At 43.3% G+C, this 72,089-nt stretch overlaps 1 protein-coding gene and 1 long non-coding RNA gene across 3 annotated transcripts in view; both read right to left on the reverse strand.

Annotated features, from left to right (window-relative positions):
* Nucleotides 1-5,161: 5,161 nt before the first annotated feature.
* On the reverse strand, nt 5,162-46,521 carry LOC133575342 (uncharacterized). 2 transcript variants are annotated; one of them, XR_009811486.1, is made up of 4 exons: nt 46,321-46,521; nt 44,254-44,325; nt 31,153-31,277; nt 5,162-5,269 (listed from the first exon to the last, which is right to left on the reverse strand). It is a non-coding gene; the product is annotated as an uncharacterized lncRNA (long non-coding RNA). The 2 variants fall into 2 exon arrangements; XR_009811487.1 differs by lacking the exon at nt 5,162-5,269 and having other exon boundaries at nt 31,134-31,277.
* Nucleotides 46,522-70,253: 23,732 nt separating this feature from the next.
* The window catches only part of LOC133578218 (kinase suppressor of Ras 2-like), a 383,282-nt gene continuing 381,446 nt past the window's right edge, over nt 70,254-72,089 (reverse strand). The window contains exon 22 of the mRNA XM_061932475.1: nt 70,254-70,387. Within this exon, the coding sequence (XP_061788459.1) occupies nt 70,381-70,387 (7 nt within the window). The 3' untranslated portion in view covers nt 70,254-70,380. The remainder of the gene's footprint in view (nt 70,388-72,089) is intronic.

A 72,089-nucleotide genomic window follows, 5' to 3' on the forward strand; every position in this document is an offset into this window, starting at 1 on the left:
CTGCCGGCGACAGCCAGGTATGGGCCCACGCTCCAGCGCCATCCATTTTCAGGGCTAGTTGATTCGGCAGGTGGGTTGTTACACACTCCTTAGCGGGTTCCAACTTCCATGGCCACCGTCCTGCTCTCTATATCAACCAGGGTGAGCCCCACCCCTTTCATGAGCGCACTACGCGCGGAGTGACCCCTGTTACGCGCCCCCGGCAACAGGGGTGGCAAGCAGGTAAGCTGCGCGGGCGGAGCGCGCGGAGTGACCCATGTTACGAGCCCCCGGCCACGGGGGTGGCGGGCAGGTAAGCTGCTTACCTGCTGCGCGTGACGCCGGCCGCGGCGAAAGCGGACGAGGCGGGGTGTCGGTGCGGTGGGCGCGGTGGTGACCCTGGACGTGCGTCGGGCCCTTCTCGCGGATCGCCTCAGCTACGGCTCCCGGTGGGGCCCTCTCGGGGGAAGGGGCCTCGGTCCCGGACCCCGGCGAGGCGTCCCTTCTCCGCTCCGTAAAAGTGTCCATCTCTTTTCTTTTTTTTTCCTTCTGTTGTGGCATATGCAGCAGGTGCCTGCTCGTTTTTCGTATGTGGGTAACAACATTTAACTATGTATATATATTTCCCAATTGGTTTAACTGCCACCCGCAAAAAAAAAAAAAAAAAAAAAAAATTAATCCGCCCGACCCGACCCGCGAGCGGATAAAATCTTAGTTTTTTTAATTTCATCCGCCCGATCCGCGGATAATCCGCGGACTCCGCGGTTGTGTCCGCAAACCGCGCATCTCTAGTCCACACAAAAGGGACAGAGGATAAAGTTTGGAGGTCACCGGACCCAAATGGATCACAGGTTGACTAGTTAAGTACATAAACTGAGTGGGGGGGGGAAGGTGCGAGCGGCTCCCTTTCGTCGACGACTCAAGTGTCCTAAGGCACAGGAATAACTTTATTCCTTCCCCCTCTGTGTGAATGCACCCCACTGAGGTGAGAGATGACCAATGAATGATGTGAATATTGATGGGGAATAGTGTTTCGAGCGTCACCATGGAAATGGAACGAAATAAAGCCTTTTTTTTTTTTTTCCAATGGCCATATATGTAAATATACAGTACATACATATGAGGCTCATTTGACCAATTCGACTGTACTGTTGCGAAAGTGGCGACATGTCACAGTTGATATGCACTTAGAAGCGATGCATATTCACGCATGCATATAAAGAGGACTGGCCAGTCAAGCAGACCAAAAAACAAACAAAAAAAAAAGCTATTGTGGTTAATGATATCATGTATAATTTTCTGATATGATTGGAAGTAGCACGTGTTTGCATTTGGTCACATAATCCTTTTAAAGGCAGTCTTCTACCAAAGTGCAGAGAGCTCCCCAGAAATTGGGAATCCCATAAGAATGTGAGTGTCAGGTTTAAGAGGAGGATTAAAGACTAAAGATGTCCGATAAATGCTTTAAAATGCAATAATCGGAAATTATCGGCATCGGTTTCAAAATGATCGGTATCGGTTTTTAAAAAAGTAAAATGTATGACTTGTGTACACGCAGGGCCGGCCCGTGGCATAGGCCGTATAGGCAAATGCTAAGGGCGCCGTCCATCAGGGGGCGCCATGCCAGTGCCACAAATGTTGGAGAAAAAAAAATAAAAATAAAAATAAAAAAAAGTTGGTACTATTATTTCTAAATACAAAAAATCATCCCACGTTAATTAAAATGCAAAGTAAAGCCTATTTAATAGAAATATTATTTGTTACAACATTACGCCCCCTCCCTTCCCGTATCATGACTCTTTTTGGACGTCACCACATCAAAAAATCAACACAAGATGTCAAAACGGCCAAAACTGTCAGGTGCCATAGGGAAAAAAAAGAGAAAAGAAGAGGAGGAGAAACGAGAAAAGACAGAGGTAGCAGGTAGGTACACGTTAGCCTACATGAAATTATTTGTCTGTTACAGAATGTGATAGTAACCTGGCTTTTTAGCATTAAGCTAAGGTTACATGATTCGGCAATTGCTAATCAATAAATAGCTAGTTCTGTTTTAACGTCGGGTTAATATTGTGGAGGGGGCTAAATTGTCATGGAAAATAATAATGTAACGTTAGGTAATTACAGTACTCCCACCTTACATTCCTCAGGGACATTTGTATTAGATCTTTTAAGCAGGTGTTTTTTGTTTACATTGTTATTGCCTTCTGGTTAGCTAATGTTTGCCCTGCAGGTAATAGTCACTTTTCCACCCCTTTATATATTAGGTATAGTTGTAAGTAAAAAAAAAAAAGGTCAAAGACAAAGCTATTCGGTTTCTTGTGAGTATATACACTTCACTGCCGATGTGGGGGGGGCGCCACCTAAAATCTTGCCTAGGGCGCCAGATTGGTTAGGGCCGGGCCTGTGTACACGGACGTAGGGAGAAGTACAGAGCGCCAATAAACCTTAAAGGCACTTCCTTTGCGTGCCGGCCCAGTCACATAATATCTACGGCTTTTCACACACACAGGTGAATGCAATGTATACTTGGTCAACAGCCATACAGGTCACACTGAGGGTGGCCGTATAAACAACTTTAACACGGCTACAAATATGCACCACACTGTGAACCCACACCAAACAAGAATGACAAACACATTTCGGGAGAACATCCGCACCGTAACACAACATAAACACAACAGAACAAATACCCAGAAGCCCTTGCAGCACTAACTCTTCCGGGTCGCTACAATATACATTTCCCCCTACTTCGCGTTCATATTTCGCTGTGTTTTTTTGCATTTTTGTTGCATTTCACTTGATTGTAATATATGTTCAGTGTTTTATCGTTAATAGTTAATGTTGTAAATCCCACGTTCTTTATTTTCATGTACATTCTGGGTCTCATTCAGTAAAAAAAAAATTAAAATTCCATTCTGTTTTTTTAAGGCGGTCTGTCATAACGTTTTAGCATTCAATCAGACATTATTGTGAGGTTTTGTATTAGTGTTCCTAAAAATCAGATATATTTTTTTAGACTGTAGCTGCCATTATGATGTGTAGTGACGTTTTCTAATGACCGTAAGTATTGAACTATACAAAGTATTTCAATGGTTGGAATCTGCGCTTTTGCATGACAGGTTGTCAATATTCAGTGTTTTATCGTTCATAGTTAATATTGTAAATCCCGCATTCTTTATTTTCATGTACATTCTGCGTGTCTCATTCAGGAAAAAAAGGGAACATACCATTCTGGTTTTTTTTTTAAGCAGTCTGTCATAACTTTTTTAGCATTCAATCAGACATTATTGTGAGGTTTTGTATTAGTGTTCCTAAAAAATAGATATACCGGCCCCCAGACATATCTTTTTCTCTAAATTTTACCCCTCGAGTTAAAATAATTGCCCAGGCCTGCGCTAGGGCAATGGTTCTTAACCGTACTGAACCCCACTAGTTTCATATGCGCATTCACCGAACCCTTCTTTAGTGATTATTTTTTTTCCTTAATTTAATCTTATATAAATATTAATCATGAAATGTTATTCTATGAAAGAAACACTAATAAAGATATATTTTCCAAACAGAAAGTTACAGGAATGTAAACATGATCCCATGTTTACATCTCATTGTGCAACATGTGAATGTTTTAGTGGGGAACTAAATGCGATATCGGAAAGGGGTAAAAAATGATTTCCAAAGCAGGACCCCCACCCAGACATACAATACTAGTACACAGCTCATGAAAAACAATATGTTATATTAGACAAATTAATAAAACGTTGAACTTGTTATTTAGTCAGGTTTGGGACAGGTTTGCTGCTGGTGTGGCCAAAGTGTACACCTAAGTTAAAGTACCTCTTAGAGAGAGCATGTCCCAAATTCCAAGCTGCTGTTTTGAGGCATGTTAATAAAAAAAAATAATGCACTTTGTGACTTCAATAATAAATATGACAGTGCCATGTTGGCATTTTTTTTCCCCATAACTTGAGTTGATTTATTTTGGAAAACCTTGTTACATTGTTTAATGCATCCAGCGGGGCGTCACAACAAAATTAGGCATACTAATGTGTTAATTCCATGACATTAAGAGTTGGACGATATCGGAATATCGGCAAAAAAGCCATTATCGGACATCTCTATTAAAGACCTTAGGAACCTCCGGAAGAAGGTCCACACAAGAGGGACAGAGGATAAAGTTAGGAGGTCACCGGACCCAAATGGATCACAGGTTGACTAGTTAAGTACATAAACTGAGTGGTATGCACCAAGATTTGACCCACAAGGAGAGGAGGTGTACATGAAATGGTATTTAAACACGGTGTTCCGACCGGACAGCAGAATGAAGAGATTTGGCACTTCTTCTCCTATAGAGCTGCAGTTCTATTCCGAGGCTCGCTGAAACAAAATAAAGCTTTTTGCTTGACGATTCCTCTTGACGTCTCCTTGGCTCATCATCATGCATTATATGTATCATTTCCTTACATAATGATTTTTTACAAATAATGTGCATTTGGTGTAAAAAAAGACACTCAAAGCACAACCAATTCCCAACTCGTTTTCCCATAATTTAATGTACTTATTTTGGTCCTAAAATTGACATACAAGAGCTATTGGACTAAATGTATGACTGGAAGCTGAAATAGACAGTTTTTTTTATAATAATTACTCTGATTTGATTTGATTTTGTTTCCCAAATTGCGTTTGAAAAGTTGCTATGTACAGAAATAAAATTAATTGTCAAATAAAGAAGGATCATTTCACACAGCAGCAACAAGTTCCAGAGGCACTTTTTGCTGCTAAAAATAAAGACTGTGGAGGTGCAGCAGTTGGCAGCGTGCACGTCTACAGCATGCATTTGGCGCAGAAACAAGATGCAAAACAACAACAACAACAACAACAACAAAAAACAACAACTCACCCCCCGAGAACGACGAGGCTTGGATGGCGGACGCGCCAAACGCGGTGCACAAAAAAGGAAAAAACAAACAAACTTGGGTGTCAAACTCCTGCGCTCCTCAGCGGCACTCGGCGTTCATCCCTCCCGATGAAAGGGGGGGGGGAGGAAAAAAAAAAGTGTCCAAGCAGAGGGTGGCGCGCTCTGCCTCTCTGGAGGCACGCTTGTGACTTGGCGCGCACCCGGGCCGCCTTTTAAGTGAGCGGCGACGCGAGAGAGAGCGGCGCGCGCGGCCATTCACTTGGGGGGGGGAGGGGGAGGACGGGTGGAGGGGTGTCTCCGTTGCCTGTCGTCATCTCTCAGCTTGCAGCGGGGAGGCTCCTCGTCCTCTGAGCGTCCCCCTCCGGCTGCAGATCCCTGCCAGAGAGAAAAGATGGAGGGTCAATCCCGTGAGCTCTGCTAAACCGACTCGAAACTACAACTGCACAGTTGTAGACCACTGCAATGTACCGTATTTTTTCGGAGTATAAGTCGCACCGGCCGAAAATGCATAATAAAGAAGGAAAAAAACATATACAGGTAAAAGCCAGTAAATTAGAATATTTTGAAAAACTTGATTTATTTCAGTAATTGCATTCAAAAGGTGTAACTTGTACATTATATTTATTCATTGCACACAGACTGATGCATTCAAATGTTTATTTCATTTAATTTTGATGATTTGAAGTGGCAACAAATGAAAATCCAAAATTCCGTGTGTCACAAAATTAGAATATTACTTAAGGCTAATACAAAAAAGGGATTTTTAGAAATGTTGGCCAACTGAAAAGTATGAAAATGAAAAATATGAGCATGTACAATACTCAATACTTGGTTGGAGCTCCTTTTGCCTCAATTACTGCGTTAATGCGGCGTGGCATGGAGTCGATGAGTTTCTGGCACTGCTCAGGTGTTATGAGAGCCCAGGTTGCTCTGATAGTGGCCTTCAACTCTTCTGCGTTTTTGGGTCTGGCATTCTGCATCTCCCTTTTCACAATACCCCACAGATTTTCTATGGGGCTAAGGTCAGGGGAGTTGGCGGGCCAATTTAGAACAGAAATACCATGGTCCGTAAACCAGGCACGGGTAGATTTTGCGCTGTGTGCAGGCGCCAAGTCCTGTTGGAACTTGAAATCTCCATCTCCATAGAGAAGGTCAGCAGCAGGAAGCATGAAGTGCTCTAAAACTTGCTGGTAGACGGCTGCGTTGACCCTGGATCTCAGGAAACAGAGTGGACCGACACCAGCAGATGACATGGCACCCCAAACCATCACCCAACCATGCACATTTTGCATTTCCTTTGGAAATCGAGGTCCCAGAGTCTGGAGGAAGACAGGAGAGGCACAGGATCCACGTTGCCTGAAGTCTAGTGTAAAGTTTCCACCATCAGTGATGGTTTGGGGTGCCATGTCATATGCTGGTGTCGGTCCACTCTGTTTCCTGAGATCCAGGGTCAACGCAGCCGTCTACCAGCAAGTTTTAGAGCACTTCATGCTTCCTGCTGCTGACCTGCTCTATGGAGATGGAGATTTCAAGTTCCAACAGGACTTGGCGCCTGCACACAGCGCAAAATCTACCCGTGCCTGGTTTACGGACCATGGTATTTCTGTTCTAAATTGGCCCGCCAACTCCCCTGACCTTAGCCCCATAGAAAATCTGTGGGGTATTGTGAAAAGGAAGATGCAGAATGCCAGACCCAAAAACGCAGAAGAGTTGAAGGCCACTCTCAGAGCAACCTGGGCTCTCATAACACCTGAGCAGTGCCAGAAACTAATCGACTCCATGCCACGCCGCATTAACGCAGTAATTGAGGCAAAAGGAGCTCCAACCAAGTATTGAGTATTGTACATGCTCATATTTTTCATTTTCATACTTTTCAGTTGGCCAACATTTCTAAAAATCCCTTTTTTGTATTAGTCTTAAGTAATATTCTAATTTTGTGACACACGGAATTTTGGATTTTCATTTGTTGCCACTTCAAATCATCAAAATTAAATGAAATAAACATTTGAATGCATCAGTCTGTGTGCAATGAATAAATATAATGTACAAGTTACACCTTTTGAATGCAATTACTGAAATAAATCAAGTTTTTCAAAATATTCTAATTTACTGGCTTTTACCTGTATAAGTCGCACTGGAGTATAAGTCGCATTTTTGGGGGAAATGTATTTGATAAAAGCCAACAGCAAGAATAGACATTTGAAAGGCAATTTAAAATAAATAAAGGATAGTGAACAACAGGCTGAATAAGTGTACGTTATATGAGGCATAAATAACCAACTGGTATGTTAACGTAACATATTATGGTAAGAGTCATTCAAATAACTATAACATATAGAACATGCTATACGTTTACCAAACAATCTGTCAAGTCCTAATCGCTAAATCCCATGAAATCTTATACGTCTAGTCCAGGGGTCGGCAACCTTTACCAGTCAAAGAGCCATTTTGACCAGTTTCACAAATTAAAGATAACAATGGGAGCAGGGCCGGCCCGTGGCATAGGCCGTATAGGCAAATGCTAAGGGCGCCGTCCATCAGGGGGCGCCACGCCAGTGCCACAAATGTTGGAGAAAAAAAAAAGTTGGTACTATTATTTCTAAATACAAAAAATAATCCCACGTTAATTAAAATGCAAAGTAAAGCCTATTTAATAGAAATATTATTTGTTACAACATTACGCCCCCTACCCCCTCCCCCCGCACGGTGCGCCCCCTCCTTTCCCATATCATGACTCTTTTTGGACGTCACCACATCAAAAAATCAACACAAGATGTCAAAACGGCCAAAACTGTCAGGTGCCCAGGGAAGAAAAAAGGGAAAAGAAGAGGAGGAGAAACGAGAAAAGACAGAGGTAGCAGGCAGGTAACGTTAGCCTACATGAAATTATTTGTCTGTTACAGAATGTGATAGCTGGCTTTTTAGCATTAAGCTAATGTTACATGATTCGGCAATTGCTAATCAATAAATAGCTAGTTCTATTTTAACGTCGTGTTAATATTGTGGAGGGGGCTAAATTGTTATGGAAAATAATAATGTAACGTTAGGTAATTACAGTACTCCCACCTTACATTCCTCAGGGACATTTGTATTAGATCTTTTAAGCAGGTGTTTTTTGTTTACATTGTTATTGCCTTCTGGTTAGCTAATGTTTGCCCTGCAGGTAATAGTCACTTTTCCACCCCTTTATATATTAGGTATAGTTGTAAGTAAAAAAAAAAAGGTCAAAGACAAAGCTATTCAGTTTCTTGTGAGTATATACACTTCACTGCCGATGTGGGGGGGGGGGGGGGGGGGGGGGGGGGGGGCGCCACCTAAAATCTTGCCTAGGGCGCCAGATTGGTTAGGGCCGGGCCTGAATGGGAGCCACAAAAATGTTTTGAAATTTAAAACGAAATAACACTGCATAGAAAGTTTTTTTTTTGCTTTGTGCTATGTATATAACAGGGGTCTCAGACACGCTGCCCATACCTTACTATGGAATTTAAATACTGGTGCGGCATGCGGGTTTTATATGAATGGCGCTTAAACCACACGTTATGTGGAGGTAGTGACAGCAAGGCATACTTGTTCAACAACCACACAGGTTACACTGACGGTGGCGTTATAAAAAAAACTAAACTTGAACACTCTTACTGATAATGCGCCACACTGTGAACCCACACCAAACAAGAATGACAAAAACATTTCGGGAGAACATCTGCACCGTAACACAACATAAACACAACAGGACAAATACCCAGAATCCCATGCAGCCCTAACTCTTCCGGGATACATTATACACCCCACATGTGTGAGGGAGCAGGGTTTGGGGGGGTTTGGTGGTAGCAGGAGTGTATAATGCAGCCCGGAAGAGTCAGGGCTGCATGGGATTCTGGGTGTTTGTGCTGTTGTGTTTATGTTGTGTTAAGGTGCAGATGTTCTCCCGAAATGTGTTTGTCATTCTTGTTTGGTTTTGGTTCAAAGTGTGGCGCATTATTAGTAAGAGTGTTAAAGTTGTTTTATATGACCACCGTCAGTGTAACCTGTGTGGCTGTTGACCAAGTATGCCTTGCTGTCAAGTACGTGTGCAAGCAGAAAATGTATATTGTATAACAAGTGTTGGGCTGACACGCTGTTAATACAGATTTTAGAGGGCGCCAAATGTTATACCATCATGGCACGCCCCTATTATAGCCGTAAGGGTGAAAATCGGTGAATATTAATCCCGGGAGTTTTCTGCGAGAGGCACTGAAATCCAGAAGTCTCACGGGAAAATTGGGGGGTTCAGCAAGTGAGCTACTGAGCCGCATCAGAGTGATCAAAGAGCCGCATGCGGCTCCGGAGCCGCGGGTTGCCGACCCCTGCACTAGTGGTACACGTACCACAGTTTGAGAATCCCTGATCCGAACCATGGCAATACGACAGGTCAGCCGAGTATCATCGTGTGACCCCGTAGCCCCTCTTCACGCGACGACATCACGCCGCTGCATCCCACGCATAATGCCGCCATGTGAGGCATCGCTACCAACACTTTTTAAGGTTAAGCCCGGAATAGAAGAAAATAATTGCTTGCATTTATCATAACGGCTATAATAAATATAGTCGCTGAGAGCTCCTCGCTTGTGCTTTTTCTCTTATCTTTCAGATGACGCACCACATACTTCGGTAACGGAGCCGGCAAGCAGAACTAAATTGGAGTTGGGTCGAGATAGAGGCATCGAGACTCAAAAAAATGCTTTTGCTCATCCGCAGACTCTTGCCACCAGTCTGGCGACTCACTGACTCACTACTCCAGGTGCCCCTGACTCGGCTACGATTTTGAAACTGCTATTTACAGGCCTCGAATTTGTACTTTTTAAGGTCAAGACAAGTGTTGCTTTAAAGGAGGGCTCATACTTTAGGGCACCAAGGCAGCCAATTACGACCAAAGTAATAATTAAGATTATTATTATCAATATTGAAATCATGATTACTGATTGTTAGGCATACTTGCCAACCTTGAGACCTCCAATTTCGGGAGGTGGGGGGTGGGGAGTGGGGGCATGGTCGGGGGTGGAGCGGGGCGTGGTTAAGAGGGGAGGAGTATATTGACAGCTAGAATTCACCAAGTATTTCATACATATATATATATATATATATATGTATGTGTGGGGAAAAAAAATCACAAGACTACTTCATCTCTACAGGCCTGTTTCATGAGGGGGGGTTCCTTCAATCATCAGGAGATTTTAATGGGAGCATTCACATACCATGGATTATATAGGGCACAGAGTGGGTGGGTACAGGCTGGCGTAGGGGCGTGGTGATTGGCTCATGTGTTACCTAGGAGGTGTTTCCGTCTGTGGCGGCATGCTGATACAATTTCGCTGCGCTTGTTGAGGGATGACAGGTCTGGACGGTAAATAATAAACAGTTTCTCTTTCAAGCATAGGTTGCATCTTTTATTACCACTATTGTAAGGTGTGCTGGATGCAAGAATTTGCCATGTTATTGAATATTCAACATTATTGTCTTTGAGGTCCCAAATGTGTTTGCTGAGTTCTGTGGTATTCCGCAGGTTTTGGTTCCTGAAAGAAGCCTTGTGATTGTTCCATCTGGTTTTAAACTCTCCCTCGGTTAATCCTACATATGTGTCGGATGTCTTAATGTCCTTGCGTGTTACCTTAGATTGGTAAACAACTGATGTTTGTAAGCACCCCCCGTTGAGAGGGCAATCAGGTTTCTTGCGGCAGTTGCAGCCTTTGTTGGTTTTGGGGTCGCTCTGTCCGGGGGCCGACGGCTCATTTGCAATTGTTTTGTTGTGGTTTGAGATAATTTGTCGTATATTGTTCATACAGCTGTAGCTCAATTTAATGTTGTTCTTGTTGAATACTTTTCTTAGGGTGTTGCCTTTGGGGAAGTGTTTGTCAATCAATCATATATATATATATATATATATTAGAGATGCGCGGATAGGCAATTATTTCATCCGCAACCGCATGACAAAAGTCGTCAACCATCCGCATCCACCCGAATTAACATTTAATCAACACCGCACCCGCCCGCACCCGCCCGTTGTTATATATCTAATATAGACGATGCAAGGCATTAGTGAGGTTATAAAGCTTTTGCCTGTTAAAGAAAGGAGACTGATCCAATGCAGCAATCATCTGGGAGCCGCGCTGAGCGCACCTCCAAGCGCGTGGAGGTGCGATGTCCCTCGCACCTGCCGGGTATGGGCCCGACGCTCCAGCGCCATCCATTTTCAGGGCTAGTTGATTCGGCAGGTGGGTTGTTACACACACCTTTTCTGGGGTGTGATGAGCGTCGGCATCGGGCGCTTTAACCCGGCGTTCGGTTCATCCCGCAGCGCCAGTTCTGCTTGCCCCACCCCTTTCGTGAGCGCACTGCGCGCGGAGTGACCCCTGTTACGCGCCCCCGGCAACGGGGGTGGCGGGCAGGTAAGCTGCGCGGGCGGAGCGCGCGGAGTGACCCCTGTTACGAGCCCCCGGCAACGGGGGTGGCGGGCAGGTAAGCTGCTTACCTGCTGCGCGTGACGCCGGCCGCGGCGAAGGCGGACGAGGCGGGGTGTCGTGCGGTGGGCGCGGTGGTGACCCTGGACGTGCGTCGGGCCCTTCTCGCGGATCACCTCAGCTACGGCTCCCGGTGGGGCCCTCTCGGGGGAAGGGGCCTCGGTCCCGGACCCCGGCGAGGCGTCCCTTCTCCGCTCCGTAAAAGTGTCCATCTCTTTTTTTTTTTCTTCTTCTGTTGTGGCATATGCTGCAGGTGCCTGCTCGTTTTTCGTATGTGGGTAACAACATTTAACTATATATATATATTTCCGAATTGGTTTAACTGCCACCCGCCTGAATGTATTTAAAATCTAATTTTTTTTTTATTTCAACCGCCCGAACCGCGGATAATCCGCGGACTCCGCGGTTGTGTCCGCAAACCGCGCATCTCTAATATATATATATATATATATATATATATATACATCCTGAAAATATGCAAACAAATCTGTGTTTAGATAATTGATACTTCAAACTTGCATAAATATAACATGAATATAAGATAACTTGGCTTCTGAGAGCTTCAAATTGTAATGAATAAAATGGTCAAGTTGTTAATAAACAAGCAATTATTTCAATAATTAAATATGGTCATTTTAAATGGATTATTATGATAATTTAAAATTAATTATTTCATATATGTTTATTTTAATGTACCGGTATAATTCTATGGCTGGATGTAATAAGGAGTCAGAAAAAATACAAATAAAAATACAATTAATTTTGATGTTTTTAGCAAAATATAGTAAAAATGTATTTCTTTTTTTTTTTTTTTTATTAATAAATATAATTATTTTTAGGTAAGATAAACATAATAATACAATTTATCTCTAGTCTGGATGATTTAGTTCTTGTCACCCTGTTGTCCTCCCGTCGTGAAAAAAGGCTGTCCTCACTCAGGTCCGCATGGAGCTGGAGGGGGCGTGGCCTCCAGCTCCGGCTGAAAATCGGGAGTTTTTCCGGGAGAATATTTGTCCTGGGAGGTTTTCGGGAGAGGCGCTAAATTTCGGGAGTCTCCCGGAAAATTCGGGAGGGTTGGCAAGTATGGTTTGAACCTGACACGCCTTGTGCATTTCTTACTTAAAACATGGATAACAAATCCATTCAAACCACCAGTTGATTCAATGTTATTAAAACATTACAACTTCTGACCGGCTTTAAGTATCGTCTCGGAAACACTCCAGACGAAGGCGGCGACTTTAAGTATACGCAGACCAAAGAGGTTCTGTTTTCTCCAGGGTGTGTTTGTCTGTTAGAAACATAACTAAAAAGGTTATGGATATATTTTATTGAAAACTTCAAAAATATGTCCGTTAAAACAATCCTTTCTCTTAACCTCTACGACCTATGTGTCAAAGTCAAGGCCCGCTGTGGCCCCCAAGATGATATTCGAGCAGAACTAGGACCGGCCGGAGGGCCACAGGTGCCTGCTGCTGTTTTGCACGCACCAATACTCCATCCATCAATCAATCAATCAATCAATGTTTACTTATAGAGCCTTAAATCACGAGTGTCTCAAAGGGCTGCACAAGCCACAACGACATCCCACATCAGGGAAAGGAAAAACTCAACCCAATGGGACAATGAGAAACCTTGGAGGGGACCGCAGATGTGGGGACCCCCCACCCCTGGGCGACCGGTGCAATGGACGTCGCGTGGATCTAGTATAATATTGCATACTTGCCAACCCTCCCGGATTTTCCGGGAGACTCCCGAAATTCAGCGCCTCTCCCGAAAACCTCCCGGAAGAAATTTTCTCCCGAAAATCTCCTGGAATTCAGCCGGAACTGGAGGCCACGCCCCCTCCAGCTCCATGCGGACCTGAGTCCAGTGTGCGCACACAAGGAGACGAAGCAGAAGAAGAGACCGTAGTCGAAGAGCGCAGGGGAGACACTTCTCCAGGGCCGATGTATGCTCGGGGCAACACCCTTCACCTTACCGGCAGTGGGTCTCCACAGCGGACGACTTTAGGGTGAATGAGTCCAGCGATTAGTTGCAAATCTTGCTTTATTGATTGCTTGCACACAGCCAATCCAACACGAAACCAACTAGTCCCTCCCAGCACTCACGCTACGCTCCCTCTCTTCTCTCGCCCACACACTCACTGACGTCACTCACCTCACATGCTGTCACCTATTAAAGGGCCACACACACACACACACATACTCTACTCTCATAACACACAGTACAGTTAGTAAAACAACTGTGTTTTCATTACTGTGTATTTGATAGGTGCCATTACCCCGGAATTGTATTGCATTGTACTTTCAAGTACAACAATGAGTAGATGAGTGTTATGTGTGTGTATATGTGTAAATAAATGAACACTGAAATTCAAGTATTTCTTTTATTTATATATATAATAAAATAAATATATATATATATATAGCTAGAATTCACTGAAAGTCAAGTATTTCATACATATATATATATATATATATATATATATATATATTTATATATATATATATATATATATATATATATATATATATATATATATATATATATATATATGAAATGCTCGAGTTGGTGAATTCTAGCTGTAAATATACTCCTCCCCTCTTAACCACGCCCCCAACCACGCCCCCCGCCCCAACCACCCCCCACCCCCCGAAATCGGAGGTCTCAAGGTTGGCAAGTATGCTAATATTGTGATATCAGTAATATCAGTGCTGGCGATAATTTTCAAAATGGGGTCCCAGGGACCCCATGAAGTCATAAAAATGGGGTCCCACAGCAAATATTTGGGGTCCCACTTTTTTGTAACAAATGTTTTGAAAACAAATGATAAATGTATGCATTATCCTGTTCCTGTTACATCTGTTACGGCGCGTGCGCATACCACCATTCATTCCTCTGCAAGCGCCGCTGAGCGCACTACCTGGACACGCACCACCTGGACACGCCCCTACACGCTCCGCCCCTGCAGGGCCGTAGACAATCAGTGATCAACGCACCTGTTCCTGATTAGACTCCACGCCATCTCAGTGTCCTGAGATCCAGTGCTAGAACGTAGTTCTCTGGTCCCAGTAAGCTGCCCCGTCTAACTCCTCTCCTTGTACCTCGCTCTCCATGTTCCTTCTGCCTTCGTCCTCACTTGCCTTTTGTCGTCCCGCAGTATTCCTTTCGCATCCTTGGTTCGAGTTGTGCGCCTCGCTTCCCTGGGCTCCCCCCTGGATTATACCTTCTGCCGTCGCGCCGTCTCCTTACCCCTTACACGTTACTTAATTCATAAAAAAATAACAATACAAAACAAAACACATTTTTATGCATGTGTAAATGTATTCAGTTATAAACATTCATTCACTTTCTTCTTTCCTTCAGGGATCTAAACTTTACCGCTGCCCGTTTTTTTTTTTCTATATTTTTATTGTAATATTTTCAGAATGTGTTTGTTTTATTTTTGGCCAAAGTAAGACAAAGAAAACAATCTGAAGTTGTCTTTATTTATTTGTAGACCTTAGATGGTAAAATCCTTCAATTATTTGCAATAGCTCATTGAGAAATGTTGTTCTTAAACTGTTCGACAAATTGCTCACGCATTTCTTCACAAAGTGGTGACACTCGCCCCATCCTTGTTTGTGAATGACTGAGCATTTCATGGAAGCTGCTTTTATACCCAATCATGGCACCCACCTGTTCCCAAATAGCCTGTTCACCTGTGGGATGTTCCGAGTAAGTGTTTGATGAGCATTCCTCAACTTTCTCAGTCTTTTTTGCCGCTTGTGCCAGCTTTTTTTTAAACATGTTGCAGGCATCAAATTCCAAATGAGCTAATATTTGCAAAAAACAACAGTTTTCCAGTTCGAACGTTAAGTATCTTGTCTTTGCAGTCTATTCAAATGAATGTAGGTTGAAAAGGATTTGCAAATCATTGTTTCCTGTTTTTATTTACGATTTACGCAACGTCTCTACGAACGGAGCAAAAAAATATTATGTAAGAAAAAAAAATATGTTAATACTATAATTATTAATAAAATATTTGTTTTAAATGTATGTGTACATTTTTTTTGCCTTTTCCAAAAAAAATATATGCATCATAAAAAATATTGTGATGAAGTCATATTGATCACTTCCCCACCGCCACACGTATTTTGGCAATCACGGGGAAATTCTGGTGTCTTGTCAGATTTTGTATTTCGAAGTAATACAGAATTTGTATTCCTGTTACCAGTTGCACGCATTATTAACACAAAATATGGATTGTTACAATCATGGTTTGCTTGCTAAAGATGTTTGGTAATGTAATCTGTGATATTTCTACCTGAATAAATGCTTTTGATATTCTGCACACACTGCAAAAACTGAAATCTAAGTAAGATGAAATATCTCAAATAAGGGTGATATTTGCTTATTTTCTGTCTGATAAGATAATTCCTCTCACTAAGCAGATTTTATGTTGGAGTGTTTTACTTGTTTTAAGTGTTTTGGTCCTAAATGATCTCAGTAAGATATTACAGCTTGTTGAGATGTGATGACCTATATTGAGTAAATCATGCTTGAAACTAGAATATCAAGTGTTGCAAAGCTGTGTCATCAACACTCACAAGTATAAAACTACTTTTTTAAACTAAGAATTTCTCATTTCAAGCTTGAAATAAAAAATCCTGACTTTGACACAATTGCGTCTCATAATTAAACTGACAGTTAATATTTAAACATTTAACATTTCAAAACAATTTTGAACAGAAATAGCTCATGCACATTCAGATAAATTCTTAAAATTTACAAATTAAAAATTAATTGGCCTGGGGCCTGGCTGTAAATATAAATATATATATATATATATATATATATATATATATATATATATATATATATATATATATATATATATATATATATATATATATATATATTAGAGATGCGCGGATAGGCAATTATTTCATCCGCAACCGCATCAGAAAGTCGTCAACCATCCGCCATCCACCCGATGTAACATTTGATCAGAACCGCACCCGCCCGCACCCGCCCGTTGTTATATATCTAATATAGACGATGCAAGGCATTAGTGAGGTTATAAAGCTTTTGCCTGTTAAAGAAAGGAGACTGATCCAATGCAGTACAGACATTCGCGTGCCACGATGTCACGACCCAGACGCACACCAGTGCGCAATCATATGGGAGCCGCGCTGAGCGCACCTCCAAGCGCGTCTCGCTGCCGGCGACGCCCGGGTATGGGCCCGACGCTCCAGCGCCATCCATTTTCAGGGCTAGTTGATTCGGCAGGTGGGTTGTTACACACTCCTTAGCGGGTTCCGACATCCATGGCCACCGTCCTGCTGTCTATATCAACCAGGGTGAGCCTTACGAGCCCCCGGCCACGGGGGTGGCGGGCAGGTAAGCTGCTTACCTGCTGCGCGTGACGCCGGCCGCGGCGAAGGCGGACGAGGCGGGGTGTCGGTGCGGTGGGCGCGGTGGTGACCCTGGACGTGCGTCGGGCCCTTCTCGCGGATCGCCTCAGCTACGGCTCCCGGTGGGGCCCTCTCGGGGGAAGGGGCCTCGGTCCCGGACCCCGGCGAGGCGTCCCTTCTCCGCTCCGTAAAAGTGTCCATCTCTTTTCTTTTTTTTTCTTCTGTTGTGGCATATGCAGCAGGTGCCTGCTCGTTTTTCGTATGTGGGTAACAACATTTAACTATGTATATATATTTCCGAATTGGTTTAACTGCCACCCGCCTGAATCTATTTAAAATCTTTTTTTTTTTATTTCAACCGCCCGACCCGACCGGACCCGCGGATAAAATCTAATTTTTTTAAATTTCATCCGCCCGATCCGCGGATAATCCGCGGACTCCGCGGTTGTGCCCGCAAACCGCGCATCTCTAATATATATATATATATATATATATATATATACATACACACACATATTCCTTGCTCACAAATTGACTGAAAGAGCACGCACTTGGCGCGATGAGGTCATGTTATCGATGGGAAAATGCATTTTTAGACAATATGATTTGCCTGAGCGTTGCCTTTTTGCCTTTCCATTAAGAAAAATAAACTAGTTTTTAGTGTAAGTTTGCTGGTTTCAAGAAATGTAATGCAGAGCTCATATCATTATCTAGCTCCGTCCTATCTTATATATATATATATATGTCCCGGCAAGAAATTTGCGTTCAAAGAACTCCGGCTTATTAGTGATTCCCAGAGCCCAAAAAAAGTCTGCGGGCTATAGAGCGTTTTCTATTGGGGCTCCAGTACTATGGAATGCCCTCCCGGTAAGAATTAGAGATGCTACCTCAGTAGAAGCATTTAAGTCCCATCTTAAAACTCATTTGTATACTCTAGCCTTTAAATAGCCCCCCTGTTAGACCAGTTGATCTGCCGTTTCTTTTCTTTTCTCCTCTGCTCCCCTATTCCTTGTGGAGGGGGGAGACACAGGTCCGGTGGCCATGGATGAAGTGCTGGCTGTCCAGAGTCGGGACCCGGGGTGGACCGCTCGCCTGTGCATCGGTTGGGGACATCTCTGCGCTGCTGACCCGTCTCCGCTCGGGATGGTGTCCTGCTGGCCCCACTATGGACTGGACTCTTACTATTATGTTGGATCCACTATGGACTGGACTCTCACAATATTATGTCAGACCCACTCGACATCCATTGCTTTCGGTCTCCCCTAGAGGGTGGGGGGTTACCCACATATGCGGTCCTCTCCAAGGTTTCTCATAGTCATTCACATCGACGTCCCACTGGGGTGAGTTTTTCCTTGCCCTTATGTGGGCTCTGTACCGAGGTTGTCGTTGTGGCTTGTGCAGCCCTTTGAGACACTTGTGATTTAGGGCTATATAAATAAACATTGATTGATTGATTATGTCAAGATAATGGCACCAGCATTTACTTCATTCAAGAATATGTTTCAACATATTGAGAAAAAAGGTCTCATATTTGTTTTTTTCTACCATAAAAGTGCACTTGTTATTAGTGAGAATATACTTATTCTAAGGTATTTTTGGGTTCATTGAGGTTAGCTGATTTGACTTGTTTTTGAAAACTTGACAAACCAAATTGTCTTGTTCTTTTGGCAGATAATTTTGCTTAGTTCAAGTAAAACACCCCTCATTTTTGTATTATTTTCCCTCGTTTTTGAACACTGACTTTTTGCAGTTCATTACATGTACAAGTTAATAGTAAGCATATCTCTGCATGACAGTTCTTTAAACTTCTCTATTCATTAATAAAATGTAATATTGAGCATTTTGTAATTGCGGACTACCAATCAGAACAGGTTATTAAAGAATAAACTGTAGCGATAGGAATATTGTGTAATGAACTGTAACTAGCCAATGTGAGCTGCAGAGGGCAGTGGCAGGCATGACTGCAGTACTCGGCCTTGTCTCAGTGGGAGCGAAGAAGGAGACAAGAAAGTGTTGGAGGAGCAGTATGTGGCACTTCTGCCTATTTGTTCAAAACCGTTTTGTTGATTCCCATCCCTACTTCTACGGTGTGTAGTGAAACATGTTTAGCTGTTCCTCGTCCTGCAGGGAGGATACTTGTAAGAAACCGGTGGGGTGGTATCTGTGTCATCCTCAAGCTCGGATCCTCTACCAGAGGCCTGGTAGTTTGAGGGTTCTGCGCAGTATCTTGTCTTCAGATGTTGTTCCTGGGATCTGTTGGAGCCACTCTCCCAGTTTGGGGGTTACTGCTCCGGGCGCCCCCACTACCACGGGGACCACGCTAGCCTTGACCTTCCACATCGATTCCAGCTGCTCTTTCAACCCTTGGTACTAAGTTTCTCGTGTTCCTACTTCCTGATGTTGGCGTCAGCTGCGATTGCCACATCTATCACCACCACCCTTTTTATGCTCTTTGTCCACTACCACTATGTCTGGTTGGTTAGCCAGAAGCTGTTTGTCAGTCTGGAAGCTGAAGTCCCACAGAACCTTGGCCCTGTTGTTCTCAGCCACCTTCTGTAGTATGGCCCACACATATACATTCATACATATTAGAGATGCGCGGATAGGCAATTATTTCATCCGCAACCGCATCACAAAAGTCGTCAACCATCCGCATCCACCCGAACTAACATTTAATCAAACCCGCACCCGCCCGTTGTTATATATCTAATATAGACGATGCAAGGCATTAGTGAGGTTATAAAGCTTTTGCCTGTTAAAGAAAGGAGACTGATCCAATGCAGCAGAGACATGATCAATGCGTGCCACGCTGTCACGGCCCAGACGCACACCAGTGCGCAATCATCTGGGAGCCGCGCTGAGCGCACCTCCAAGCGCGTGGAGGTGCGATGTCCCTCGCACCCAAGGCGGCTCCACCCGGGCTCGCGCCCGAGGCTTCAGCGCGCACCGCGGCGGCCATCCTACTCGTCGCGGCCTAGCCCTCGCGGCTCTCGCTGCCGGCGACGGCCGGGTATGGGCCCGACGCTCCAGCGCCATCCATTTTCAGGGCTAGTTGATTCGGCAGGTGGGTTGTTACACACTCCTTAGCGGGTTCCGACTTCCATGGCCACCGTCCTGCTGTCTATATCAACCAACACCTTTTCTGGGGTCTGATGAGCGTCGGCATCGGGCGCCTTAACCCGGCGTTCGGCTCATCCCGCAGCGCCAGTTCTGCTTACCAAAAGTGGCCCACTCGGCTCACCAGGGTGAGCCCCACCCCTTTCGTGAGCGCACTGCGCGCGGAGTGACCCCTGTTACGCGCCCCCGGCAACGGGGGTGGCGGGCAGGTAAGCTGCGCGGGCGGAGCGCGCGGAGTGACCCCTGTTACGAGCCCCCGGCCATCTTCTTCCGCTTATCCGAGGTCGGGTCGCGGGGGCAGCAGCCTAAGCAGGGAAGCCCAGACTTCCCTCTCCCCAGCCACTTCGTCCAGCTCTTCCTGTGGGACCCCGAGGCGTTCCCAGGCCAGCCGGGAGACATAGTCTTCCCAACGTGTCCTGGGTCTTCCCCGCGGCCTCCTACCGGTCGGACGTGCCCTAAACACCTCCCTAGGGAGGCGTTCGGGTGGCATCCTGACCAGATGCCCGAACCACCTCATCTGGCTCCTCTCGATGTGGAGGAGCAGCGGCTTTACTTTGAGCTCCTCCCGGATGGCAGAGCTTCTCACTCTATCTCTAAGGGAGAGCCCCGCCACCCGGCGGAGGAAACTCATTTCGGCCGCTTGTACCCGTGATCTTGTCCTTTCGGTCATAACCCAAAGCTCATGACCATAGGTGAGGATGGGAACGTAGATCGACCGGTAAATTGAGAGCTTTGCCTTCCGGCTCAGCTCCTTCTTCACCACAACGGATCGATACAGCGTCCGCATTACTGAAGACGCCGCACCGATCCGCCTGTCGATCTCACGATCCACTCTTCCCCCACACGTGTACAAGACTCCGAGGTACTTGAACTCCTCCACTTGGGGCAAGATCTCCTCCACAACCCGGAGATGGCACTCCACCCTTTTCCGGGCGAGAACCATGGACTCGGACTTGGAGGTGCTGATTCTCATCATGGAACCAGTTCTCTTGAGAGGGGCTGGACTCTCTTCCAACATAAACACAACAGAACAAATACCTAGAATCCCATGGAGCCCTAACTCTTCCGGGCTACAATATACACATCCCCGCTACCACCAAACCCTGCCCCCCCAACCCTGCCCCCCATACATAAATCCCCCCAATCCCGGGAGATTGTCGGGAGGGGCACTGAAATTCGGGAGTCTCCCGGAAAAATCTTGAGGGTTGGCAAGTATGTTGCTAGGGCGGGAAAGCCATTCATCCATCCATCCATCCATTTTCTACCGCTTATTCCCTTTTGGGGTCGCGGGGGGCGCTGGAGCCTATCTCAGCTACAATCGGGCGGGAGGCGGGGTACACCCTGGACAAGTAGCCACCTCATCGCAGGGCCAACACAGATAGACAGACAACATTCACACTCACATTCACACACTAGGGCCAATTTAGTGTTGCCAATCAACTTATCCCCAGGTGCATGTCTTTGGAAGTGGGAGGAAGCCGGAGTACCCGGAGGGAACCCACGCAGTCACGGGGAGGACATGCAAACTCCACACAGAAAGATCCCGAGCCCGGGATTGAACCCAAGACTACTCAGGACCTTCGTATTGTGAGGCAGATGCACTAACCCCTCTTCCAACATAAACACAACAGAACAAATACCCAGAATCCCATGGAGACCTAACTCTTCCGGGCTACAATATACATCCCCGCTACCACCAAACCCCCGCCCCCCCAACCCTGCCCCCCATACATAAATCCCCCCAACCCCGGGAGATTGTCGGGAGGGGCACTGAAATTCGGGAGTCTCCCGGAAAAATCGGGAGGGTTGGCAAGTATGTTGCTAGGGCGGGATAGCCATTCAAAGAAGGTGAATTCATTAAAAATTGCATGTTAGATTTTTTTAAAGAAATCTTCTTGCGGCCCAGCCTCACCCAGTTTCTGCATCCAGTGGCCCCCAGGTAAATTGAGTTTGAGACCCCTGTTCTAATGTCTTTCAGTTGTTCTTATTTATCCATCCATCCATCCATCCATCTTCCTCCGCTTATCCGAGGTCGGGTCGCGGGGGCAGCAGCCTAAGCAGGGAAGCCCAGACTTCCCTCTCCCCAGCCACTTCGTCCAGCTCTTCCTGTGGGACCCCGAGGCGTTCCCAGGCCAGCCGGGAGACATAGTCTTCCCAACGTGTCCTGGGTCTTCCTCGCGGCCTCCTACCGGTCGGACGTGCCCTAAACACCTCCCTAGGGAGGCGTTCGGGTGGCATCCTGACCAGATGCCCGAACCACCTCATCTGGCTCCTCTCCATGTGGAGGAGCAGCGGCTTTACTTTGAGCTCCTCCCGGATGGCAGAGCTTCTCACCCTATCTCTAAGGGAGAGCCCCGCCACCCGCCGGAGGAAACTCATTTCTGCCGCTTGTACCCGTGATCTTGTCCTTTCGGTCATAACCCAAAGCTCATGACCATAGGTGAGGATGGGAACGTAGATCGACCGGTAAATTGAGAGCTTTGCCTTCCGGCTCAGCTCCTTCTTCACCACAACGGATCGATACAGCGTCCGCATTACTGAAGACGCCGCACCGATCCGCCTGTCGATCTCACGATCCACTCTTCCCCCACACGTGAACAAGACTCCGAGGTACTTGAACTCCTCCACTTGGGGCAAGATCTCCTCCCCAACCCGGAGATGGCACTCCACCCTTTTCCGGGCGAGAACCATGGACTCGGGACTTGGAGGTGCTGATTCTCATCATGGAACCAGTTCTCTCGAGAGGGGCTGGACTCTCTTCCAACATAAACACAACAGAACAAATACCTAGAATCCCATGGAGTCCTAACTCTTCCGGGCTACAATATACACCCCCGCTACCACCAAACCCCGCCCCCCCCCAACCCTGCCCCCCATACATAAACCCCCCCCAACCCCGGGAGATTGTCGGGAGGGGCACTGAAATTCGGGAGTCTCCCGGAAAAATCGGGAGGGTTGGCAAGTATGTTGCTAGGGCGGGATAGCCATTCAAAGAAGGTGAATTCATTAAAAATTGCATGTTAGATTTTTTTAAAGAAATCTTCTTGCGGCCCAGCCTCACCCAGTTTCTGCATCCAGTGGCCCCCAGGTAAATTGAGTTTGAGACCCCTGTTCTAATGTCTTTCAGTTGTTCTTATTTATCCATCCATCCATCCATCCATCTTCTTCCGCTTATCCGAGGTCGGGTCGCGGGGGCAGCAGCCTAAGCAGGGAAGCCCAGACTTCCCTCTCCCCAGCCACTTCGTCCAGCTCTTCCTGTGGGACCCCGAGGCGTTCCCAGGCCAGCCGGGAGACATAGTCTTCCCAACGTGTCCTGGGTCTTCCTCGCGGCCTCCTACCGGTCGGACGTGCCCTAAACACCTCCCTAGGGAGGCGTTCGGGTGGCATCCTGACCAGATGCCCGAACCACCTCATCTGGCTCCTCTCCATGTGGAAGAGCAGCGGCTTTACTTTGAGCTCCTCCCGGATGGCAGAGCTTCTCACCCTATCTCTAAGGGAGAGCCCCGCCACCCGCCGGAGGAAACTCATTTCTGCCGCTTGTACCCGTGATCTTGTCCTTTCGGTCATAACCCAAAGCTCATGACCATAGGTGAGGATGGGAACGTAGATCGACCGGTAAATTTAGAGCTTTGCCTTCCGGCTCAGCTCCTTCTTCACCACAACGGATCGATACAGCGTCCGCATTACTGAAGACGCCGCACCGATCCGCCTGTCGATCTCACGATCCACTCTTCCCCCACACGTGAACAAGACTCCGAGGTACTTGAACTCCTCCACTTGGGGCAAGATCTCCTCCCCAACCCGGAGATGGCACTCCACCCTTTTCCGGGCGAGAACCATGGACTCGGACTTGGAGGTGCTGATTCTCATCATGGAACCAGTTCTCTCGAGAGGGGCTGGACTCTCTTCCAACATAAACACAACAGAACAAATACCCAGAATCCCATGGAGCCCTAACTCTCCCGGAAAAATCGGGAGGGTTGGCAAGTATGTTGCTAGGGCGGGATAGCCAATAAAAGAAGGTGAATTCATTAAAAAATGCATGTTAGATTTTTTAAAGAAATCTTCTTGCGGCTCGGCCTCACCCAGTTTCTGCATCCAGTCGCCCCCAGGTAAATTGAGTTTGAGACCCCTGTTCTAATGTCTTTCAGTTGTTCTTATTTATTTAACAACCTAATTCAGAAATTTGTTGTGGAATGTCTAGTGTTGCATAGTGTAGCAACACTGGCTAATACCAACCTAGTTTGATTGTCTGCAGGTCTACCAAACAGCATAAAATGAGGAGTCCAGAACATTCAAATCGAGACTCTGTGATCCCATTAAAAGCAGCGATTAATCAATTGATTTACCCTATTGTCAATCAAGAAAATTTTAAGTAAATCCGACACGTAAATCTTAACAAGGCCGTGTGATTATGTGCAGGCACACACGTACTGATTGAGTGCGCTCACACACACATGTATTTCGTGGTCGGCCATGTCATTATGTCAATCACTTCCTGCCTGAGTGGTGCCATCTGCCCTCATAAAGCCACACAACCACGTGCGGGATCACTGTTGCAAAGCGGATCACCGTTGCTGCGCTCAGCTTTGAGACTTGCAACACTTTCACGGCTTTCTATGGCGCGCACGGCCTGGCGTGTGCGTGCACGTAGGCCGAAAGTACGTTTCTCGTCGGAAGATATTTAGCAGTACTCAAGAAAAAAATGAAATATAACTTTGCTGCCGTCTTTGCACGGGGGTAACATACACTCTTAGAAATAAGGGTTCTAAAAGGGTTCTTCAACAAGGGCTGAGGTTCTAACTGGAACCATTTGCTTCTGAAAAACCCTTTCCCGAAGAAAGGGTTTTTCAAGGGTTCTTGGTAACGCTAATGGTTCCAGTAAGAACCATTTTGATCCAGAGAACCCTTTAAAACCCCTTTTCTGAATAATTGGTTTTAAAAGGGTTCTCACTAACACTAAGGGTTCCAGTAAGAACTATTTTGATCCAGAGAACCGTTTTTGGAAGAAAGAGTTCTTCAGGGATTGTTGAAAGCATGGGTAAGATCCTGTGTCACCAGGGACATACTTCCTGATAACATTTGCCAATAATGGTGCCTATCTTTAAATAAATGTTTTTCTCATTAAAATGTTTTGAATGTTTGTTCAATGTCAACATGATAAATGACCACAATATAATATGAACTAAACTGATCTGTAGAATACAATATGGTTCTTTATAGAACCCTCAGAAGACAAGACGGTTATCGGTGAAAACCTTTGAAAAGGGATGTTTTTAGAACCCCCTGTGTCAGGTCTAGATGAAACCCTTGAAACATGAAAGAGTTCTTTGTGGAACTCCCTGTGTGGGTTCTAGATGAAACCCTTGAAACATGAAAGGGTTCTTAGTAGGGCTGCAGCTAACGATTATTTTTCTATCGATTAATCTATAGATTATTTTTCCGATTAATCGGTTAATCTATAGATTATTTTTTCGATTAATCTATAGATTATTTTTCCTTTTACCGATTATTTTTTTTATTTAAAATGAAGAGGAAAAAATAAATGTAGGCCAGTTTTTTCAAAAGGCATGGCTTTTATTTACAAAAAAAAAAGTATGGCCACTCAGTCAACATTGACAACAACATGACAAAATATTCTGTAACAATGTAAACATTTAAAACTTTTAACATTTAACAAAATTAAAAGTAGCTTATTTGCTTTTTAATGTGCAAATATAAAAGTAAACATCCAGTGCAAATCTTAATATTCTGGAATAGTATACGCATTTAAAAAGTAAAAGTATTGCTTATTTTGCTTTAAAATGTGCAAAAATAAAGATAAACATCCAATACAAAAAAGTGCAAAACGGAAATATTCTGTAACAAGTGTAAACATTTCAACAAAAGTAAAAGTATTGCTTATTTGCTAAAATGTGCAAAAAATAAAGCTAAACATCCAATACAAAAAAATGTACAGTGTAAACATTTCAACAAAAGTAAAAGTATTGCTTATTTTGCTTAATAACACAACAATGATAGTATGATTAAAGTGAAAGTTAATTGTTGGTTTGTACATAGTATATGTAACTGTTAATGTTGTAAAAGGTATTTGCACAACTAATTAACGTTAGCGTTTGTGACACGTCTTGTGCCGTGGGGTTCTTTCAGGACCGACAGACTGAACGCCAGACGGCTTTGCCAGGTTTACAATCTTTTAATTTTACACAAAGTCTTTTCTCTTCCAACTCTTTTCTCTTTCTTTCCTCGCTTTTCAGCTCCTCTTCCTCGCTCGCTCGTCGTCCCCTGTCTCTTGCGGCGTCGCTCCCGGCGCGCCCCGCCTCGCCGCTCGCTCGCCGCCGCCGCCGCCTCTCCACAGCGTTAAAGAGGAGCGCGTCTTTGTAAACACTGAACAGGCACGCCAAACGCGCCTCTCAGAGCAAACGGTGCTTTAGTTTATGAATTTACAACGCAGATACAAATGACACATTCATGTTTTTGTGTAATAATGACAACGTATACGCACGCGGACGATTGACTTGTTGATGGTGATGGCAAGAACGCTGTCGGGGGTTTTCTTTTCAAATATTCGTTCATAGCCGTTGTGCTGCTATGATAGGCCATTTCCGCTCGACACAGTGTACATACAACATTATTAGGCCGTTTATTGAAATACTCCCACACTTTTGACGACTTTTGGCGTGCTTTTTTCCCCTCGCTCGCATCGTCTGCTTTGCGCTCCGCCATGACAGTAGTGTGACGTAAATATGCGACGCGCCGACGCACATAAAAAGGCGTCGACGTATTTACGTAACCGATGACGTCGACTACGTCGACGCGTCGTTTCAGCCTTAGTTCTTAGTGGAACTCCCTGCGTGGGTTCTAGATGAAACCCTTGACAAACGAAAGGGTTCTTAGTGGAACTCCCTGTGTGGGTTCTAGATGAAACCCTTGAAATACGAAAGGGTTCTTAGTGGAACTCCCTGCGTGGGTTCTATATGAAAGTCTTGAAATACAAAAGGGTTCTTAGTGGAACTCCCTGTGTGGGTTCTAGATGAAACCCTTGAAATACGAAAGGGTTCTTAGTGGAACTCCCTGCGTGGGTTCTTTGTAGAACCTCTCATGGGGGGTTCTGGGTGGAACCTTACACACACAGTTCTAGGTAGAACCCTCCAAAAGGGTTCCAGGTGGAACCTTTATAAAAAGGTTCTACCTGGAGCCAAAAAGGGTTCTCCTATGAGGACGAGCCGAAGAACCTTATATGGTTCTACTTAGCACTTTTATTTCTAAGAGTGTAATGAATAAAGTAGAACAGCAAGGCGACAGAAGATGCACTCTCCTATGCAGAAACAATTATACGTGTGTGTCGCAAACAGGTGCGCCTCTCCTTGTCACCATTTATTCATTCATTAAGCACGCTTCGCATTCATTCCAAGCAAAGTGTCTCCATGGCAACGTTTTAATTATGTGCCTACCCGGACTTCAGAAGTGAATAAATGTGTTAATGCCGACACACTGAGGGAAAAAATGCGTCATTCCTTCAGTAAGGGAATCAATACTTGTTATTTAGCCATGAAATCATGCAGAGTTATTTTATGAACATTGACTAAACGCCGAGACGTATTCGTGTGAAAGTTTTGCAAAAAGGTGAATCATTACAGACGACAGGTAGGGCTCCGCAATTCTAAGGCTTTACTCGAAGGTTTGTTTTGGCGCTAATTAATTGGTTGTTGTGGTATTTTGGCATAAAGTAAACACAGACTTGATCGGGCAGCTCTCTTCCAAAACAAATTGCTGTCTGCTGGGTTGAAGATGAGGTTTTCTGTTCAATTCAGCTTTTTTTTTTTTTACCAGCTAAGATTTAACCAACGGCTTCTAAAATGGTATCGTTAATGCACACACAGAGGGCGATAACAGAGACAGCACTTGGTATTCAAATCAGAGATCATACCTGCCAACTTTTGAAATCAGAAAAACCTAGCAGCCAGGGTCCAAGGGCCGCAGCAGGCCCCGGTAGGTCCAGGACAAAGTCCTGGTGGGGGGTTCAGGGCTTCGCCCCCCGACGCAAAATGATTATTAGCATTCAGACAGGTTAAATAATGTTGCTAAATCCATCACTTTTCTATCAGTCAAAAAATTTGGCCGGGAGCCGGGCTGTATATATGCACACGAATTGACTGAAAGAGCACGCACTTGGCGCGATGATGTCATGTTATCCATGGAAAAATGCATTTTTAGACAATATGATTTGCCTGAGCGGCTAGGAGACCCCGAGAGTAACAAGCGGTTGCCTTGTTGCCTTTCCATTAAGAACAATAAATTAGTTTTTAGAATAAGTTTGCTGGTTTCAAGAAATGTAATGCAGAGCGCATATCATTAAGTCAAGATAATGGCACTAGCATATTTTTCAACATATTGAGCAAAAAGGTCTCTTTTTTTTTTTTCTACCAAGAAAAGTGCACTTGTTATTAGTGAAAATATACTTATTTTAAGGTATTTTGGGGTTCATTGAAGTTAGCTAATTTTACTTGTTTTGGAAAGTCTTGACAAGCCAAATTTTCTTGTTCTTTTGGCAGATAATTTTGCTTAGTTCAAATAAAACACCCCACATTTTTTTTATTTTTTTTTTATTGTTTTTGGACACTGACTTTTTGCAGTGTAGTGTACTGGAGTGTGTACCCTCAGGGTGAGTACTTAGGTTACAGACCAGGGGCGTCACTAGCTTTTAAGGACAGGGGGGGCTTAGCCCCCAGGAGATGCACAGGGTGCGAGCGAACGTAGCGCACGAGCACAAAACTTCACAAACGGCTAAAAAAGACTTAGAAATGATTCATTGTTATTATTATTATTTTTTAAAAATGCACACGACGAAATTAAATGCTCCCCGGGACGATGGCTTTTAACCATTTTCTTTCTTTTTATGTATTTATTAATTTTACATTTTATATTAAATGTCTTGGTTTTTCCTCCCTCTGAAAATCCTATGAAATGTTTAACAAGCCATCCTATAATAATACAACAGCTATTAATGTAACAATACAATAAAACAAATATATTTAATTATGTTTTTTTCATTATTTTAACAATAGCCTAATGTCATACCTGCCAACTTTTGAAATCAGAAAAACCTAGTAGCCAGGGTCCAGGGGCCGCAGGCCCCGGTAGGTCCAGGACAAAGTCCTGGTGGGGGGTTCCTTCGTCCCCCGACGCAAAATGATTATTAGCATTCAGACAGGTTAAAATGTTGCTAAAACCATCACTTTTCTATCAGTCACAGTGACTTTCCAAAACAAAAATATTACAGCAAAAATCATATGGGTTGATTGACATGTTTATTCTGTAAGCTAACTTCAATAGTTTGAAATTATTTTGACAGTTAATGCCAGTTATCCTGTCAACCTTTCACAAGACTTCAATTTGTTAATTGAAAGTATAAACAGTATAAACACTTTTTACAGTAAACAAATGGTAAAACAGTACTAAACAATTCCATTAAAAAAAAAATTGGTGTCATTATTAACTTTCTGTCCAAGCTTGTATAATCTACTGCCTTGTTCAATTGTAAAAAATATTCTGTGCCTAAAATTCACATTTCTATCACAATTATCATACTGTAAACATGGTAAGCTAACTTCATTAAAATTAATAGTCCTGTCAATAGCATGGAATTACAATTCAAATTTGGTTTTTTTGTAAGCCTTTCAAAAGAATTCAAAATATGAAAAATTAATGAAAATTAATTTAAGCCATCAGACACTTGAAAAGTGGCACATCACATCTCTAATGTAATCATTTGAACTTTTCAACAGAAATAGCACTGCAAAAATATTAAGGACATACTTCTGTATTTTGGTAGTTATGCTGTCAACATTTAACAAGATTTCTTCAACTTGGACTTGAAAGCATAAATAGTATAAACACTTTTAACAGTATAACAGTACTAAACAATTCCAATAGATAACATTGGTGTCATTACCTTTTTGTGGCTAAAATCCAAATTTATTCTATCAGATTGATCATACTGCAAAAATGATATGGTAACTTTATGATAAGTTTACTTGAAGTGGCATAAAACACTGAAAGTGATTGTTCCTATAACCCCTTTGTTTCAAATGTTTGTTCCACTTGTGGCAGTCGGGCACCAGCATACCGTCTTTGACAACTTGAAGTGGCATAAAACACTGAAAGTGATTGTTCCTATAACCCCTTTGTTTTAAATGTTTTATGCCACTTCAAGTTGTCAAAGACGTGCTGTGAAATACAGCCGACAGGATTGCGCATGCATGGTGCAGGAGAACAAAGGACTTCTTTCATTTAAGGTTTGTGATAAACCATCAAACTCATTCGTTAAAAGGACTCTATAGTAATATAAAGTGAGTTTTTCTGGACATTATCATGCAAGAAAAGTTTATTTTTGGGACCGCGATCACCGCGTAATGATTTTTAAAGGTTGCATTACAAACATTTAACTGTCCCATGTGATCAGCCAGTGCGATTGGAAGTCCATGCTCAATTATTGCCTCCGTAAATAAAACTTCGGCATTTATCACATCCAAAGAATCTGTTTGGGCGACGAAAAACGTTGAAAGTTTTCCACTTGTATCGCTAGCAACGGCATTAGACTTGTGTTTTTTTGTCCCAACGTGGTCTTTTACATCGCTAATTCCTCCGTGTCCGATCGAAAAATCTTGTCTGCACAAGGTGCAATTCGCGTAATTTTCACCCTTTTTTTTTTTTTAAATTAATGAAAAACCGTATTTTTTATCACTGCAACCGTAACCCGGAATAGGTTGATGAAAACCGTACTAATTAGGGGAAAACCGGAGTAGTTGGCAGGTATGAGAGATTATTGCTGCCTTCATCAACAAGTGAGATTGGCCGATACAGACTAAATGTATTAACTGTAAATATGGTGGGTGCTATTGAAAGTTTAACAATGTCTACACAATATTTAAACTAGTTGCTTATTACCTTTAATGTTTGAACACAAAAAAGTCAACAGTACAAAATAATTAAATATAAACAAAAGCTACCTGCTAGTACTTATTTAAAGGGGTCATATGATGATATTTTTCTATTTTTAAAACACTTAATTTTATTCACCATAACATGACGTTCTTTTATAAACATGTTGCATAGATTTTGTTACGGTACAGAATGCAGGGACGTAGTTAGCTCTATTTATTAATATATATAATAGTAAGGAGCGTGAAAACTAATCCAAAATGTGTGTGCGTGCGACTATGTGTAGGGATTAAATGTTGAGTGTTACCGGGAAGTCCAAGAGGGGCAAGGCAGGCTCGGAGATCTGTGGACGGGCGTGAGGTCAAGGGCAGGAGCGAGGCGTCAAAGTCCGTGTCCAGGCGGGAAGTCGAGATCCAAGAGGCAGCCAGGGAACTAGAGGGAATACGGGGAGACGAGACACACAGCTCGTGACGCAGGAACGGAGGAATGCTGCTGGATGACGACAAGCATACTTGCCAACCCTCCCGGATTTTCCGGGAGACTCACGAAATTCAGCGCCTCTCCCGAAAACCTCCCGGGACAAATTTTCTCCCGAAAATCTCCCGAAATTCAGGCGGAGCTGGAGGCCACGCCCCCTCCAGCTCCATGCGGACCTGAGTCCGCCTTCCCACAATATAAAGAACGTCTACAGTAAAGCAGTCCGTCTGCCGTAAACAGCAATGTTGTGACACTCTTAAACAGGACAATACTGCCATCTAGTGCATTTGATGAAAGCACCTTTGTGCGTGCCACACAGCAATGCATCATCAGAGAGGGTGTTCAGCATGGTTAGAAAGATAGTGACAGAGAATAGAAAAAGGATGGACAATTCAACCCTTAACTCAACAATGAGTAGATGAGTGTTATGTGTGTGTATATGTGTAAATAAATGAACACTGAAATTCAAGTATTTCTTTTATTTATATATATATATATATATATATATATATATATATATATATATATATATATATATATAGCTAGAATTCACTGAAAGTCAATTATTTCTTTATATATATATATATATATATATATATATATATATATATATATCCATCCATCCATTTTCTACCGCTTATTCCCTTCGGGTCACGGGGATATATATATATATATATATATATATATATATATATATATATATGAAATACTTGACTTGGTGAATTCTAAGTGTAAATATACTCCTCCCCTCTTAACCACGCCCCCAACCACGCCCCCGCCCCAACCACGCCCCCCGCACCCACCCCCCACCTCCCGAAATTGGAGGTCTCAAGGTTGGCAAGTATGACGACAAGGGACACAAGACAAATGAACGCGGAGGGGGAGAAACACAGAGAGAGAGAATGCACATGGAGCTAGATAAGTCGGCTTAATGTACTAGAACAGGTCGCTACGTTCTGGCCCGGAACGCAGGTTTGCACGGGCTTAAAAAGCCCAGGGAGCTCATCAGCGACAGGTGTGCAGATTACTGATTGACTGCAGGCTGCAGCAGGAGTGGTGCGCTCAGCGCAGCGCACAGATGAATGCGCACTGGAATGCGCCCGAGCCATGACAGATTTTGCTAAGATCTTCAAGACACTTTTGGCTGCTTCTTGTTCTGAGAGACGGAGTTGTTAGATGCAAATGAAAGCCTCTTTACCACGCCCCCTCAAGCTGACTCGATATTTATCCCTGCCATTGTTTAGTATGGAATATGGACACCGGTGATTGGCCATCTACAAACCCCGTTTCTATATGAGTTGGGAAATTGTGTTAGATGTAAATATAAACGGAATACAATAATTTGCAAATCCTTTTCAACCCATATTCAGTTAAATATGCTACAAAGACAACATATTTGATGTTCAAACTGATAAACTTTTTTTTTTTTTTTTTTTCAAATAATCATTAACTTTAGAATTTGATGCCAGCAACACGTGACAAAGAAGTTGGGAAAGGTGGCAATAAATATTGATAAAGTTGAGGAATGCTCATCAAACACTTATTTGGAACATCCCACAGGTGAACAGGCTAATTGGGAACAGGTGGGTGCCATGATTGGGTATAAAAGTAGATTCCATGAAATGCTCAGTCATTCACAAACAAGGATGGGGCGAGGGTCACCACTTTGTCAACAAACGTGTGAGCAAATTGTTGAACAGTTTAAGAAAAACCTTTCTCAACCAGCTATTGCAAGGAATTTTGGGATTTCACCATCTACGATCCGTATTATCATCAAAGGGTTCAGAGAATCTGGAGAAATCACTGCACGTAAGCAGCTAAGCCCGTGACCTTCCATCCCTCAGGCTGTACTGCATCAACAAGCGACATCAGTGTGTAAAGGATATCACCACATGGGCTCAGGAACACTTCAGAAACCCACTGTCAGTAACTACAGTTGGTCGCTACATCTGTAAGTGCAAGTTAAAACTCTCCTATGCGAGGCGAAAACCGTTTATCAACAACACCCAGAAACGCCGTCTGCTTCGCTGGGCCTGAGCTCATCTAAGATGGACTGATACAAAGTGGAAAAGTGTTCTGTGGTCTGACGAGTCCACATTTCAAATTGTTTTTGGAAACTGTGGACGTCGTGTCCTCCGGACCAAAGAGGTAAAGAACCATCCGGATTGTTATAGGCACAAAGTTCAAAAGCCAGCATCTGTGATGGTATGGGGGTGTATTAGTGTCCAAGACATGGGTAACTTACACATCTGTGAAGGCGCCATTAATGCTGAAAGGTACATACAGGTTCTGGAGCAACATATGTTGCCATACAAGCAACGTTACCATGGACGCCCCTGCTTATTTCAGCAAGACAATGCCAAGCCACATGTTACATCAAATATGTTGTCTTTGTAGTGCATTCAATTGAATATGGGTTGAAAAGGATTTGCAAATCATTGTATTCCATTTATATTTACATCTAACACAATTTCCCAACTTATATGGAAACAGGGTTTGTAATTTTTACTTGACTTTCACCACAACACAACATCCCAACAGTGCTGTACGCTTAGCTTTTTCACTAGTCGCACCGGTGCTACTGAATGAAAACATCGCAAACGTAATAACGGATAATAATACTAAGTGGTCTATTACCAAACACAGAAATCACTGATCCAATTAAGCTGTTTGAGTAAATCATTATTTTTCTGGGGGACGATGACGCTGTTGTCTTACATTGAAAGGCTAAGCTTGCTACACAACAAATACAGCTAACATTGCTGACGTATCATTCGCACATTTTTAACCTGCTGTTATTACTTACCATTTCATTTTCTTCTCCATTTATATTTGTTGTGATTTCCCTCTCTGCATGAAAGTTTAAAAGTAGCATATATTAATGCATTATGAAGAAGAATGTTTTAATGTAGACACATAGAATCATCATACTGCTGTGATTATATGCATCAACTGTTCATTCAAGGCGAAGGCAAAATATCCAGATATATATGGTGTATCGTGACATGGCCTAAAAATATTGAGATATTAATAAAAGGCCATATCGCCCAGCCCTAATCCATAGCATGTAATGCAGTGTATTAGTCTGTTTTCAGGTGGTCAGAATTTGAAAGTTGAAGTTGCGTATGAATTTAAAAACGCACCAATTTTTTGCGCATGCTATAAAAAGCACAACTCATCTCGGTTACGCCCTAGATCAGGGGTCAGCAACCCGCGGCTCCGGAGCCGCATGCGGCTCTTTGATCACTCCGATGCGGCTCAGCAGCTTACTTGCCGACCCCCCCCACTCCCCGATTTTCCAGGGAGACTTCCGGATTTCAGTGTCTCTTGCAGATAACTCCCGGGATTAACATTCTCCGATTTTCAACCTTGCAGTTATAATAAGGGCGTGCCATGATGGTACGGCTTTTGGCGCCCTCTACGATCTGTATTAACAGCGTGCCAGCCCAAACCCTTGTATGCAGTAAGCATCTTCCGCTTGCACACGTACGTGTCAGCAAGGCATACTTGGTCAACAGCCACACAGGTTACACCGACGGTGACCATATGAAACAACTTTAACACTCTTACTAATAATGCGCCACACTTTGAACCAAAACCAAACAGGAATGACAAACACATTTCGGGAGAACATCTGCACCTTAACACAACATAAACACAACAGGACAAATACCCAGAATCCCATGCAGCCCTGACTCTTCCGTGCTACATTATGCTACCACCAAACCCCGCCCCCACCCCAACCCTGCTCCCTCACACATCAACCCCAAATAATGTAGCCCGGAAGAGTTAGGGCTGCATGGGATTCTGGGTATTTGCCCTGTTGTGTTTATGTTGTGTTACGGTGCAGATGTTCTCCCGAAATGTGTTTGTCATTCTTGTTTGGTGTGGGTTCACAGTGTGGCGCATTATTAGTAAGAGTGTTAAAGTTGTTGTTTTTTTATACCGCCACCGTCAGTGTAACCTGTGTGGTTGTTGACCAAGTATGCCTTGCTGTCGCCTACATTGGTAAGTGGAAGGTACCATACAACGTGTGGCTGTTCAGGCACGCTGGTTGTAGTGGGTTCTATATGCTGTACCATCACGGCTCGCATGACGCTGACAAGCGCCCTTTCATATAAAACCCGCGTGCCGCACCAGCATTCAAATTCCGTATTAATGTATGGGCAGCGTGTCTGAGACCCCTAATTTATACATAGCACAAAGCAAAAAAAAAACTTATTTTGCAGTGTTATTTCATTTTAAATTTCAAAACATTTTTGTGGCTCCCATTGTTATCTTTAATTTGTGAAACTGGTCAAACTGGCTCTTTGACTGGTAAAGGTTGCCGACCCCTGCCCTAGATGTTATTCAATCCTAAATCTGCCCTTGCATTGGTCTGTGTAGCATTCACAATTGAGCTTACATTTCCACTTGTTTGGCGCACACGAGGGTTCAGAAGATCACGCCCACACTTGATCGACCAAACAAACTCACCACAGTTCATTTTAACCTAATCAAACACAACCAGGGTAACTGGAACTTTAAGCTGTTAACTTGTTTTGAGATACGTTTTTTTTTTTTTTTAAAGTTCCTGAGTTTTGCGCTTTGTTTTTATTGGTTTTCTTTCTCAACCTTAAACAAGATTAGAGATCACTTCTGCTCTCAAAAATGTATCCACTTCCAAAAGAGTTATAGGGATGATTTCTGATGTCAGTGACGCATTTGCTATTTTACTGAAGTGGAACTGAGGTGGGCAGCACAGGCAAAGAGGCGATAAGGCTTGAAGAATTCTGTTAGCCACAGGTCAGAATGTGGAGAGAGCGTTCCTTTTCATGTCATCCCAAACATCATATCAGTCTTCTCTCCGCTCTTGCTGCTGGGGGAAAGAGGAAATGTGCAAAGACCTTCGGACCGATGCGAGGCGGAGAGACCGTAGGAGAATTTCATGCTTAATCTTGTACTTGAAGCAGGACACGCCCACTCTTTGTTGGCCAGGACACCGAGCGGTGCTCAAAGGGTCGAACTTAATCACGTTTTTCAGACTCAAGGCCATCACAGGGAGAAAATACGCAGGACAAGCTTTGTTTTTGTTTGCTCCTTTGAAAAGAATCTCAAGGATGTGAGAGCCAAACAAGTGGTGGGCGGCGTGATCATGGAGGAAATCAGGGGGTTTTCCACGTGGGAAGACACTGCTTTAAAGCTCCTACTGACATACATGTATCGTTCACTTGAAAGACATCGATGCTCGCTAGTGCTTTGGACTGGCCGGACTTGGAAAAAATGGCAAACAAAGTGTTAAAGATGTAATGATTAGCAATATACAAAATGCTATAGCATAAAAGTACAAATGAAAAGCACGCACAGTGGCGGAGAACAAACTATGAAAAACAAAAAGACTATAAACATGGAACAAAAACTTACTTGGCTTGGACAAAAATAGTTGCATGAAGAATGGACATGGGAAGAAGTGCCAGGCATGGACAGAGCATAAATGTGGTGAGGTCGTCAGGACGAACAACAGAAAATGAATGAACTTAAATACTATGGACATGATTAGTGAAAGCAGGTGCGTGACTCAAAACGTGAAACAGGTGCGTGACGTGACAGGTGAAAACTAATGGTTGCTATGGTGACCAGACAAGGGAGTGAAAAGACAGAAACTAAACAAAACATGACTTAAAACAAAACATGATAATACAGACATGACAGTTTTACTGTTTGAAATGTCCATCCATCCATCCATCCTCTTCCGCTTATCCGAGGTCAGGTCGTGGGGACAGCAGCCTAAGCAGGGAAACCCAGACTTTCCTCTCCCCAGCCACTTCGTCCAGCTCTTCCCGGGGGATCCCGAGGCGTTCCCGGGCCAGCCGCGACACATAGTTTCCCCAACGTGTCCTGGGTCTTCCCCGTGGCCTCCTACCGGTCGGACGTGCCTTAAACACTTCCCTAGGGAGGCGTTTGCGTGGCATCCTGACCAGATGTTCGAACCACCTCATCTGGCTCCTCTCCATGTGGAGGAGCAGCGGCTTTACTTTGAGCTTCCCCCGGATGGCAGAGCTCCTCACCCTATCTCTAAGGGAGAGCCCCGCCACCCGGCAGAGGAAACTCATTTCGTCCGCTTGTACCTGTGATCTTGTCCTTTCGGTCATAACCCAAAGCTCATGACCATAGGTGAGGATGGGAACGTAGATCGACCGGTAAATTGAGAGGTTTGCCTTCCGGCTCAGCTCCTTCTTCACCATAACGGATCGATACAGCGTCCGCATTACTGAAGACGTATGGCGTCACATTAGTGCCAAAAATCAGAGCGCATAAAAACTGTTATCGCGCGCTGATTCTCCACTTCGTGCGCGCGCGACACCCTTTTGCGCGCGCGTGGTGCCTTTTTGCGCACGCGCGGTGCCTTTCTGTGCGCGCGAGGTGCCTTTTTGCGCGCGCGCGGTGCCTTGTTGCGCGCTCTCTGTGTACTCCTGGCATCTCTCCTCGCGCTGTCATGTTTCTTTTTGGCACTTTGGGGGCGGGTATGCTTAGACGGCCCCTTTTTTCTGATTGGTCAGGCGAAAATGCTGAAAAATGCTCAGAGCCAATCAGAAGTATAGCAGGGCGGGTCATCGTCATACCTGCCAACTTTTGAAATCAGAAAAACCTAGTAGCCAGGGTCCAGGGGCCGAAGGCCCCGGTAGGTCCAGGACAAAGTCCTGGTGGGGGGTTCAGGCTTCACTGCCCGACGCAAAATGATTATTAGCATTCAGACAGGTTAAAATGTTGCTAAAACCATCACTTTTCTATCAGTCACAGTGACTTTTCAAAACAAAAATATTACAGCAAAAATCATATGGGTTGATTGACATGTTTATTCTGTAAGCTAACTTCAATAGTTTGAAATTATTTTGACAGTTAATGCCAGTTATCCTGTCAACCTTTCACAAGACTTCAATTTGTTAATTGAAAGTATAAACAGTATAAACACTTTTTACAGTAAACAAATGGTAAAACAGTACTAAACAATTCCATTAAAAAAAAAATTGGTGTCATTATTAACTTTCTGTCCAAGCTTGTATAATCTACTGCCTTGTTCAATTGTAAAAAATATTCTGTGCCTAAAATTCACATTTCTATCACAATTATCATACTGTAAACATGGTAAGCTAACTTCATTCAAATTAATAGTCCTGTCAATAGCATGGAATTACAATTCAAATGTAGTTTTTTTGTAAGCCTTTCAAAAGAATTCAAAATATGAAAAATTAATGAAAATTAATTTAAGCCATCAGACACTTGAAAAGTGGCACATCACATCTCTAATGTAATCATTTTAACTTTTCAACAGAAATAGCACTGCAAAAATATTAAGGACATACTTCTGTATTTTGGTAGTTATGCTGTCAACATTTAACAAGATTTCTTCAACTTGGACTTGAAAGCATAAATAGTATAAACACTTTTAACAGTATGTCGTGCTGTGAAATACAGCCGACAGGATTGCGCACCAAACACGAAGCAAGGCCAAAGCGCATGCATGCTGCAGGAGAACAAAGGACTTCTTTCATTTAAGGTTTGTGATAAACCATCAAACTCATTCGTTAAAAGGACTCTATAGTAATATAAAGCGAATTTTTCTGGACATTATCATGCAAGAAAAGTTTATTTTTGGGACCGCGATCACCGCGTAATGATTTTTAAAGGTTGCATTACAAACATTTAACTGTCCCATGTGATCAGCCAGTGCAATTTGAAGTCCATGCTCAATTATTGCCTCCGTAAATAAAACTTCGGCATTTATCACATCCAAAGAATTTGGATGGGCGACGAAAAACTTTGACAGTTTTCCACTTGTATTGCTAGCAACGGCATTAGACTTGTGTTTTTTTGTCCCAACGTGGTCTTTTACATCGCTAATTCCTCCGTGTCCGATCGAAAAATCTTGTCTGCACAAGGTGCAATTCGCGTAGTTTTCACCCTTTTTGGAACGGATAATTATTCCCGGATAGGCTTTTGAATATTCTTCACGGAATGACTGCAGTTTTCTTTTCGGTTTAAGACTCGTTTGCGATTTTTTTTCGGCTGATTCCATGATCGTTCGCTCGTTTGGAAACAATGGGCAACTGGTGCCTCGTGCTTGGCAGCGGTGCTATAAATAGCCTCGCGCATGGCATTCGGAATGGCTCCATTAGGAAGTTACGGGAAGCAGTGTCGATTGTCATTGTTGTTACGCGATTTCGTGAATAAAACTTAAAAAAAAAAAAGTTTTTTAATTAATGAAAAACCGTATTTTTTATCACTGCAACCGTAACCCGGAATAGGTTGATGAAAACCGTACTAATTACGGGAAAACCGGAGTAGTTGGCAGGTATGCTCTTCCGCTTATCCGAGATCAGGTCGTGGGGACAGCAGCCTAAGCAGGGAAGCCCAGACTTCCCTCTCCCCAGCCACTTCGTCCAGCTCTTCCCGGGGGATCCCGAGGCGTTCCCAGGCCAGCCGGGAGACATAGTTTTCCCAACGTGTCCTGGGTCTTCCCCGTGGCCTCCTACCGGTCGGACGTGCCTTAAACACCTCCCTAGGGAGGCGTTTGCGTGGCATCCTGACCAGATGCCCGAACCACCTCATCTGGCTCCTCTCCATGTGGAGGAGCAGCGGCTTTACTTTGAGCTCCTCCCGGATGACAGATCTTCTCACCCTATCTCCAAGGGAGAGACCCGCCACCCGGCGGAGGAAACTCATTTGGGCCGCTTGTACCCGTGATCTTGTCCTTTCGGTCATAACCCAAAGCTCATGACCATAGGTGAGGATGGGAACGTAGATCGACCGGTAAATTGAGAGGTTTGCCTTTCGGCTCAGATCCTTCTTCACCATAACGGATCGATACAGCGTCCGCATTACTGAAGACGTATGGCGTCACATTAGTGCCAAAAATCAGAGCGCATAAAAACTGTTATCGCGCGCTGATTCTCCACTTCGTGCGCGCGTGGTGCCTTTTTGCGCGCGCGCGGTGCATTTCTGTGCGCGCGCGGTGCCTTTTTGCGCGCGGTGCCTTTTTGCGCGCTCTCTGTGTACTCCTGGCATCTCTCCTCGTGCTGTCATGTTTCTTTTTGGCACTTTGGAGGCGGGTATGCTTAGACGGCCCCTTCTTTCTGATTGGTCAGGCGAAAAATGCTGAAAAATGCTCAGAGCCAATCAGAAGTATAGCAGGGCGGGTCATCGTCAATATGTATCAAGATTTACGGAGGAAGAAGTGGTTAAAAAAATGTTGCGCGCTGATAAAGGTTATTTCATACCACATAAACACAATACAGGGTAATACAAAATGTGACCCAAATAAATAAGACAACAAACACCATAATCACATCTTTCAGCTAGAACTGGTCCACCAGCAATAACATTATTTTATATTTTCACTTCTTCTTGAACATTTGTTTTCTAATTTATGGGATTTCTTTTGATTCAGCCATAAAATTAATGAAATAATCTATGAATTTTGTTTTTAAAATGTTAAAAATAGCTTTTAATAATGTATTCTGAAACAGTTTAAAATAATCAGAGAACTGACTAACACTGACCCTACACAACTATGTTGCACAATTAAGTCATTTTTTTTTTAAAGCGAAAGAGGTAATTTCAACAGGTACAGCATCCTATGTCATATCTACATGTAATAAGATTTGTAACAAGGCAAACCGTTTGTAAATTGGTCGAAAATCGAGCAAGTTATGGTAATTTAATTTGTACATGTACCATTGACATGAATGTAATGATTGAGGCTAGATGTCTGAGGTAAGATGGCTACAACGTTGCTACGCTGGAGAATCATTGGTCATATGAAAAATGCTCACAGCCAATCAGAAAGGAGGGGCCGTCTAAGCATACCCGCCCCCAAAGTGCCAAAAAGAAACATGACAGCACGAGGAGAGATGCCAGGAGTACACAGAGAGCGCGCAAAAAGGCACCACGCGCGCGCAAAAGGGTGTCGCGCGCGCACAAAGTGGAGAATCAGCGCGCGATAACAGTTTTTATGCGCTCGGATTTTTGGCACTAATGTGACGCCATAAAGACGCCGCACCGATCTCTGTCGATCTCACGATCCACTCTTTCCTCACTCGTGAACAAGACTCCTAGGTACTTGAACTCCTCCACTTGGGGCAGGGTCTCCTCCCCAACCCGGAGATGGCACTCCACCCTTTTCCGGGCGAGAACCGTGGACTCGGACTTGGAGGTGCTGATATTCATCCCAGTCGCTTCACACTCGGCTGTGAACCGATCCAGTGAGAGCTGAAGATCCTGGCCATCTGAAGCCATCAGGACCACATCATCAAAGTGCTTTGAAATGTGAGTCTGCTTCCTTCACGTCATAACCTCTCTCTATATATTCTTCTTTTTTCTTAACACTCCGTGTTGATGCTGATATGGCACAGGAAAAGAGGAAAATGCCAAGGAAAAAGCAAAACGGACGTGTAAAGTTGAAGAGGGTTGACTGTAGCCTAATATCCACATTGCATTAGGGATGTCCCGATCCGATATTTGGATCGGATCGGCTGCCGATTTTTGCCAAAAAATGCGTATCGGCAAGGCATGGGAAAATGCCGATCCAGATCCAGTTAAAAAAAAAACTCCGCTCCGTGTTTTCCAACGCACCGATTTAAATAATACATTCCACTTTTCTGCAGCTCCCTAATTTCCGTTCCGCATTTTCCAGCACACTTTCAACACATCCACAGGTCTGTGGATTCTCACGCAGTTGCTTTTAGCTGCTGGCATTACACGACAGGCTCTTCTCACTCTTTTCTGTGTCTCCCTCTCACAGACAGCAAGCGCACCTTCTTACACACGTCACATACTGTCACGACATACGTCACATACGTATACGCCCTCTCCCAGCAGAGATGTAGCAGCATGGCTAACGTTAGCTGTGATGCTAGCGCAGCCGTATGACCAACGTTCTCTCTAAGGTGCGCGCTTGTGCAATTGCGCACTGCTCAAACGTCCTCTGCGCATAGCAAATCTATGCCACGCACAAAATCAAATTAAAAAATAAGCGCATAACAATTTTCGACACACGGACACGACAGAGAAAACAGTTTTCGTCATCAATGTTCAAATATTATAACGTCTGTCGAGACGCTTATCTCCATTCGGTGCCACACGTCCACACCATCAAAATGCCGAGGCAAAAATTTCCAGATCAACACCGTATGAAAAAATTAGTGATTTTTTTTAGTCGTGATTTCCTTCTCTGCATGAAAGTTTAAAAGTAGCATATATTAATGCAGTATGAAGAAGAATGTTTTAATGTAGACATGCAAGCCTTGAAAGAACATTTTGAAAATCAAGACTACATTTCCTGCAAATGGGTGCATTTCTACCCTATATTTTAACTTTAGATTTATTCTCATATCAAACTCTTTTGGCTGTCTTTTTGACACTTACCCTCCACACCCTGGATTATAAATAATGTAAATAATTCAATGTGATTATCTTGTGTGATGACTGTATTATGATGATAGTATATATCTGATAGTATATATCTGTATCATGAATCAATTTAAGTGGACCCCGACTTAAACAAGTTGAAAAACTTATTGGGGTGTTACCATTTAGTGGTCAATTGTACGGAATATGTACTTCACTGTGCAACCTACTAATAAAAGTCTCAATCAATCAATCAAAACACATAGAATCATCATACTGCTGTGATTATATGCATCAAGTGTTCATTCAAGGCTGAGGCAAAATATTGAGATATATATCGTGTATCGCAATATGGCCTTAAAATATCGCAATATTAAAAAAAGGCCATATCGCCCAGCCCTAGTTTCAATGATGCCATTTCTGTTTGTCATGTATAATTTTGTCTATTTTGTGTTTATCCTTGAATAAACAGGTCAGTTTCTTGTTACCAACCCATCCATCCATCCATTTTCTACCGCTTATTCCCTTTGGGGTCGCGGGGGCGCTGGAGCCTATCTCAGCTACAATCGGGCGGAAGGCGGGGTACACCCTGGACAAGTCGCCACCTCATCGCAGGGCTTGTTACCAACCATTGTGTATTATTCAAACTCCCCTAATTCAGCTGGCTAGTTGTTATCAAGAGTACTAAAACCCTTTTAAACATGATTCTGACAACTAAGTAGGCTGAATAACTTTAAACTTTAATACATGCTCGGATAGGCCAGTATCGGATCGGAAGTGCAACAACAATATCGGTATCGGATCGGAAGTGCAAAAACCTGGATCGGGACATCCCTACATTGCATGATTACACGCAGACATGTTATGTTATCCAACACACACATATCTATTACACTTGTCATGTTGGTTTGGTTAAAAAAAGAACTCTGGTGCCTGTGCTTTGCTAGTACGGTTTGATTGATCAACTGTAAACTACGGGCCCTGTGCGGCCTTTTTATACTGATGGAGGGTCATGCACATTAAAGGCTGAAATAGCTTCCCCAAATGTTCCAGTAACGGCTTCCACGGGAGTCGGAACTCACAGTCGTGAGAGGTTCAACCCAATGGTGCCATTAATCTCTGCAATGTCTTTATTAAAAAAAGTAGATTAGCCACAATATGTGCAGGCAGAAAACGACTTCTTATGTGGCAATAGTCGCTAATGGCCGATGTGTTGGTAATGGTCTATAAATATGTTCTCTGTGGGAAAAGACAACAACGCAAATGATTCCTGAGATCTCAACCGGCTAAAGTCATTATCAAGTGAATGCCTTACATTATTATGCTTGCTTGACGACATGCGCAGGACCACTTACTTTTTTTCACTCCGGCTTGCTCATTGCTGGTTGTTGTAGCGTTCAAACAGTGATGGCTCACGTTAAAGGTTGCCTTGTTTGTAATTGTGTATTTGTGACATGCACGTTCCCGCTTTCCTTCAGAATGATGCCGGCGAACACGACAACCACGTCGCTACTTACCCCGACTGAAAGGTCAAACTTGCCATTACCTCGTCAATGTTGTTGTCTGGCGGGATTCAAAAGGCTTCCACAATGTAATTGGTGTAGAAACCTCCAGAAGCCTATAAGTACATTCACAATGTTACGTAACATCATCTTAAAAGCATGGCGATTCAATTCTATTGTTCTGGGGCCATATTTGTATTAAAGGGGAACATTATCACCAGACCTATGTAAGCGTCAATATACAGGTAAAAGCCAGTAAATTAGAATATTTTGAAAAACTTGATTTATTTCAGTAATTGCATTCAAAAGGTGTAACTTGTACATTATATTTATTCATTGCACACAGACTGATGCATTCAAATGTTTATTTCATTTAATTTTGATGATTTGAAGTGGAAACAAATGAAAATCCAAAATTCCGTGTGTCACAAAATTAGAATATTACTTAAGGCTAATACAAAAAAGGGATTTTTAGAAATGTTGGCCAACTGAAAAGTATGAAAATGAAAAATATGAGCATGTACAATACTCAATACTTGGTTGGAGCTCCTTTTGCCTCAATTACTGCATTAATGCGGCGTGGCATGGAGTCGATGAGTTTCTGGCACTGCTCAGGTGTTATGAGAGCCCAGGTTGCTCTGATAGTGGCCTTCAACTCTTCTGCGTTTTTGGGTCTGGCATTCTGCATCTTCCTTTTCACAATACCCCACAGATTTTCTATGGGGCTAAGGTCAGGGGAGTTGGCGGGCCAATTTAGAACAGAAATACCATGGTCCGTAAACCAGGCACGGGTAGATTTTGCGCTGTGTGCAGGCGCCAAGTCCTGTTGGAACTTGAAATCTCCATCTCCATAGAGCAGATCAGCAGCAGGAAGCATGAAGTGCTCTAAAACTTGCTGGTAGACGGCTGCGTTGACCCTGGATCTCAGGAAACAGAGTGGACCGACACCAGCAGATGACATGGCACCCTAAACCATCACCCAACCATGCAAATTGTGCATTTCCTTTGGAAATCGAGGTCCCAGAGTCTGGAGGAAGACAGGAGAGGCACAGGATCCACGTTGCCTGAAGTCTAGTGTAAAGTTTCCACCATCAGTGATGGTTTGGGGTGCCATGTCATCTGCTGGTGTCGGTCCACTCTGTTTCCTGAGATACAGGGTCAACGCAGCCGTCTACCAGCAAGTTTTAGAGCACTTCATGCTTCCTGCTGCTGACCTGCTCTATGGAGATGGAGATTTCAAGTTCCAACAGGACTTGGCGCCTGCACACAGCGCAAAATCTACCCGTGCCTGGTTTACGGACCATGGTATTTCTGTTCTAAATTGGCCCGCCAACTCCCCTGACCTTAGCCCCATAGAAAATCTGTGGGGTATTGTGAAAAGGAAGATGCAGAATGCCAGACCCAAAAACGCAGAAGAGTTGAAGGCCACTATCAGAGCAACCTGGGCTCTCATAACACCTGAGCAGTGCCAGAAACTCATCGACTCCATGCCACGCCGCATTAACGCAGTAATTGAGGCAAAAGGAGCTCCAACCAAGTATTGAGTATTGTACATGCTCATATTTTTCATTTTCATACTTTTCAGTTGGCCAACATTTCTAAAAATCCCTTTTTTGTATTAGCCTTAAGTAATATTCTAATTTTGTGACACACAGAATTTTGGATTTTCATTTGTTGCCACTTCAAATCATCAAAATTAAATGAAATAAACATTTGAATGCATCAGTCTGTGTGCAATGAATAAATATAATGTACAAGTTACACCTTTTGAATGCAATTACTGAAATAAATCAAGTTTTTCAAAATATTCTAATTTACTGGCTTTTACCTGTATATATATACTGTAACACCAAATTATTTAGGGGGGCTTAAGAAAAGTTTAGGGGGGCTTGAGCCCCCCTAAAATAGGCCTAACAACGCCAATGTTACAGACTATGTTAGTATATGTATTTACACAAAACCACACGTAACAACAGGGGAGAGAAAAAATAATAATAATAATAAAAAAATAAAAAACCTATACTTTTAATTATTAAACCTGATAGCACACGGGCCTAGTCTACTTTACTGTGGACATTTTGCTTACATGTTAGCTTAGCTCTGGCACCCACCTTCGTTTAAGAACAACTGGGAGGCAAAACGTCGTCCTTTCATGGCTCTGCTTTCATTCATTTTTATTTTGAAGTCTTGTCTCATTTTTTCGACGGAGCAAAGACGAGTTTAGCGTCCACACTTTACATTTAAGGGCTATACGTGATGGGGTGGACCGAACCATTTCGTGCTAATTGAGGGGGTGAGTGATCCTTCTAGAACATTTCACTCAGTGTTGGCGTTTTCCATTAAATGTTCAAGTAAAGCGAAATACGCTGTTATATTTTGGGTAATTATATTAAGACATTAATGTATTGAGTTTACAAAGTAATATTTATTATTCTACACAAATGTCTGCCCCTACCCCTTCAATCATGCTGCCAATAGACTAATCCTGCCATTTAAAGTGCACAAAAAACGTCAACTACGTGCCTATAAATGTTATTTATTCATTAAATGTTTTTCTTTACATGTTTTTATGTTTTTTCCCCCTCATGTTCAGCACGCCAATGCACCTAATAGTTCACAGGTGTCAAACCCAAGGCCCGGGGGCCAGATGTGGCCCGCGGGTTCATTTTATTTGGCCCTCAAAATCCTGGAAATAACATTTAGATAATAACTTGTCTTACTAAATGTATTATTTATTTCTATTTTGGCAAAAAAAAAAATACATGTACTCCATGCAATCACAAATGTTAACTTCAATATTGTCTAATTAAGCAAAAATATATTATCAAACATTCAAATTATTTTTTAAATAGAAATAAATGTGTGTATGTATGTATATTTTCTGCTGGATCTACTCTATATTTTATGCTGCCCTTTTTTTTTCTTTTTTTTTTGCTGCTGCTGTTACATATACTGTAATATTGTACATGGTATATTATGTAAAAATATAATATACTATATCAGTATATATTATATACCTATATATATCGCCAGGGCCGGCCCGTGGCATAGGCCGTATAGGCAAATGCTAAGGGCGCCGTCCATCAGGGGGCGCCACGCCAATGCCACAAATGTTGGAGAAAAAAAAAAAAAAAAAAAAAAAAAAGTTGGTACTATGATTTCTAAATACAAAAAATAATCCCACGTTAATTAAAATGCAAAGTAAAGCCTATTTATTAGAAATATTATTTGTTACAACATTACCCCCCGTCCCCCCCCCCCCCACCTCCCCCCGCACGGTGCGCCCCCTCCCTTCCGGTATCATGACTCTTTTTGGACGTCACCACATCAAAAAATCAACACAAGATGTCAAAACGGCCAAAACTGTCAGGTGCCCAGAAAAAAGAGAAAAGAAGAGGAGGAGAAACGAGAAAAGACAGAGGTAGCAGGTAGGTAACGTTAGCCTACATGAAATTATTTGTCTGTTACAGAATGTGATAGTAGCTGGCTTTTTAGCATTAAGCTAATGTTACATGATTCGGCAATTGCTAATCAATAAATAGCTAGTTCTGTTTTAACGTCGGGTTAATATTGTGGAGGGGGCTAAATTGTTATGGAAAATAATAATGTAACGTTAGGTAATTACAGTACTCCCACCTTACATTCCTCAGGGACATTTGTATTAGATCTTTTAAGCCGGTGTTTTTTGTTTACATTGTTATTGCCTTCTGGTTAGCTAATGTTTGCCCTGCAGGTAATAGTCACTTTTCCACCCCTTTATATATTAGGTATAGTTGTATGTAAAAAAAAAAAGGTCAAAGACAAAGCTATTCAGTTTCTTGTGAGTATATACACTTCACTGCCGATGTGGGGGGGCGCCACCTAAAATCTTGCCTAGGGCGCCAGATTGGTTAGGGCCGGGCCTGTATATCGCCTACTCAGTGGCCTAGTGGTTAGAGTGTCCACCCTGAGATCGATAGGTTGTGAGTTATACCAAAGACTATAAAAATGGGACCCATTACCTCCCTGCTTGGCACTCAGCATCAAGGGTTGGAATTGGGGGTTAAATCACCAAAATAATTCCCGGGCGCGGCACCGCTGCTGCCCACTGCTCCCCTCACCTCCCAGGGGGTGAACAAGGGGATGGGTCAAATGCAGAGGACAAATTTCACCACACCTCGTGTGTGTGACAATCATTGCTACTTTAACTTTAACTTTAACTAATACTGTGTATATAATATGTAAATATTACATATATTTTATATTGCTATTATGGTACATTTTTAGTCTGCTTAATACCTGCATTATCCTTTCCATCCTTACTCTTTCCATCCTTTGAAACTGAACAATTTCCATTGTGGATCAATAAAGTTTGTCTAAGACTAAGTCTAACTCCCAGTCTAAATACTATTAATAATGATTTCAAAGTTATCCATCAAATTGTGCAATGTAAAAGTAGCAATAGATTTCATGGTAAAGTTGTGAAATTTACCGTGGTTTTTACAGCATTTTTCTCAAAATGGAATAAAAAAACAGTACTTTTTTTACTGTAATAAACGAAGGGGCCGTTTTGGCATTTACAGTAATACACCGAAAAATCTACAGTTGTTGATTTGCAGTAAAATAAAAATAAAAATAAAAAAACTGGCAGCTCAAGTGTCAAAATTTTACTTTAAAAATGCATTTTTTTTATAGACAGTAAAAAAAACAATAAACAGTAAAATTGTGGCGACTGAGCTGCCTTCTTTTTTACCATACAAACAGCAGTACTGTTTTTCCATTTACAGTAATATACACTACATTTTAAGGTGCAATTATTGCAACTTACCATATTTTTTTTTACATTTTATGTGATGGCGAGGAGGCATGGTGATACGCGGATTGTTCTTCCGACGGTATGCAGCAGGAACTCCGGAGACAGCATGCAGGTAGGAGACTGATTTATTTGCATAAATCACACAAAAAGTCAGGAACAGACAAAACAAGCGTGTCTAACTCCCGAGAAGCTAACGGGATAGCTCACGAGGAACGCTGAGGATTAGTGTGTGCCGAACACTAATCAGAGGCCGGTGAAAACAATAAATAACCAATGAGCCACAAAACATGGCTGCTGAAACAGAATCAAGCCAACAAGAGACATAAAACGTACAAACCCCATTTCCATATGAGTTGTGAAATTGTGTTAGATGTAAATATAAACGGAATATAATGATTTGCAAATCATTTTCAACCCATATTCAGTTGAATATGCTACAAAGACAACATATTTGATGTTCAAACTCATAAACTTTTTTTTTTTTTTGCAAATAATCATTAACTTTAGAATTTGATGGCAGCAACACGTGACAAAGAAGTTGGGAAAGGTGGCAATAAATACTGATAAAGTTGAGGAATGCTCATCAAACACTTATTTGGAACATCTCACAGGTGTGCAGGCTAATTGGGAACAGGTGGGTGCCATGATTGGGTATAAAAACAGCTTCCCAAAAAATGCTCAGTCTTTCACAAGAAAGGATGGGGCGAGGTACACCCCTTTGTCCACAACTGCGTGAGCAAATAGTCAAACAGTTTAAGAACAACGTTTCTCAAAGTGCAATTGCAAGAAATTTAGGGATTTCAACATCTACGGTCCATAATATCATCAAAAGGTTCAGAGAATGTGGAGAAATCACTCCACGTAAGCGGCATGGCCGGAAACCAACATTGAATGACCGTGACCTTCGATCCCTCAGACGGCACTGTATCAAAAACCGACATCAATCTCTAAAGGATATCACCACATGGGCTCAGGAACACTTCAGAAAACCACTGTCACTAAATACAGTTTGTGGCTACATCTGTAAGTGCAAGTTAAAGCTCTACTATGCAAAGCAAAAGCCATTTATAAACAACATCCAGAAACGCCGCCGGCTTCTCTGGGCCCGAGATCATCCAAGATGGACTCATGCAAAGTGGAAAAGTGTTCTGTGGTCTGACAAGTCCACATTTCAAATTGTTTTTGGAAATATTCGACATTGTGTCATCCGGACCAAAGGGGAAGTGAACCATCCAGACTGTTATCGGCACAAAGTTCAAAAGCCAGCATCTGTGATGGTATGGGGATGCATTAGTGCCCAAGACATGGGTAACTTACACATCTGTGAAGGCACCATTAATGCTGAAAGGTACATACAGGTTTTGGAACAACATATGCTGCCATCTAAGCGCCGTCTTTTTCATGGACGCCCCTGCTTATTTCAGCAAGACAATGCCAAGCCCCATTCAGCACGTGTTACAACAGCGTGGCTTCGTAAAAAAAGAGTGCGGGTACTTTCCTGGCCCGCCTGCAGTCCAGACCTGTCTCCCATCGAAAATGTGTGGCGCATTATGAAGCGTAAAATACAACAGCGGAGACCATACTTGCCAACCCTCCCGAATTTTCCGGGAGACTCCCGAAATTCGGCGCCTCACCCGAAAACCTCCCGGGACAAATATTCTCCCGAAAATCTCCCGATTTTCAGCCGTAGCTGGAGGCCACGCCCCTTCCAGCTCCATGCGGACCTGAGTGAGGACAGCCTTTTTTCACGACGGGAGGACAACAGGGTGACAAGAACTAAATCATCCAGACTAGAGATACATTGTATTATTATGTTTATCTTACCTAAAAATAAATATATTTATTAATTTTTAAAAAAACAACTAAATAAATGTTTACTATATTTTGCTGAAAACATCAACATTAATTGTATTTTTATTTTTTATTTTTTCTGACTCCTTATTACATGCAGCCATAGAATTATACATTAAAATAAACATATTTGAAATAATTAATTTTAAATTATCACAATAATTCATTTAAAATGACCATATTTAATTATTAAAATAATTGTTTGTTTATCAAAAACTTTAGCATTTTATTTATTACATTTTGAAGCTCTCAGAAGCCACGTTATGTTATATCCATGTTATATTTATGCAAGTTTGAAGTATCAATGATCTAAACACAGTTTTGTTTGCATATTTTCAGGATGTATATATATATATATATATATATATATATATATACACACCCTGCGATGAGGTGGCGACTTGTCCAGGGTGTACCCCGCCTTCCGCCCGATTGTAGCTGAGATAGGCTCCAGCGCCCCCCGCGACCCCAAAGGGAAAAAGCGGTAGAAAATGGATGGATGGATATATATATACATATATATATATATATATATATATATATATATATATATATATATATATATATATATATATATATATATATATATATGAAATACTTGACTTGGTGAATTCTAGCTGTCAATATATGCCTCCCCTCTTAACCACGCCCCCAACCACGCCCGCCCCACCCCCGACCACGCCCCCAATGCCCACCCCCCGAAATCGGAGGTCTCTAGGTTGGCAAGTAGGGCGTAGACCCCGGACTGTTGAACGACTGAAGCTCTACATAAAACAAGAATGGGAAATAATTCCACTTTCAAAGCTTCAACAATTAGTTTCCTCAGTTCCCAATCGTTTATTGAGTGTTGTTAAAAGAAAAGGTGATGTAACACAGTAGTGAACATGCCTTTTCCCAACTACTTTGGCACGTGTTGCAGCCATGAAATTCTGAGTTAATTATTATTTGCAAAAAAAAAAATAAAGTTTATGAGTTTGAACATCAAATATGTTGTCTTTGTAGTGCATTCAATTGAATATGGGTTGAAAATGATTTGCAAATCATTGTATTCCGTTTATATTTACATCTAACACAATTTCCCAACTCATATGGAAACGGGGTTTGTAAACAAACAATGATCCGGGCAACGGATCATAACAGTACCCCCCTCCTAAGGGACAGATTCTATTAAAATGCATTAAAAAAATTGTGTAATAATAGTATTCACTGTTAAAACCGGCCCCCTTTTGGGGCCAAACATAACTGCGATGTGGCCCTCAGTGAAAACGACTTTGACACCTCTGTAATAGCTGAACGATGAAACCGAAGAAGAAGATTGAATGAGTGCCTTCAAAGTTGTTTTTATTGACAATCCGTATTCTCGTCTGCACAATAGAACAAAAAATGCTTTACAAGGGAGGACAAAAAAAACAACACAAATCTTAGAACAAGGCCTTTACAATCAGGTCCACATTCAGCTGAAGGACAAACTTGTAGAAAACCTTTGTAATATATATGTATAAACTTTACTGTACAAAGTATACAAGTGAGCATTGGTTACAAGCGGCAATGAGCGCTAAGCACTTGGTGGCGATGATGGAGGGGATTTACAGTCGTGGTCAAAGCATTCTGGGGGAGAAATGATGCAAAAAAATTGGATGCATAATCTAGAACAAAAACTAAACATAGTAATGATAATAATAAATAAGCCCTTTGTGTGCACATGTTATTTTTTTGTTCTAAAAATTGCCGTTTTTGTTTGTGGAACCTTCAGCTACACTCTTAGAAATAAAAGTGCTAAGTAGAACCATATAAGGTTCTTCGGCTCGTCCTCATAGGAGAACCCTTTTTGGCTCCAGGTAGAACCTTTTTATAAAGGTTCCACCTGGAACCCTTTTGGAGGGTTCTACCTAGAACTGTGTGTGTAAGGTTCCACCCAGAACCCCCCATGAGAGGTTCTACAAAGAACCCACGCAGGGAGTTCCACTAAGAACCCTTTCATGTTTCAAGGGTTTCATCTAGAACCCACACAGGGAGTTCCACTAAGAACCCTTTCGTATTTCAAGGGTTTCATCTAGAACCCACACAGGGAGTTCCACTAAGAACCCTTTTGTATTTCAAGACTTTCATCTAGAACCCACGCAGGGAGTTCCACTAAGAACCCTTTCGTATTTCAAGGGTTTCATCTAGAACCCACACAGGGAGTTCCACTAAGAACCCTTTCGTTTGTCAAGGGTTTCATCTAGAAAGAACAGCTTCTTCCCCAGGGCCATAACCATCCTGAACGGACTGCCCCATTGTCCCTCATAACTGCCTTCTCTTCGGTGCAATAACCCATTCCACCAACCACCCTGTTTTTTGTTTTGTTTTTTCATGTATATATTCATTTCACACCATATTCATTGCACTTCTAGATTTTTTAAATTTTTATATATTTGCACATTGTTTTTCTAGCATGCACACATCGCACTGTATGGAATGGCCTCAATCTCGTTACCTTGCGTAATGACAATAAAGCTGATTCTGATTCTGATTCTGATTCTAGAACCCACGCAGGGAGTTCCACTAAGAACCCTTTCATGTTTCAAAGGTTTCATCTAGAGCCCACACAGGGAGTTCCACAAAGAACTCTTTCATGTTTCAAGGGTTTCATCTAGACCTGACACAGGGGGTTCTAAAAACATCCCTTTTCAAAGGTTTTCACCGATAACCGTCTTGTCTTCTGAGGGTTCTATAAAGAACCATATTGTATTCTACAGATCAGTTTAGTTCATATTATATTGTGGTCATTTATCATGTTGACATTGAACAAACATTCAAAACATTTTAATGAGAAAAACATTTATTTAAAGATAGGCACCATTATTGGCAAATGTTATCAGGAAGTATGTCCCTGGTGACACAGGATCTTACCCATGCTTTCAACAATCCCTGAAGAACTCTTTCTTCCAAAAACGGTTCTCTGGATCAAAATAGTTCTTACTGGAACCCTTAGTGTTAGTGAGAACCCTTTTAAAACTAATTATTCAGAAAAAGGGGTTTTAAAGGGTTCTCTGGATCAAAATGGTTCTTACTGGAACCATTAGCGTTACGTTGTGGTGAAGAAGGAGCTGAGCCGGAAGGCAAAGCTCTCAATTTACCGGTCGATCTACGTTCCCATCCTCACCTATGGTCATGAGCTTTGGGTTATGACCGAAAGGACAAGATCACGGGTACAAGCGGCCGAAATGAGTTTCCTCCGCCGAGTGGCGGGGCTCTCCCTTAGAGATAGGGTGAGAAGCTCTGTCATTCGGGGGGAGCTCAAAGTAAAGCCTCTGCTCCTCCACATCGAGAGGAGCCAGATGAGGTGGTTCGGGCATCTGGTCAGGATGCCACCCGAACGCCTCCCTAGGAAGGTGTTTCGGGCACGTCCGACCGGTAGGAGGCCACGGGGAAGACCCAGGACACGCTGGGAAGACTATGTCTCCCGGCTGGCCTGGGAACACCTCGGGATCCCCCGGGAGGAGCTGGATGAAGTGGCTGGGGAGAGGGAAGTCTGGGCTTCCCTGCTTAAGCTGCTGCCCCCGCGACCCGACCTCGGATAAGCGGAAGAAGATGGATGGATGGATGGAAGAACCCTTGAAAAACCCTTTCTTTGGGAAAGGGTTTTTCAGAAGCAAATGGTTCCAGTTAGAACCTCAGCCCTTGTAGAAGAACCCTTTTAGAACCCTTATTTCTAAGAGTGTAGTGTCTCTTGCAAGAAGGAAAATGAGCATCTTGCATGCACTCATCGAACATGTCCTCATCTGCATATGTCACTGAGGCCTGGCGTCCCTTAAATGACTGGAACCAGACATGAGGCCATTAGGCGAGTCAGGGAGCTGCTAATTCTGCAGCCTGCCGCCTTGAAGGTTTTTCTTTTTTATTGTTGCTTTTTTTGTATTTTTTTTTTTTTAAAGTTGTGTGCCTGTCTTTGATCTCGACGAGCCCTTATTAGCCGAGTGTATGTAGGAAGGTTAAGAGGAATGCTGGTGAAATTGCTCTAACGCGCTCGGGCTGCCCACGCTGCGCACGCTCATGCGGGAGGCAGGCCTGCGTCGTCGAAAAGGAGCAGCGGGAGCTCGTTACGAGTAAAGTTCTTGCCTGTGTGGGTTTTCGACGCTTGCGCCATCGAAACTCTCGCATGGTAAAATGACAGGTTTGACCCGCACGTTTACGTAAGTGAGTCGGACGACTACGTTTCTCAACCTCGGATCTTTCTGTGTGGAGTTTGCATGTTCTCCCCGTGACTGCGTGGGTTCCCTCCGGGTACTCCGGCTTCCACCCACCTCCAAAGACATGCACCTGGGGATAGGTTGATTGGCATACTTGCCAACCTTGAGACCTTCGAATTCGGGAGATTTGGGGGGGATTTGAGGTGTGGGTGGGGGTGGGGGTGGGGGGGGGGGGTTTGGTGGTAGCGGGGGTGTAAATTGTAGCCCGGAAGAGTTAGGGATGCAAGGGATTCTGGGTATTTGTTCTGTTGTGTTTATGTTGTGTTACGGTGCGGATGTTCTCCCGAAATGTGTTTGTCATTCTTGTTTGGTGTGGGTTCACAGTCTGGCGCATATTTGTAGCAGTGTTAAAGTTGTTTATACGGCCACCCTCAGTGTGACCTGTATGGCTGTTGATCAAGTATGTCTTGCAGTCACTTACGTGTGTATGCAGAAGCCACATACAGGTAAAAGCCAGTAAATTAGAATATTTAGAAAAACTTGATTTATTTCAGTAATTGCATTCAAAAGGTGTAACTTGTACATTATATTTATTCATTGCACACAGACTGATGCATTCAAATGTTTATTTCATTTAATTTTGATGATTTGAAGTGGCAACAAATGAAAATCCAAAATTCCGTGTGTCACAAAATTAGAATATTACTTAAGGCTAATACAAAAAAGGGATTTTTAGAAATGTTGGCCAACTGAAAAGTATGAAAATGAAAAATATGAGCATGTACAATACTCAATACTTGGTTGGAGCTCCTTTTGCCTCAATTACTGCGTTAATGCGGCGTGGCATGGAGTCGATGAGTTTCTGGCACTGCTCAGGTGTTATGAGAGCCCAGGTTGCTGTGATAGTGGCCTTCAACTCTTCTGCGTTTTTGGGTCTGGCATTCTACATCTTCCTTTTCACAATACCCCACAGATTTTCTATGGGGCTAAGGTCAGGGGAGTTGGCGGGCCAATTTAGAACAGAAATACCATGGTCCGTAAACCAGGCACGGGTAGATTTTGCGCTGTGTGCAGGCGCCAAGTCCTGTTGGAACTTGAAATCTCCATCTCCATAGAGCAGGTCAGCAGCAGGAAGCATGAAGTGCTCTAAAACTTGCTGGTAGACGGCTGCGTTGACCCTGGATCTCAGGAAACAGAGTGGACCGACACCAGCAGATGACATGGCACCCCAAACCATCACCCAACCATGCAAATTTTGCATTTCCTTTGGAAATCGAGGTCCCAGAGTCTGGAGGAAGACAGGAGAGGCACAGGATCCACGTTGCCTGAAGTCTAGTGTAAAGTTTCCACCATCAGTGATGGTTTGGGGTGCCATGTCATCTGCTGGTGTCGGTCCACTCTGTTTCCTGAGATCCAGGGTCAACGCAGCCGTCTACCAGCAAGTTTTAGAGCACTTCATGCTTCCTGCTGCTGACCTGCTCTATGGAGATGGAGATTTCAAGTTCCAACAGGAATTGGCGCCTGCACACAGCGCAAAATCTCCCCGTGCCTGGTTTACGGACCATGGTATTTCTGTTCTAAATTGGCCCGCCAACTCCCCTGACCTTAGCCCCATAGAAAATCTGTGGGGTATTGTGAAAAGGAAGATGCAGAATGCCAGACCCAAAAACGCAGAAGAGTTGAAGGCCACTATCAGAGCAACCTGGGCTCTCATAACACCTGAGCAGTGCCAGAAACTCATCGACTCCATGCCACGCCGCATTAACGCAGTAATTGAGGCAAAAGGAGCTCCAACCAAGTATTGAGTATTGTACATGCTCATATTTTTCATTTTCATACTTTTCACTTGGCCAACATTTCTAAAAATCCCTTTTTTGTATTAGCCTTAAGTAATATTCTAATTTTGTGACACACGGAATTTTGGATTTTCATTTGTTGCCACTTCAAATCATCAAAATTAAATGAAATAAACATTTGAATGCATCAGTCTGTGTGCAATGAATAAATATAATGTACAAGTTACACCTTTTGAATGCAATTACTGAAATAAATCAAGTTTTTCAAAATATTCAAATTTACTGGCTTTTACCTGTACATGTGACTGTGCCGGCACGCTGTTTGTATGGTGAAAAAGCGGACGCGTCGACAGGTTGTAGGGGACGCTAAAGGCAGTGCCATCACGGCACGCCCTTAATATTGTTGTCCGGTTGAAAATCGGGAGAAATTCGGGAGAATGGTTGCCCCGGGAGATTTTCGGGAGGGGCACTGAAATTCGGGAGTCTCCCGGAAAAGTCGGGAGGGTTGGCAAGTATGTTGATTGGCAACACTAAATGGTCCCTAGTGTGTGAATGTGAGTGTGAATGTTGTCTGTCTATCTGTGTTGGCCCTGTGATGAGGTGGCGACTTGTCCAGGGTGTACCCCGCCTTCCGCCCGATTGTAGCTGAGATAGGCTCCAGCGCCCCCCCCCATCCCTGCAACCCCGAAGGAAATAAGCGGTAGAAAATGGATGGATGTTTTACTATTACTTAAGTATTTTTGTGAAGAAGAAACACTACATTTACTCTTGCCATGACCTGTGGTCCAGTTTGGTTTTGAGTTTGTTGGTGTTTTTGTTCCTGTCTAGCGCTCTTAGTGTGGTTGTACGTCCTGTTTCGTGTGTGTTCGCCTGCAGGATCTATACCACTGCCTCAGATCATCGGCTCGACACACCTGGTGTAAAGGAACAATCAAGTCTATTCACTGTAGTGGCTGCTGGTGGCAGGAGCTCTGTGCTCTTGTATCATATGTTTGTGTTCCTGGTGTTTCCCTCTTGTTTTCATGTGGGGTTTTTTTTGCCTTTTGGTTCGGGACCCTTTGGGGCTGTGCGACAAGGGGTGGCACTTTCGTGACTTCTGCGGTGCTATTTTGTGGGCTTCTGGATCTGCCTTCCGGCAGCTTTTTGGCCGTGGGGACCAGCTGCTGGGTCTGCCACGCCGGAGTATTTTTGGAGAGACTGGAGGAGAGTAGATGCGGATGAAAAGACAGGGCTGCGGAGTTGGCGCTGGGCGCCGGGACGGACAAGCGTCACGGTGTCTTGGCTGAATGAGCGTGTATCGGACGCCTCGGTCTCCTTGAGTGGGCACTGGCCGAGAGTTGGTGGGCGGCCGAGGTTGGAGTTGGCTCTCTTTTTGTGAAGAAGAAACACTACATTTACTCTTGCCATGACCCGTGGCCACAGGTCCAGTTTGGTTTTGAGTTTGTTGGTGTTTTTGTTCCTGTCTAGCGCTCTTAGTGTGGTTGTACGTCCTGTTTCGTGTGTGTTTGCCTGCAGGATCTATACCACTGCCTCAGATCATCGGCTCGACACACCTGGTGTAAAGGAACAATCAAGACTATTCACTGTAGTGGCTGCTGGTGGCAGGAGCTCTGTGCTCTTGTATCATATGTTTGTGTTCCTGGTGTTTCCCTCTTGTTTTCATGTGGGGGTTTTTTTGCCTTTTGGTTCGGGACCCTTTGGGGCTGTGCGACAAGGGGTGGCACTTTCGTGACTTCTGCGGTGCTATTTTGTGGGCTTCTGGATCTGCCTTCCGGCAGCTTTTTGGCCGTGGGGACCAGCTACTGGGTCTGCCACGCCGAAGTATGTTTGGAGAGACTGGAGGAGAGGAGATGCGGATGAAAAGACAGGGCTGCGGAGTTGGCGCTGGGCGCCGGGACGGACAAGCGTCACGGTGTCTTGGCTGAATGAGCGTGTATCGGACGCCTCGGTCTCCTTGACTGGACACTGGCCGAGAGTTGGTGGGCGGCCGAGGTTGGAGTTGGCTCTCTTGGTTGCTCCTGTCTCTGGCCATGCTCCCCCCGTAGAACACAGCAGAGGCCATCACAGTGTATGTGGGTGTTGAAATTATGTTTTTGTTTGGTTGCTTGTTTATGCATGGTGTGTGCGCATTTCCTTGGCCTCAGTCTGGACCCCCTCTCCAGGGGCCCAGGTTAAGACTGATTATTTTTTTCTTGATCCCACCCCCACCCGTCAGCGATCCTTTAATGTTTGTCTGCTCTTGAATGGGATTGTGCTGAAAATCTTAATTTCCCCTCGGGGATTAATAAAGTACTTCTGATTCTGATTTTAATTGAGCCGTGGCTACTCTCTGTGTCGGAACGTTGTGCATCCTTTGTCGACGCCTTCTCAGCGCCACAGATGTAAACCTTTGCTGTTGTCCGGCATTCGGTTTGTTTACATTGTAGCCTGTTTAGTGTGTTTGGTATTGCAAAGCCTTCCCTATGTTTCAGTGCGTTTATCTCCTAGGGGCACTCGTGCGACCCCATGCGTCACAACACCGTGACATTGCATTTCATTCCGAACGCTACATTTATTTATATCATCGTTACATCTATATTGATTGTAAAGACGTACTTTTGGCTCGATAGAGACTTCTTCCAGAGGGCATATTGTCACTTGACTCTGTTTCACCAATCCAACGTAAGCACTCATGACCATCCATCCATCCATCCATCCATCCATCCATCTTCTTCCGCTAATCTGAGGTCAGATTTCCCTCTCCCCAGCCACTTCGTCCAGCTCCTCCCGAGGGTCCAGCTGGAAGACATAGTCCCCCCAACATGTCCTGGGTCTGTACATCTTGTTGCGTTTGGACCAGTTGTTCCTCCCAGGGAATTCAAGTCGCTGCTCGCTCCCAAGCTCTTTACGACACTTAAAGCTGAGTAGAAGAACCACCAGAGACAGAATGGGTATTTTGTGATATATTTGCAAAGCTTTGTAAGTATACTGAGACCAGTCCGGCATAGAACATTCAATCGCGCAGCTAAGATGGTCTGCCCCCCAAAATGGAAACCCTCTATTCTATAAAGTCTCGCTCTCTCCCACCCTCGCAGTCTTGTCCCTCCAGCCCAAACACATGCCTATTGTCCTCCGCACCTGGACATAAGAATAGATAAGAAGAAGGAGTATCTCTCTTTCTTACATTCCATATTCAAGGTTAGCACACAGTATTTGCAGACAACCAAAAGACCACAATTGGAAGAAAAACACTACCTGTTTTGTAATATGATTATGAAATAAAAAGAAGTAACACTTAAATTCGGATATATGTAAATATCTGCCTCCGACCATCTCTAAACATCTCTCCAGGGGGCATCCAGACCAGATGCCGGAACCAACTCATCTGGCTCTTTTCGACGTGGAGGAGCAGCGGCTTTACTCGGAGCCCCTTCCTAATGACAGAGCCTCTCACCTTATGTCTAAGGGAGAGCCCCGCCACCCGACGGAGGAAACTAATTTCAGCCGCTTGTACCCAAGATCTTGTCCTTTTGGTCATAACCCAATGCTCATAACCTTAAGTGAGAGAGGGATTGTAGATCGACCGGTAAATTGAGAGCTTTAAGTCCCATCTTAAAACTAATTTGTATACTGTAGCCTTTAAATAGACCCCCCTTTTAGACCAGTTGATCTGCCCCCCTCTCCTGTGTGGAGAAGTTATTAGGTGACCACTGATGAATCGCTAGCTGTTTAAAGTCGGGACCCGGGGTGGACCACTCATCTGTGCATCAGTTGGGGACGTCTCTGCGCTGCTGACTCGTCTCCACTCAAGATGATCCCCTGCTGGCCCCACTATGGACTGGACTCTCACACTATTAACTAGATCCACTCGACGTCCATTGCACCGGTCGCCCAGGGGGCGGGGGTCCCCACATCTGCGGATCCCCTCCAAGGTTCTCATTGTATCCCATTGGGTTGAGTTTTTTCTTGCCCTGATGTGGGATCTGAGCAGAGGATGTCGTTGTGGCTTGTGCATCCCTTTGAGACACTTGTGAATAAGGGCTATATAAATAAATGTTGAAACTTTAAAGTTTTGCCTTCCGGCTCAGCGCATTCTTCACGGATGCCGCACCGATCCGGCTGTCGATCTCACGATCTACTCTTTCCTCCCTTGTGAACAAAACTCAGAAGTACTTGAACTCCTCCCCAACCCGGAGATGGCACTCCATCCTTTTCCGGGCAAGAACCATAGACTAGGGCTTGAAGGTGCGGATTCTAACCTCGGATTCAGCACTAGTAAAGATTGACTCAACGGAGCTTGGCCGTCACACGACTGCACTCAAACGACACATTGTAAAAAGTGAAATGATGTCTGATCAGGCAGCATAACTTAATGTTTAATGATAAACTAGGAAAATAAACATTAAGACTATTCGCTGTCATCTGTGTCAGTAGAAATGCTCACATTTCAGCCTTCAAAAATTCCACTTCCAACTAGAGTAAACATGTTGTGGTAATTTGTAGATGCTTTTTGGTGTTTTTAGCTGCGCATATGCTAATATTAGCCCTGTTATGACGTCATAAGTGACCGTAAAATGTGGTATGGGGTCTCTATCGCACACCCACCGACCCACACAGAGGTATGGGTATTTTTTTATTTTATTTAAAAAAATGCTTTTGAAACAACAATTTTATATATTGATAACCAAAAACTATCATATTGAATTTTATTAGAAATTAGTGATTTGACATTTTGATCAAGATAAAATAAAGTATGCTTTTCTATTTATTTTAGTTTTCAGCTTTTTGTTAAGTTTTTTCGTACCACAGGTGCCTCAGTTGCTAGGCCATTTTTGTTTGTTACTTACTTAAATTAATTGTGATAAGATGCTGTATATTACATAAGAGACTGTGGTATGTGTACCACTAGTGTTACGGGGGCTTCATCTAGTGCAGGGGTCGGCAACCTTTACAAGTCAAAGAGCCATTTTGACCGGTTTCACAAATTATAGAAAACAATGGGAGCCGCAAAAATATTTTGAAATTTTAAAAGAAATAACACTGCCCACACCTTTATTTGGAATTTGATGGCTGGTGCGGCAAGCGGATTTTGACCGATTAGCGCAGCGTCATGCGTACCGTGATGGTACAGCATTTAGCAACCACTACCAACAGCGTGCCTGGTCAGCCACACGTTGTATGGGCTTTCGCTTGCTCACGTAGGTGACAGCAAGGCATACTTGCTCAACAACCACACAGGTTACACTGACGGTGGCGGTATAAAAAAAACTTTAACACTCTTACTAATAATGCACCACACTGTGAACCCACACCAAACAAGAATGAAAAACACATTTCGGGAGAACATCTGCACCGTAACACAACATAAACACAACAGGACAAATACCCAGAATCCCATGTGGCCCTAACTCTTCCGGGATACATTATACACCCCCGCTACCAAACCCCACCCACCTCAACTGACGCACAGAGAGGGGGGGGGGGGGTTGGGGGGGGGTTGATGTGTGAGGGATCAGGGTTGGGGTGGGGGGCGGGGTTTGTTGGTAGCAGGGGGGGTGTATAATGTAGCCCGGAAGAGTCAGGGCTGCATGGGATTCTGGGTGTTTGTTCTGTTGTGTTTATGTTGTGTTAAGGTGCAGATGTTCTCCCGAAATGTGTTCGTCATTCTTTCGGAAGTCTCAGCGAGAGGCACTGAAATCCGGAGGTCTCACGGGAAAATTGGGGGGTTCAGCAAGGAAGCTGCTGAGCCGCATCAGGAAGTCACATGGGAAAATTGGGGGGTTCAGCAAGTAAGCTGCTGAGCCGCATCAGAGTGATCAAAGAGCCGCATGCGGCTCCGGAGCCGCGGGTTGCCGACCCCTGATCTAGTGCGTGGGTCGGCAACCCGTGCCTCTAGCGCCGTCCTGGTTGCCTAACTGGAGCTTTTTGGAAAATGTATGAAAATGGAAAAAGGAATGTATATATTTTATTGTTTTAATATGGTTTCTGGACAAACATGACACAAACCTTCTGAATTGTTAGCCCACTGTTTAATATGTTTGTGTTCGTGCTTCAATGATGAGAGTGTTTGGCGAGCGCCGTTTTGTCCTGCTAATTTCGGCGGTCCTTGAACTCACCGTAGTCGGGTAGACTGTCACGCCACAGTGGGTTTACATGTGTAACCATACTTGCCGACCTTGAGACCTCCGATTTCGGGAGGTGGGGGGTGGGGGGTGGGGGGCGTGGTCGGGGTGGGGCGGGGGCGTGGTTGGGGGCGGGGCTAAGAGGGGAGGAGTATATTTACAGCTAGAATTCACCAAGTCAAGTATTTCATATATATATATATATATATATATATATATATATATATATAAGAAATACTTGACTTTCAGTGAATTCTAGCTATATATATATTTATTTTATTATATATATATATATATATATATATATATATATATATATATATATATATATATATATATATATATATATATATATATAAATAAAAGAAATACTTGAATTTCAGTGTTCATTTATTTACACATATACACACACATAACACTCATCTACTCATTGTTGAGTTAAGGGTTGAATCCTTGTTCTATTCTCTGTCACTAGTTTTCCAACCATGCTGAACACCCTTTCGCAGGTACCCAGAAAGGTTTCGAGTACCACCAAAAAAACTGAATCTCTGAAGACAGTATAAAAATCTGTGTTAAAGGTGTACAAATACTGTTTGTATAATAAGCATGTTATTTTTTTACAAATGAGGGTTAAGAGTTCAGTTCTAAAAAAAAAAGAAAAGAATGTGGCTTAAGTACAATTTTTTAATTGAGCTGCTGCATTTTTTGGTTGGGTTGTTTATTTATTTTGAGTAACTTCTATACATTTCTAAAAGGGGAGGAATGTAATAGTGATCTATGTTTGTCTGTTGCCATCTCCTGGTGAATGTTGGCTATAGCGTACTGGGGTTACTTTTTGGTTGGCCAACGATTTACGCGGTGTTGCGCACCTGACGTCACTCAGGTCCGCATGGAGCTGGAGGGTGCGTGGCTTCCAGCTCCCCGCCTGAATTTCGGGAGATCTTCGGGAGAAAATTTGTCCCGGGAGGTTTTCGGGAGAGGCGCTGAATTTCGGGAGTCTCCCGCAAAATCCGGGAGGGTTGGCAAGTATGTGGGTAACCTTTTCCGACGCTGCCATGGTAAGACGTGTTTTATGCCACTCCGTTGTCTCATTTTGTCCACCAAACGTTTTATGCTGTGCTTGAATGCACAATGGTGAGCTTTGTTGACGTTACTGACTTGTGTGGAGTGCTAATCAGGCATATTTGGTCACCGCAAGCTAATCGATACTAACATGCTATTTAGGTTAGTTGTATGTACATATTGCATCATTATGCCTCGTTTGCACGTATATTTGAACTCATTTAATTTCCTTTACCTATGTCCTCTGTGTATTTACTTTATATTTGCATGATTCATGACGTATTATCTGTATGTAATATTGCATCTCTGATAGTTGTTTGTGTGCCGTTGTAGACCACAGCAAACGTTACCCAGCTTGCCAAAGATTGTCATAAATCCATGAGAAGAAGACAGCCTGCAGTTTCCTTTAACTTGGACACACACATCTATACCTCTTTAGCCTATCATTTCCAGGAGTTATCTCACCCTCTGAGAAGCCTCTGTTTTACTAATGTTTTCCAATGTTGTAAAAATGGGTAGAATATAAAAATGTCAACATTTCTGTCAACGAAGATTTGTGTCAGCCTGCGACACACATAGACATTTTGATAGTGGGCTATTATAGCTAATATGGACACTTACTGTGAAGCGTTGCATCGTGGAAGACGACGGTGGTTGTAGTTATTTAAAAAATGCAGACGAACGAGATGGCAGCGTGCAATAAAAAGGGGGTTTATTGATTAAACAAAGAAAAACAAAAAGCGAGAACAGCAGGGAAGTGCTCTGATCGGACAGACTATGAGGGAAACAAAACCAAAATGCTGGAACACAGCAAAAACACTTACTCGGAAGGTGGAGTCCACAGAGTACGTGCGTACTAGAGCTCAGCTTCGAACAAATCCTCAACAGTCACCGGTGGATCGTGAATAATGTCCTGACAAACCAATGGCGTCGCAAGCTCAACTTAAATAGTGCTAAATTACAAACAGGAGACAGGTGAGGGAAACAGTGCTCGAAGGTGTCACGGCAGGATTTTTGCAGCTTACTGCGAGGTTTGTTCTCTCTGGATGCAAACGGACTATTCCGGACAAGGTGTGCAGGTAGGAACATATTTATTAATCTTCTCAAAATTCAAAGTACTACAAAAAACGGAAAACAAGGCGTTGATCGCACTTGGAGCTAAACTAACACTTAGCATAAACTATAACAAGGAAAACTTACTAGTTGTGGCATGAACAAACAAAAACTTACGTATATAAGGCATGAAGCGAACACTTGGCATAAACTTGGAATCAGACATGAACCGAACAATGGCGCCAGGACGACTGACTGGCAAAGGCAGGCTTAAATAGTCCTCTGATTAGAAGCAGGTGCGCGTCCCGAACACCAGAGGCAGGTGAAAATCATAAGTAGCCACGGTAACTAAAACAAACTCAGGTGTCAAACAGGAACTAAAATAGTCCAAAACTAACAGAACATAACAAAAACATGATCCGGACCACGGATCATGACAGAAGGCAGGCGTAAAGTTGTTGCAAGAAAGGGGAAAACGCCAAAATAAGAGCGCAAGACAGGACCTAAAACCACACCCAGAAAATCACCGTGAAACTCAAAATAAGTCACTTACATGTGTTGCCTTCATTACAAGACATATAGAAGGCTTTTAATATTTTTGCCGCTCCAGACTGATTTGTTTTTTGTATTTTTGGTCCATTATGGCTTTTTCAACATTTTGGGTTGCCGACCCCTGATAGGCGTCCTACGCCAAACAAACACTCGAATAAAGTAGGCTACAGTGTTTTATTTTTCTAAATTCAAACACAGTGTTACTGTTCAAACCAGGGGTGCTCACACTTTTTCTGCAGGTGAGCTACTTTTCAATTGATCAAGTCGTGGGGATCTACCTCATTCATATATATATAATTTATATTTACTTATTTATGAAATATATGTTTTTGTTAACAAGTTAAAGGTGTTTAATGATAATACAAGCATGTTTAACACATATAGTTAATATTGTTAATACATTAAAGGTGTTTAATAATAATACAAGCATGTTTAATACATATAGTTAATATTGTTAACAAGTTAAAGGTGTTTAAAGATAATGCAAGCATGTTTAACACATATAGTTAATATTGTTAACAAGTTAAAGGTGTTTAAAGATAATGCAAGCATGTTTAACACATATAGTTAATATTGTTAACAAATTAAAGGTGGTTAAAAATAATACAAGCATGTTTAACACAAATAGTTAATATTGTTAACAACTTAAAGGTGGTTAAAGATAAAACAAGCATGTTTAATACATATAGTTAATATTGTTAACAAGTTAAAGGTGTTTAAAGATAATGCAAGCATGTTTAACACATATAGTTAATATTGTTAACAAGTTAAAGGTGGTTAAAAATAATACAAGCATGTTTAACACATATAGTTAATATTGTTAACAGGTTAAAGGTGGTTAAAGATAATACAAGCATGTTTAACACATATAGATTCCTTTCTTTCATGAAGACAAGAATATAAGTTGGTGTATTACCTGATTGTGATGACTTGCATTGATTGGAATCAGACAGTGGTGATGATAACGTCCGCATTTTCGAATGGAGGAGAAAAAAAGTCCTCCTTTCTGTGCAATACCACATGAAAGTGGTTGGTTTTTGGCATCTTATTTGTCCAGCTTCCGTACTCCTTTGTATACACTTTACAAGAAATACATTGTCTGCAAACTCCGTAGCTTGCTAGCTTGTGCACGCCAGCTTTCTGAGACTCTTGTTTTGTTAGCACAACTGTGCAACTGTGCAGTCGGTCTTTGGAGTTTTGACGACAGGTACGGCGCCAGAGTCTGTTGAAATAAAGTGTTTCTCGCCTTCCAGTCGGTAATTTTAATGAGCTGGCAGCAGCCAGCGTCATCTCAGAAGACCCTCGGGTGCCGTGAATGTCAATCAAGTGACGTCATAGTGAAGATTTATGATCGCTCATTTTTAGGACTATTTTTTTAATGCCTGGCTGGTGATCGACTGACACACCCTCCGAGATCGACCGGTTGATCGCGATCGACGTAATGAGCACCCCTGGTTCAAACTGTCTGTAATGTGACAGTGGCCAAAATATAAAATATACTTGTTAAATAAAACCTCTGCCTTGTTTTTAATGAATACTTGGGCCTACGGCGCTACTGTATTTTAATGTTGGTCATTATGGTGGTACTTGGAGAGCCAAGTTTTTTTCTGAGGTGGTACTTACTGCCGGCCGCATTGTAAGTCGGACACGTTTCCAGTGAGGGTTGGACTCCGCCAAGGCTGCCCTTTGTCACCCATTCTGTTCATAACTTTTATGGACAGAATTTCTAGGCGCAGTCAAGGCGTTGAGGGGATCTGGTTTGGTGGCTGCAGGATTAGGTCTCTGCTTTTTGCAGTTGATGTGGTCCTGATGGCTTCATCTGGCCAGGATCTTCAGCTCTCGCTGGATCGGTTCGCAGCCGAGTGTGAAGCGACTGGGATGAGAATCAGCACATCCAAGTCCGAGTCCATGGTTCTCGCCCGGAAAAGGGTGGAGTGCCATCTCCGGGTTGGGGAGGAGACCCTGCCCCAAGTGGAGGAGTTCAAGTACCTCGGAGTCTTGTTCACGAGTGAGAGAAGAGTGGATCGTGAGATCGACAGGCGGATCGGTGCGGCGTCTTCAGTAATGCGGACGCTGTATCGATCCATTGTGGTGAAGAAGGAGCTGAGCCGGAAGGCAAAGCTCTCAATTTACCGGTCGATCTACGTTCCCATCCTCACCTATGGTCATGAGCTTTGGGTTATGACCGAAAGGACAAGATCACGGGTACAAGCGGCCGAAATGAGTTTCCTCCGCCGGGTGGCGGGGCTCTCCCTTAGAGATAGGGTGAGAAGCTCTGTCATCCGGGGGGAGCTCAAAGTAAAGCCGCTGCTCCTCCACATCGAGAGGAACCAGATGAGGTGGTTCGGGCATCTGGTCAGGATGCCACCCGGGAGGTGTTTAGGGCACGTCCGACCGGTAGGAGGCCACGGGGAAGACCCAGGACACGTTGGGAAGACTATGTCTCCCGGCTGGCCTGGGAACGCCTCGGGAGCCCCCGGGAAGAGCTGGACGAAGTGGCTGGGGAGAGGGAAGTCTGGGCTTCCCTGCTTAGGCTGCTGCCCCCGCGACCCGACCTCGGATAAGCGGAAGAAGATGGATGGATGGATGGATGGTACTTGGGGGGGGGGGGGAGTTTGAGAACCTCTGATATAAGATATCACTCTAATTATTTTTGTCACCCATCTCTAAGCTAAGATGTTGATGTTTTGTTCAGCATAGTATCGCATAGCATCCCTCATTGTTGACATGGGTGTTCTTTTTAAAAATTGTCAATTTAAAACAATTTTTGAACTAATTTTGGGAACTCTTAGCAAAACATAACAAACGTTTTGGACAGAAATGAACAGTGGAAATAGCCATAAGTCGTCTTTCCAGCCTCTAAAAGAGAATTTGCTGGGATTGCAACCCAATAACAACAAGAAAACCACTTAATGTGTTGTTGTAAGATAATTCCACTGCAGAACATTATGTGGAGAAAAACCATCACATGCCACTAATGAAGGCACTTAACCTCCCAGAATGCTTTGATCAGCTGCTGAAGACGAGAAGAAGCGTCGTCTTGTCGCCGTTAACAGAACAAGCGAGCTCGCCGGCCAGGATGTTTGGAGGTAAAACATCCTGATTTAAGGATGACTTATATTTGCATACTTTTTGATGATTAGTCGTGGAGCGTGTGGTGTCATTCGAAGCTGGGGGGGGCGGGGCTTCAGGCTCAGCGCGGGGAGAAAAGGCATCTCTGTATTTAAAAGTGTTGGCGTGGGCCGAGCCTCACGCTAAAAGGTCCCGGCGGGCGTTTGAGAGAACGTACAGTTAAGCCTCGCAGGATTCCTACTGTTCCCAGCTCAAATGGGTTTTTTGGTGCCAAAATGAAACAAGTATAAAGCCAATAAAATATGTAATCATTTATTTGGGAATTATTTAATTATTTAACACATTGATTTCATGACCAATATTTTTTAATAATTATCTAGTTTTAGATGCATTATTATAACACATTAAATGATATTTTTTTAAATGTTTAATAGCCCTCTTTTGTATGATGCCGCATTGCAGGCTTCAAAAACACATTAATGACACACACGATATGTTATTGATCATTGATAGAATAATTGTTTCTAAGTTATCACAAAAACTTTGTGTTACATTCAGTGCCCCGGCAAGAAGACAAAAGCTGTCTTTGAAACCTACCAAGAAGAAGGCTCGTAAAACTCCACTGCGTAAGGGGAAGGGTGTTCTGTTTTCTTTCATGTATGGTAATCAACAGAAAGATATTGTTCTAACCCAAGGACTTCAAAGCGGAGAGAAAGCGGGATCTGCCCAATTTCCAGACGACCTCTTTTTGAACCTCCTACTTTACGAACTCTTTTTTTAACTATTTTATGGACCTCTTTTTTAACTGTTTTACGAACTCTTTTTTGAACTGACCTTTTCTGTGAACTGTTTACGACCTTCTCTGTGAACTGTTTGCGACCTATGTCCTTTGGAAGCAGCTGTGGTCGGGGAGGGTCCAAGATAAAAGAAGGAGGCGTGCAATCTTTCGGCAGAACGTAATGACACTGTGCAAGGGTACAGATGTGCACGTTTCTCCTCACTGAACCACATTGAATTCTGTCTCTCTTTGATTCTTTGCTTCTTGTCTTGTTTAATAGATGTCATCAGTGTTTGAACGTGACAATCATGATATCAATAATCAATATAATACAATGATGACAAGTCAACTCATAAAAACACTATTTACACATGTTCAAAAAATACATGACCTTCTAAAGGAAATGTATGTGTTAATTGAATAAAAATACAATGAAGTGTAAGATTAGATTTCACAATTTATTAATCGATGGACAATTAACAAGGTATTTAAAATTTTAATTGATTTATTTATATTTGTATTGTCTTTTTCAGTACTGGCACATTGAGCCACTCCTAATACGATTGAAGCCTAACCTTCAAAAGTCGTTTTTTTTTTTACCATGCAACAATTTTGAAACAGAACTCTTACCAGGTTTGGAAAAGTATATATATTTTTTTCTATATTTCTCAAGCTGTTGCGCTTCACACTTTGAATTATGTATCTATTTAGTTAAAAGATGAGAATCAACTTTACCAGAATTTTGGTCCGGATTTGAATCATGTTGGGCTTAACTGTACGTGTATGTTTGAGTGTGTGTGTGTGTGTGTGTGTGTGTGTGTATTCGACCAAGAGAGTAGATCTGGAGAGATGATGGAGGCCACAGGCGGACATTTAAAAGATGGCGAGCGATCCGAGGACGATCTTCACGCTAGGACACGGCCCCCATGGACGCCATGATTAGAGCCTGCAAGCAGCAGAAGGAGGGTGGTGGGGTTTTGGAAGGGACACAGAAGCCACATTAACTTGGACGTCAAGTAAACTCACGGGCTTACCCGGTTTTCGCTATTAGAGTGGACATTTTAACAAGGACGCCACTCATGTGTCCAACAATAGTCTCCATTCGCGTGCCACCTATACTGTACGTCCCTCAAAGCTGTTCTGAAGATGGTTTATGAGAAGATAACAGGTGCTGTTCATGTGTGACAAGAGTGTGGAAACCTTCATTTAGGATAGGATAGACTTTTATTTATTCCACAATGGGGATCTAGGTCTTTTTATTGATTTTTTTGAGGGAACTCCAACATTTGGTGTCAGAAGTAGGATATTTGTGTCCCAGTGACGTGCAGTCACTAGAGGCAGGTGAGGCGGGGCCTCACCTGCCATCATGGAAAGAAACAAAATGTAAAAAGAAAAAAATATATATTAAATTGTTATATGTATCCAGTGATTATACTATTAAGTTATTTTCCATTTAACTTCACCAGTTTTAGATTATTTTTATTCAAAATCGCTGAATTTTCACATTTGCCGTTCAAATACTGAGAAGAGACGGTGTGGTGAACAGCAGCCAGTCGAGGCACGTCAGTCAGTGCCTCAACATGGACGGACTCGGCTAACTGCTGGCCTGCTGTGCAGTGAGACCGTATTGCTATATGAATTATATTATACATTTCCATAGTTTAGTTAGCTGAGGTATATAATGTACAGTGTATTTTGTCAACAACTGTATGTGTGTAACGTATTTCTTGTGCTGAGCGATCATAAAACGGCTGCAAAAGACGCACTGGCTGAGGCTCGCCTCCTGCACCCCCGCCGTAGAATGCACGGCAACCCCTGACGGGAGTGTTATATCAACTAAAGCCCACACTTAAACTTTCCACGTGCAAGATTGAAAAAAGTTATTTCATAAGAAGCCAAAAAGTGCAAAAACAATAATGTTTGTGTTAGAGGAGTTGTGAATGACTGCAGGGACAAAACTTTAGGTACACCTGCAGACTGCAGGTGTACCTAATTCGCAACTCCTCTAACACGAACATTATTGTTTTTGCACTTTTTGGCTTCTTATTAAATAACTTTTGTTACCTATTTTTATGGGCTTTCCTCTTTGTGATGTTAAGTTCCTATTATGCGCTGTTATACAGTATATGCCTTGAGCTCTTATTTTGAAGGCGCTAAGAGCGGAAGTGATGTCACGTTGCAAAGGTTTTTGAAAGAAGGTAAATAAAGTGGTCCTCGTGTAAACTGGAGCCTCCGTGTTTGTTATTTTGTAGTTTCATACAGTATAGGCGACATTTATAAACCCTCGGTTACACTTTTTTAAATAGATTCAATCTTGCACGTGGAAAGTTGAAGTGAGGGCTTTCGTTGATATAACACTCCCGTCAGGGGGTTCATTAATCCAGCACAACAGCGGCGCATTTATAAGTAAAGGTAAGACCATAATAACGTTTTTTTTATTAAATGTGCTTTTTTGTGTGCTACAGTTTGTATGTGTAAAGTTAAAGTTAAGTTAAAGTACCAATGATTGTCACACACACACGAGGTGTGGTGAAATTTGTCCTCTGCATTTGACCCATCCCCTTGTTCACCCCCTGGGAGGTGAGGGGAGCAGTGGGCAGCAGCGGCGCCGCGCCCGGGAATCATTTTTGGTGATTTAACCCCCAATT

Source organism: Nerophis lumbriciformis, linkage group LG03 (assembly GCF_033978685.3).
Source record: "Nerophis lumbriciformis linkage group LG03, RoL_Nlum_v2.1, whole genome shotgun sequence".
Classification (NCBI taxonomy): Eukaryota; Metazoa; Chordata; class Actinopteri; order Syngnathiformes; family Syngnathidae; genus Nerophis; species Nerophis lumbriciformis.